This window comes from Dromiciops gliroides, chromosome 4, assembly GCF_019393635.1.
Source record: "Dromiciops gliroides isolate mDroGli1 chromosome 4, mDroGli1.pri, whole genome shotgun sequence".
NCBI classification, from domain to species: Eukaryota; Metazoa; Chordata; class Mammalia; order Microbiotheria; family Microbiotheriidae; genus Dromiciops; species Dromiciops gliroides.
The window spans coordinates 101,662,693-101,734,781 of record NC_057864.1 but is presented as its reverse complement, the minus strand read 5'-3'; the positions used below and the strand labels follow the sequence as shown (position 1 = coordinate 101,734,781).

At 43.6% G+C, this 72,089-nt stretch overlaps 1 protein-coding gene and 1 non-coding gene across 3 annotated transcripts; both read left to right on the top strand.

Moving 5' to 3' along the window:
* The first annotated feature begins 48,879 nt into the window (after positions 1-48,879).
* On the top strand, positions 48,880-64,158 carry FMOD (fibromodulin). 2 transcript variants are annotated; one of them, XM_043964638.1, is made up of 3 exons: positions 48,880-49,280; positions 53,668-54,660; positions 64,002-64,158. In XM_043964638.1, exons 2-3 carry the CDS (start codon positions 53,682-53,684, stop codon positions 64,151-64,153), a joined length of 1,131 nt encoding a protein of 376 aa, XP_043820573.1. In that variant the 5' UTR covers positions 48,880-49,280; positions 53,668-53,681; the 3' UTR covers positions 64,154-64,158. The 2 variants fall into 2 exon arrangements, with proteins under 2 accessions (XP_043820573.1, XP_043820574.1); XM_043964639.1 differs by lacking the exon at positions 48,880-49,280 and adding an exon at positions 49,469-49,538.
* Positions 62,912-63,015, top strand: LOC122726977. Its single transcript, XR_006352967.1, has one exon. It is a non-coding gene; the product is annotated as a U6 spliceosomal RNA (small nuclear RNA).
* Positions 64,159-72,089: the final 7,931 nt, after the last annotated feature.

Here is a 72,089-nt window from a genome sequence, read left to right as displayed (position 1 = left end):
GATATTTAAGGCAATTGACTTGCCCAGGGTCACACAGTATCTGAAGAGAGATTTAACTCAGATCCTCCCAACTTCAGGGCCAGTGCTCTATCTACTGTGTCACCAAGCTGCCCCAAGAGAATACAGGAAATATTGGACAAATAATTAATTCTTTTGCATATATATAATATCATCAATTCTTATTTTATTTCTTATGTGTATATACATGGTAAACTCTAGACTTTATTTCCTGTCTCATTGAATAAAGGATATAGGAAGGTTTACTGAAAGCCAGGGGGTACAGGACCCAACAAGGTTGGGCTGACTTAAGGCTAGACCAGAAGAAGGAGGGTTTTCTGAGGGTGTGGTGAAGTTTCTTTTACTAATAATGTCTAAGAACAAGCTGAATTCATAGCTCTGGGATTGGTTAGTCATCATCCTGCCTGGAGGCAGTGAGATGGGTTGGAAGACATCTAGAGAAGAATATTTCATTTTTAAATGCCCAAAGAACTTTCTGTATTAAGACATCCTGTGTGCTCCAAAGCCCAGAAGTCAATGGAAAAATACCTACTCTTGATATTTTCCATACATGAGTGGTAAGGGTGGGGCTACCCTGCCCTAGTTGAGTCCATCCAGGGACAACCTTACCTGCTCCAAGTCTACCCTGACTTGTCTATTGGAACTGCTACAATGTCTCTTTCCTCTGTCTCCCTATCTATTTAAATAGAATTTCCATTCCTTTAAATGTGTGATGGTCCCATAACAACCTGGAGCTGGAAGAGTTCATTCGGACTAATCCCCTTCATCTAGTTGGGATGGTCCCTATTTATGTGATTGCTGACCCTCTTATTAAAGCTACCCGCCTAGCCATTCTTCCTTATATCTAATCTCCCCATCTCTTGAGGCTGTTTCATATTTTTTTTCTTCTAGTCTTATACCCCTCAGAAGATGATAAACAGCTGGTCTACTGTTGTATTTGCAGACTATTATTAAGCTTTCTTTTTGTAGACCAAATGGCTCCAGTCCCTTCCACTTACCCTCATCAGCCCATGACCAGGTCATAAGAAACAGATATTCCCAGTTCTCATTCAGTTCTTGACTTTCCATGAGAGCCTGGCTCCCATGGGAAGAGTAATTTCTGGCTTCTCCTCCCTTGCTTCTACTGGATTGTACTCTCTTGTGACTACTTTCGCAGAAGGCAATAATGCAGAGAGGAGTGGGACCATGGGGGAAGGCCATAATGACTATTCTTTGGGGCTTTGGGGGGGGGGGTTAGGTAGAGAACAGCTGGGGTCAGAGCCCCTTTCTTTGAATATATTTATTTGCATGTTGTCCTCTCCATTGGATCATAAGGTCTCTGAGGACAGGGACTGTCTTTTGCCTCTTTTTGTATCCCCAGTACTTAGCACAGTGCCTGGGACATACATAATAGGTGCTTAATTAATGTCTATTGATTATTTTATTGATTGAATGCCCCTTGAGCAGCTTTGAGTGATAGGCCATCACTCCCATCCATTCATTCATAGCAGCAGAGAAGAAGGAGAGTTCAGGAGTCAAAGGAAAGGGAAGAAGGCAGGCAGCACCCTATATAGGCCCCAGAAATCTTTCCAGGATACCAGCCTCGGTGACCTCTCCCTCCCAGTTTGGAGAACACTGTGCTATTGAACACAGTCTTATTGCTCAAAGGAATCTTCCAGGCCCAACACTAGTACTTCCTTAAATCCTAAGGGCTGGGTTGGCTTTGTATTATAGCTTGGCATAATTGGAAATTGCTTATAATTCTGCATCCCTTCAGATGACCTCAGTCAGGAAGAGAGAGAGAGAGAGAGAGAGAGAGGGAGAGAGAGAGAGAGAGAGAGAGAGAGAATCTTGAGCCAAAGATTTCCTCCTCCTAAAATTTTTAATTTTCCTGGAGTTTTGAATGGAGTATCAGAGATGGCCCCATACAACCACTGCAACTTTCTTTGCTAGGAAAGTACCCCAGTTGAACGAGGCTCATTTGCATGTCATTTGCATATGAAAACAAAACTATCCCTCTGGTGATTTTTGACTCAATCTTACACGATTTCTCCTGAGGTTGGCATTCCTTGAAAAAGCTTTTAGAGGTCACCTAGTTCCACTCATACCTGATTTTCTTCTTTGATTTTCCTCCTCCAATGGCTGTTGACAGGGTCCGTCTGTTCCATAAGGCAGCATGCTTGAGAGGGACCATGGTGGAGACAACACCTCGATCTCTTCCCTGCCCTACCCCCGCCTCCACACTGGCCACCAGGCCAGAACCAAACGTCTTCTAAAGCCTTCTTCTCACCCAGGGGGAGATCATCTAATCCACTTTGGTGTGAACCCAGGGACAGGGTGACCTCACTGATGGCTAACTGGGGGTGAGCGTCTCAGCAATGTCTCACCCTTCTAGGAACCAGCCTTTGGCCATGAGGCAGCCATCTGCCCTGCTGATTCCCCACCACCACCCAGAGCCTTGCTCAGAGAATGAAAAGTCAACATTATCATAGCTCCTGCAAAGGGCACGACAATCTATTGCTCTGTGCCTCTACTCAAAATCCCTGTAACTTAGACTCAGCAGGCTACCTGGGCGTAAGTTCCCTTCTCCGTGATCACAGCCCACGCCCTCATCAGCGTCATCAGCCTTCCCATGTCTCTGTTGGTTCCATTATCCCTCTGCATTTAATTGTCTGTGTGCATGCTCTTCCCCACCCCCTAAATAAAATGGGAACTCCCTGAGGTCAAAGACTGTTCCATTTCTGTCTTTGTATTCTCAGTGCCTTGTTCAGTTCCTGCAGGCACTTAAAAAAATGCTTGTTCAATGTTGCCTGTTGAAACACAAAGCTGGAAGGGACATATCACACACACACACACACACACACACACACACACACACACACACACACACCCAGGACCTCCCCAGCACACACATCCTATAGATGATGATGATAATAGACATTTAAAAGGTACTTGAAAGCTTGCAAAGCCCTTTAAAGGCACAATCTTATTTGACCCTCATAACAATTCCATACAGAAAGTACATAGGCAACATTATCCCAGTTTTGTTGTTTGTCCTTCATTCTCAAAGAGGACCATGACATCAGGAGGTGATGTCATGACTTGCGGTGAATTGGATTTAAGTGAGGGAGGGCTGTGCAAGGTCACCAGCCTCACTCTCTCCTCCAGAGCCAAACTTGGGAGGTTGGAGGTAGCAGGAGCTCTAGCTTTTTCAATAAATCTTATTAACAGTTTCGAGAGATGCCCAAAAAGTCCAAGGAAAGCTCACAATCTCAGGCACAGGGGCTTTTTCAGAGTGTTTTTCTTAAAACTACCCTGTGAGACGGCAGTGCCCCTATTATTAATTATCCCCAATTTACAAATGAGGGAACTGGCCTTCAGGGAAGTGAAATGACATGCCCAGGGTCACATAGCTAATAAGTTTAATAGCCAGGTCTCCAATCTGGGTCTGAGTATAAACCACTGCTTTTTCTAATATACCAAGCTGCTGTAAAGAAAATCAAGCAATCAACAAGCATTTATTGAACACCTACTATGTGTCAGACATTGGGAATACAAAAAATAAAAATGAAAGAATATAGTCATTTCCCTTAAGGGCCTTTCATTCTATTAGGGGAAATCACACATCAAAAAATTCACGTAGGAGAGGGGTGCTTGAGTGGTCCTTGTCTTTAATAATAATAACAACTAATTTAAATGGTGTCTTAAGGTTTTTAAAGTACTTTGCACGTATCTTATGCATTTTACGGATGAGAAATAAGGTTGTTAGAGGTTAAATGACTTCCTCAGGGTCACCATCTAGTAAGTGTCTGAGTGAGGACTCAAACTCAGGTCTTCCTGACTCCAAATCTAGGATTCTATTCACTATTCACTATAGATGCCTGTAAAGAACTTGATGTCTTTCAGAAAACTAAGGGAACACATGTGAATCCATCAGAGAACAATTAGGTGCTGAACTGTGTATTACTGACCATGAGTGCAAAGGGGAGTTTGGAGAGATCAACTCTGAATAGAAACAGTCAAGGCACAAGGCCTCACACATAGTAGTCATTTGGTTAGTGTTTGTTGAATGGGAGACGGTAGAAGCCTTCATGGAGGAGATAGAGAGCAGAAGTTGGGGAGCAAAATGACCTGTAAATCCAATGTACTGGAGGCAGCTAGGTGGAACAATGGATAGAGGCCAGGCCTGGAGTCAGGAAAACTCTTTGAGAGCTCAACTCTGGCCTCAGACACTTAATAGCAATGTGACCCTGGACAAGTCACTTAACCCCATTTGCCTCAGTTCCTCATCTGTCAAATGAGCTGGAGAAAGAAATGGCAAACCACTCTAGTATCTTTACCAAGAAAACCCCAAATGGGGTCACAAAGAGTCATACATGACTGAAAAAATGATAACTTGACTGGAAGAATATGTGAATTGAAATGCAACAGAAGCTAAATAGGGTGAAGTCAGAGCTTAGAGGTCCTTAAAAGCCCAGAAGAGGAATTTGGAACTGGTACAACAGGCTTTTGATCAAGTGAGTGCAGTAACATGATGGAAGCTGTGTTTTAGGAAAGTAACTCATGTCTCACAACCATAGCTCGAAGCTCACATGAATCAACTTCAATCTTTGGAAGTGTGATAAAATAATGGAATTTGGCAGACGCCCAGGGGCCCCACCTGATTGATTTAGTATTTTTTGAATTGGGTGAGAATGAGAAACCGACTAAGTACTTACTTGGGGGATGATTAGATATAGGCCACAGCTGGCCTGCCCTGAGTGACATGTTAGTGTACTACTGACATCACTAGGGGGACCACTCTCAGCCAAACAACTTGAAGGAACTCCCTTTTGGGGGAGGGAGAGAAAAAGTAGGAAAAGAGAATGCTTGCTCCGAGAAGTGTTCTTTCCTTCTGGTGAGCTGAGGAGTGTACCGGAGACGGACTGCACAGCTGACTCCCATTGAAACTACGGACTCCAGGTGGTGAGTGGAATTGAGGCCAGCTCTCTGAGCTAACTCAGCAGGAAGCAAGTTTGGGGTTTGAGTCAGTCTTTGATAAAGCCAGGGAGCTTATTCATTTTCTCTTCCTTTATCCCCTTGTCCCTGGCTTTATTAACTTCACCTTTGTTGTAAATTTTATTCCCATTAATAAAACCTGGTTTATTTGTGGAAAAGAGGCTGTTAATCTCCTTTCTTATAAGCTTGGGAGAAATAACTAAAAAGGCAGTTTGGAAGGGAGGAAACTTTGGACCTAGAAGTCTCTCATTATTTTCTGAACCCCAGTATTATGGCGAGCCACGCAATTAACTCTCCCCATAATAAATTTGGCCCTTACAGAAGTCCCTTAATAACAATTCAATGGTTTATGTCTCTATTCAGAGTTGCCCTTAGGATCATCAATTCTAGATCTTTGATTTTATATCAGATTTCAATTTGTGCAACAAGCATGTGTTAAGCACTTACTATTTGCCATTCCCTGTCCTCAAGGAACTTACATTCTATTGGGAGATATACATGCATTTCCAAAACATCGCTAGAGGTTAGACTCTGGGTTTGTGTCTTCATGGCAATGCAGATTACACATTTACAGGTCTATATATGATGCATACAAAGTGGAAACAAGGTGACCCTAGAGGGGAAGGCACTAGAGATGGGCACCAGGAAGGTCCCTTGTAGAAGGTGGTGCTTAAATTGATTCTTGAAAGAAGGCAGCAATTCTAAGAGGTGGCAATGAGAAGGGAATGCATCCTGGGAATGGGGAATAGCCTGTGCAACAGCACAGAGATGGGAGAGAGACCAAGAAGACCAATATAGCTAGACCATAGAGTGCAAGGAGAGGATTAAAATATAGGGATAGAAAGCAGGAATGGGTAAGGTTATAAAGAGCTTTAAATGCTAGAGGTAAAGGGGAAACAATGAACTCTATTAAATAGGGAGTGTGACATGGTCATAAGGGTGTGTGTGAGAGAGAGAGACAGACGGACAGAGACAGAGACAGACAGACAGACAGAGACAGAGAGAGACAAAGAGAAAGAGATTTAGGATATGACATCACTTTTAGGGAACTCATTTTGACTGCTGCCCTGTGGAGGATGAATTGGAGAAGAGGAAAAACTAAAGTCAGGAAAACCAATTAGGAGGCTACTGTAATAATCCAGGTGAGAGGGAATAAAGTCCTGAACTAGGTGGTGGCTGAGTGAGTAGAGGGAAGAGTTTGGATGTGAGAGATATTGCTGAGAATGAAACAAGATTTTACAATTGGTAGAAACTGTGGGATGAGTGAGAGTGAGGTGTCAGAGATTCCAGTGACCTGGATGACTGGAAGAATGATGCTACTCTTGACAATGATAGGGAAGTTGAAAGAATGAGGGTTTGAGGAGAAAGGTAATGAGTTCTGTTTTGGACATGTTGAGTTTGAGATGCCTGAGGGATATCTGATTGGCAATTAGTGGTTGGAGACTGGAGCTCAGAAGATAGACTAGGGCTGGGTATATAGTTTTGGGACTCACTTGAATGGAGAGGATGATTGAACTCATGGAAGTTGATGAGATCCTTAAATGAGATAATATAAAGGGAGATGAGAAGAGGGTCCATAACCTTGGGAGCTGATGAAATCACCTAGTGAGAAAATTTGTAGAGAAAAAAAGAGAGGGCCTAGGGAAGGACTTTGAGGTATGCCCACAGTTAGAGGGAATGATGTGCATTTAGGAAAAAAGATTAAGGTCAGATAGGTAGGAGGAGAACCACCACCATCACCCCCACAAAAAATACCCCGCATCTTCCTCCAGTAACTCACAAATAAGAGTAAAGGAGACCAATGTAATCCAAAGTTGGGTTTTGGCCTCAGTGAGGGGCAATAGGACAAGACTTCAAGGAAATGTGTGGAATTGAGGTAGTTGGTTACAAGGTCAAAATTGAGAAGAAAGGAAAGTGCAGTCAGAACAGGGGTGATGCCCCAGGAAAATATTGAAGGCAATAAGTTTGGGTGAGGATAAAGACTAGACAAAGGATAGTAGGGCACAGAAAGAGATGAAATAATAAGAGATTATGATCAAATAAAGGTATTTTGGAGTTCTTGAACATAGACGTGGACTATTTGCCAGGGATGGCAAAATTAGGTTTGTTGTTAAGGTGGAATAGAGGATTACATCATGGATATGACAGAAGGTGCCAACTGTCCTGGAAAGGATGACCAGGGATGGAGTGTTGTCAGGAGAGAGCCAGGTCTCAGTGACTGCCATAAGGTAGGGGACCAAGAGAAGAAGAGGTCTAAAGCGAAAGAAAAGGGTGTTCATTGTAGAGGGGGACTTCCAGAGGGCACGGTGGAGTGGAACTCTGTGAGGAAGGATAGGCTTGAAGTGGATGAGAATGAGGGATTTGACAACTGAGCTTTGGGAGAAGCCTTTATTCTTCACAGTCAGGGACTAAATATCACTGGGATGATGGTAGAAAAAGCTTATGGGAGAAGTCTAGTCATTGGGGAATGGATTCAGGAAGAGTATTCAAGGATGAAGATAAGTGATCATCAGGTTCAAGGTCTCCTGTCAGCCCTGGCCTCATGGTTGGCATAGTCCTCAATATCTTTGCCTCACAGAGGCGAGATGGTCCTTGCCCCCAGAGAGCTTTCACTCTACCAGGGGGAATACATCATGCTCAAAGCTACATAAATATAGAATATATGCAAAAAAAGTGCACAGTAATGGTGTGAGAAAATTGGGAAAAATCTCTTAAAGGAGCTGGCACTTGAGTTGAGTCTTAAAGTAAGCTATGGCTCCAAAAGGCAGACTTGAGGAAATGTAGCATATGAGAGACAGAGACAGAGACAAAGAGGCAGAGAGAGACAGAGAGACAGAGACAGAGAGAGAGAGAGAGAGAAAGTAAATGAAAGGTAATTTCAGAAGTGAAACACAAGAATAGGGTGGAGTGGGGTGGTATAGCAGCAAGTCTTCTGCAGAAGGTGGAATTTGAGCTGTCTTGAAGGAAGCCAGAGGTGGAGGTAAGAAGGGAGAACATCCAGGGATGAGGGACAGCTAAGGTAAGGACAAGGAGTTGGGGAAATGGAATATCATGTAAGAGGAATAAGAAGAATGCCAGTCTCTCTGGCTCACAGGGTTCACAGATAGGAGGAAGGTGTAAGAAGACTGGCAAGGCAGCAAGGAGCCAAATTGTGAAGGGCATTAAAAGCCAAACAGGATTGTATAGATTGCTCCTAGAGGAAATAGGGAGCCACTGAAGTGTATTGAATAGGGGAGGGGGAGTGCCATCATTTTGGAAGCTGAGTGGAAGGTGGATTTAAGAAGAAAGAAACTTGAAGCAGAGAAACAAACCAGAAGACCATGGCACTAGTTTATCATGAGCTGATGAGATCCCTACCACGGCGATGGCTGACTGAGTTGAGAGAAGACTTATGCCAAAGAGGTTGAAAAGCTATAAACAAGACTTGACAACAGGTTGTGTATATGAAATGAGTGCAGGAAAGGAGTTGAAGATAATGCTGAGGTGGTGAGTGTGGGTGGCCGAGAGGAAGGTGGTACTCTCGACAGCGATAGGGACATTTGGAAGAGAGGGGTTTGGGGAAAAGATCATGAGTTCTGTTTCAGACATACTGAGCTTGAGATGCCTACATTCCATCCAATTTGAGATGTTCATGAGACAATTGGTGGTGTGAGAATAGAGCATAGGAGACAGGTTAGGGCAACTAGCTAGGTCTGAGAATCAGCTACATAGAGGTAATAGTTGAACCCACAAGAACTTATCAGATCACAAAGTGAGATAGCATAGAGGGAGAAGAGAAGATGGCTCAGGACAGAGCCTTGGGGTCCATCCAGACTGATAGCACCTAGCCTGGTTAAAGATCCAGCAAAAGAATGGGAGGAATGGTCAAACAAGAGAAGAACCAGGAGGGAGCGGTGCCATGAAAGCCTAGAGAAGATAAAGTAGACAAAGGAGGGTGACTGACAGTGTGGAAGACCGCAGAGAAGTCAAGAAGGAAGAAACTGAGACAATTTTGGCCATTGGATTTGGAGGTGGAGAGGTCATTGGTAGCTTTGAAGAGAGCAGTTTCAGCTGAATGATGAGGTTGGAGGGCAGATTGCAGAGTGCAGAATCGAGCGAGAGGAGAGAAAGTGGAGACAGTGTAGACAGCTCTCTTAAGGATCTTAGCCAGGAAGAAGAGGAGAGAAACAGAATGATTTCTAAAGTGGCAGGTTTTGACTTTGGTTTCTTTTGTTTGTTTTTTAAGGATGGAGGACATAGCATCCAATGTGAGTTGTTGTTTTTCAGTCGTGTCCAACTCTTCCTGACCCCGTTTGGCGTTTTCTTGGCAAAGACATTGGAGTGGTTTTGCCATTTCCTTCTCCAGCTCATTTTTACAGATGAGGGAACTGAGGCAAACAGTGACTTCCCCAAGCCAAGGTCACACAGCTAGTAAGTATCTGGGGCCAGATTTGAACTCTCAAAGATGAGTCTTCTTTTTTTTTAATCATAAAAGTAAGGGGCAGCTAGGTGGTGCAGTGGATAGAGCACCGGCCCTGGATTCAGAAGGACCTGAGTTCAAACCCAGCCTCAGACACTTAACACTTACTAGCTGTGTGACCCTGGGCAAGTCACTTAACCCCAATTGCCTCACACACAAAAAAAGTTTGTAAAACCATAAAAGTATCTTATTATTTTTTAGTTACATGTAGAGATAGTTTTCAACATTTGTTTTTATAAGATTTTTAGTTTCAAGGTTTTCTCCGTCCCTCCCTTTCCTCCCCCTTTTCCAAGACAGCAAGCAATCTGATACAGGTTATAGATGTACAATCACATTAAGCATATTTCTGCCTGCTATGAAAGACGAATCAGAACAAAAGGGAAAAACCTCAAAAAACAAAACAAAACAAAAAAGTAAAAACAGTATGGTTCAATATGCATCCAGATTCCACAGTTGTTTTTTTTTCTAGATGCAGAGAGCATTTTCCATCATGAGTCCTTTTGGAATTCTCTTGTACCACTGTATTGCTGAGAAGAGTTTAGTCTAGCACAGTTGATCAGAAGATGAGTCTTCTTGACTCCAGGGCCAGCACTCTATCCACTGCATCCCCTTAGCTGCCCCTCTGGTGTGAGCAGCAATTCTGGATTTCAGGTAGTGTCTCTCTACCCCCAGTTTATCATCTCTGTCTCACCCCCAGGGTTGGCAAAATTATTAGGAACTCAACGCTATGGAGCCCAGATAATTGTCTTTCTCAGCCACTGCCTAAGCCAATTTGTATTAGAAAGACTTAATTTCCATTTCTTCCCTCCCCAGGCTTCCTATAGAACTTTCGCTTTCCCACAAAGAAATATATTCAAATATATATAAATATATTCAAAGGTCCGTTTCCCATCCCCCAACTCTCAGACAATGCAATGAAGAGACACAAAGCAAAGATCAAGCATTCTGGCTTACCTCCTCTCCCTAATTTCCTGCCTCCTTTGTCCTCACCTGTTGGCTGGTTGGGCTACCAGGGAAAGGGGTGGAACCTGGTGAATGTCAGTAGGAAATGGAACTGATACCTGGGCTGGGAATGTCAGTTTCTCATCAGCAGAGCATGCTAAACCTTTAAGGGCAGTTAAAGTTAACTAAAATGCCCATCCCTCTTCTTTTACAGATGAGGAAACTGAGACCCAATGAAAACTCCAAACCCTCCGGCAGAGGCACATTCCCCAAAGCTTCCTTTTTCAGTTGCCAGCCAGCTCTGAGGCACAACGGGAACCCAGGAGTTTGGTGTCGCTTCCTGGGACTTGAGACTGAGCTGCTTCTCCTTAACTCTGTTGGAAATGTGTCTGCTCTGTGAATGCTTAATTGGCTTCATTACGCAGCCCCTGGGCTGACTGCAGACCCATCACGACCCCTTCTGTCCTTCACCGGGAATGTGCCAGGCTAGGTTGCTAAGGCAGGGACTCACAGAACTTACACAATAGACATGGGACTGGTTTTCAGGTTGACATTTTGCAGATGCTCAGTTCTCCTTTACAGGAAAAGACAAGAAAACAGGGCTAAGAGTCCCGGCTAGTTCCACAGGGGTCAAGAAGACAGCAGTATCCAGTTTTCTTTCCCATTGGAAAAGCATGTGGTGGAACTGAGGGAGTGGAATGTGTAATGTCTCTTCCAGATCCCAACTGTTTTCTTATTTGTCAGATCTCATCGGCTTCCCAAAAGACTTGTCCAGGCATTTGGCTGCCCAGTCCCTTAGCAGCAACCTGGAGGGGTGAGAGTTAGGACAGGAGGGTCATTAATGGAGTATGTCTGTAGGAGGCTGCAGAAGGTCAGTCCAGTCTACCCTTGGAATAGCGTTTTAAGGAGTTCAAAGTCATCAATCCCCAAGAGTCCATGATATGTGTCATCAGAACCAGTTCTCTGGTTCTCAAGTCAGAGGATCTGCATTTAAATCCCACATCTAACACTACCATTGTAATGACAGACATCAATTAATTTCCCTGTGCCTCAGTTTACTCATCTGAAAAAATGAGGTGATTTCATTAGATAGATTCTGAAGACCCTTTCAGATCTAGCAAGAGAGCACTGGGCCTAGAGTCAGGAAGACCTGAGTTCAAATCTAACCTGTAGACACTTACTAGCTGTGTGACCCTGGGCAAGTCACATTACCTCTGTCTGCTTCAACTTACTCAACCATAAAATGGAGTTGATAATAGTATCTGCCTTTCCATTTGATAGTACCCATCTTGATTTGAGGGTCAAATGAGATAATAGTTGTAAGAGTGCTTAATAAGTACCAGGCATATAATAGGTGGTATATAAATATTTATTCCCTTCCCATTATCTATCCATCCATCCATCTAGCTATCTAGCTACCTACCTAGGAGAACAACTTTCCTCAAACAAGATGAGCAACAAATACCAAGGCTCACTCTAAATCCTATAATACCATAGAACTATAGGATTGGAGGGGCAGCTAGGTGGTGCAGTGAAGAGAGCACCAGCCCTGGAGTCAGCAGTACCTGAGTTCAAATCTGACCTCAGACACTTGACACTCACTAGCTGTGTGACCCTGGGCGAGTCACTTAATCCCAATTGCCTCACACACAAAAAAAAAAACTATAGGATTGGACATCATACAGGAACTTGGACCCCATAGTTGATGGGGAGCTTTCACAGTGTTTTGATCTCTGCCAAACCCTCACAGCTTCCCCTACCCACAAAAGTGTAGAAAGTAGAGTCTAACCAACAGGCCACAGGTAAACTTCCCATGGCCTTCAGAGAATATCTCCCCTTGACTCTTTCCCACCCTCACTTGGACCATTCTCAAGTATGCTTTTAGGGGCCCTGCTATAAAAACTCAGCTATGGGCGGCAGCTAGGTGGCACAGTGGATAAAGCACTGGACCTGGATTCAGGAGGTCCTGAGTTCAAATCCAGGCTCAGACACTTACTAGCTGTATGACCCTGGGCAAGTCACTTAAACCCTATTGCCCTACAAAATAAATAAATAAAAATTCATTAAAAAAAATTTTTTTAAAACTCGGCTATGTAGAGTCCCTGGTAGTTTCCATCATGCCTCTGGTGCAGCATGAGGTACAGGAAGCTAGGCTTCTCAGTTAGCCTCCTCAGCAGGGACTGTTAGCTTATTTGGGAGGAGAGGGCTGGAATGAATGACTTTCCGTCAGGCTGTTGACTTATAGTCCTGCAACTTTGTTGGTCCAGCCAGCCATGGAAAGGTCCCTTTGAAAAGTGGAATTCAAAGTGGTTAGCTAAATAAACATAGCAACTTTTTCCTTTCCTCTGTGCCTGGGCCAGTGCTAAAAGGTGTTCCAGGATACTGCCCCAATCCCAGCAAAGGCAGGGAACAGATGAGGATCAGTTCTCACCTGCCCTATGTCTGTGTTCCCTGGGGAGAGGGTCAACTGAACAAGGGGCAGGGAGAGGAAACATCACTGACAGAAAGGGCTTGTTTCCTGGGCTAGAGGTGCCCGTCTCTCATCAGTATCCTGTACATCGAATCCTAGAGTCACAGAATGTCAGAGTGAGGAGGCACCTGAGAAAATCTAATTCACTCCTCTTATTTTAAAGAGGAGAAAATTAAAGGCCAAAGAGGCATGCATGAGCAAAAGGTAGGTCTTGGATTTGAGCCCAAGTTTTCCATATCTTTTGACCTTTGATCCATTGCTCTTTCCACTACATGTTAGGCCAGCCTCCTCATTTTATGGATGAGGAAACAGAAGCCCCAAAAGGGCAAATGTGGTGTCATGCTGTGAAGCTGTACAGACACATCCTCTTCCTCCCAGAGTTTCATGGCCCATATGGTTGAGAGGTTCATATATTCCAGAAATATATACACAGAAGTCTGCTAACAGCAAAATGAGATAATGGATGCAATAAAGATAAAATAAAATGAGATGATGGATTCTCCTTAAGCAGCTAGAGGCATATGACTTGTTGTTATTATTGTTTTTGTCATTGTTATCTTCATCATCATTATTGATAACAACTTTGTTAATATTATTATTCCTGATAATAACAAAGAGAAACCTCAAACAGGCATAAATGCACAACAAGAAGCTCATATCACATACAAGTCAGGAGTCAGTACATTTTAGGGATGGGAGGCAAGTTAGTGTGAAAGAGAAGAGAAAACAAGACCAGAATCAAAAGAATCAAAAGGTCACTCACTAATGAAGTGAGTGACCTTGAGAAAATCACTAGCGTGTCTCTGTATCTCATTTTTGTCATCTACAAAACAAAGGGTTTGGATTTGTTATTTTTTTAGAATAAAGTTTATTTTCCATATATATGTATATTCATATGGAATTCCATATATATGTATATTCATATATAGGTACATATACATATATGTGGAAAATAAACTTTATTCTATATGTAGTCTATAGACATACATTCATTATATATTATATATATATATATTATTTCTTCCTGATAAAACCTAAACAAAGAAAAATTTCATTTTTGTCTTTACATCCCTAGTTCCTAGCATAGTACCTGGTTCACAGTGGGTGCTTAATAAATGCTTATTGAATTGGGTTGAGCAGCTGATCCCTAAAGTCCCTTCCAAATTTACCATTATATTGAGTCTAATGTTGTGAGACCTTCTTGTCATCAGCACATAGTACTGTGTTGTGTTGGACTTCGGATAGAGGGAGGTACTTAGAGGATTACAGTCTCAACTCTTTACCATAGGACAGCCATTCCTTGGCCTCAGGTTTCAGCTCCAGTCTTTCAAGCCCTCTACCCCACCCCATCCCATCTCAGTACTACTTCTCCCTCAGACTTAGACAGGACTGGACCTCCTAGGGTCTTGTGAAGTCATGAGGTTATCTGGGTGGAAAAAAATTGCCTTTCTCCAGAAGGATCCAAAGCCTATCCCGTTCTCCCTTCCCAGATCTGAGAGAGCCAAGATTCAGAAAGGTACCAAATCACAAAGCAGTGAAGACAAGATTAGAACCCAGGAATCTCACTTCCTACTCCAACGTGCCACCTCGACAAGGTGACCTGTTTCTCTTTGCTTGGTTTGCTCCTTTGTATGGAGACTCCCTCCCTTAAAAACTTCTGCCCGACTCTTCTATCCCAGCCCCATTTGGCATTAGGAATGAAGAGAGACAAGAGCCAAGAGGCAGAGGTCAGTAAGTAGGCAGGATATGTGGAGGCAGTCCCTTAAGTCTCTCTTCCCTTGGGGAGAAAGATTTCCCTGCGATAATAGAGCCAAGGTTCTTCTCACCTCTTCAGCCACCTTAGCCAACATGAGAAAACATTCAACTGGCCAACTGGTCCTGACATTTACAGAGCTGTAAAATCTGGGAGTGGTGGTTTCTTTTCTTTACAGAGTGGTGAAAGCCACAGACTTTTAACAAGAGAAGAGGAAGGAAGGGAGGCAGGGCTAGAGGATGGGATCATGAGCTGGTTAAAGAAACAAAGCTATGATCTCAAAGACTGAAAAAAAAAACTCCCTCGTTGGGGTTAGGGCTGCTCCATACAGCTTATCAGATTTCTCAATGGATCCTAGAAGCATAGAATGTCAGATAGGCAATTTAGTAGGGATCTAAAGAAGATAGATAGATAGATAGATAGATAGATAGATAGATAGATAGATAGATAGATAGATAGATAGATAGATGATAGATAGATAGATAGATAGATAGATAGATAGATAGATAGATAGATAGATAGATCGATCAATGGATGATAGACAGTAGATATATAGATAGATGATAGAGGGGTCAGCGAGGTGGCACAGTGGATAAAGCACCAGCCGGGATTCAGGAGGACCTGAGTTCAAATCCAGCCTCAGTAACTGGACACTAGCTGTGTAACCCTGGGCAAGTCACTTGACCCTCATTGCCTCAGCAAAAAAAAAAAAAAAAATAGATGATAGAGATGAATAGATAAAAATACATACAGCTAGAGAGATGATAGATGATAAATAGATGGGAATGGATAGATGGAGAGCAATGGCAAATGATAGATAGACAGACTTCCCGATTCCAGACCCTGCCCTCTATCCATTGAACCATTTGGATTCAGAAGATCTGGTTTCAAATCCTAACTCTGTTCCTTACTACTTTTATGACCTTGAAGTCATTTACCTTCCCTAGGTTTCAGGTTTCTCATCAGTAAAATGAAAGACTTTTACTAGACAGCCTCTGAGGTCACTCATAGTTTAAGGTAGCTCTTTGATCCTTTAACTCTTAGAGATCATCTAATCCAAAGAATTCATCTTCTAAATGAGGAAAATGGTCTGGAGAAATGAAATGACTTGTTAAATGTAGCTTGATTCCTCTCTCTGGGATTCATAGTGTTCCTATGTAGTAGAAGGGCATTGGATTATATGATTCCCAAAGTCCCTTCCATTTTTAACATTTTATGAGTATGATCCACTGAAATCTTTCCTACTAAAACTAGACATTTTTAAGCACCCAGCATTGCTCTGTGATATTGGGCAAAATGCTTCAAATTTCTGAATCTCAATGGGGAAAACACTGGAATTGCACTGCATTTGGATCCTGGTGCCCCAATTTATTTCCTATATGGGCAAGTCACTTTTTCCCTCTGGGCATCCATTTCTCATCTATGAAATGAGAGAACTAGACTTTGAATTGAATCTTTAAGATTCCCTTCCAGATCTAAATTCCATGACTCTTGCTCCACTTGACTCCTCCATCAGTTGTATGGGAAAGAATTTGACAAAGAAAGGCCACATGGACCCAGAGAGAAAATGTGCATGATTGAGTAGCAGGCTACAGTCAAGAATTCGAATCTTGGGTCATTTGCTTTGTGGAATGACTCCCCAGTAAGTCACTTAACCTCTGGGCTTTTGTGCTCCCCATCTAGAATAAAGATGACCCTAAACTACCTCTTGGCAGCTAGAGGGAGCTCACCTTGATGCTGATGTGGAATACTCAGACTAGCAGATCCGAAAAGACAGCAGATGTAGGTATAGGGAAACCCTCTAGGTTACTGGCGTCCCTGAGCTAACAGCCATAATCGAGCTTCGCTGTGGCTGAGCTGCAAAGCAGATAAAGTGGGATCCTGAGGGAGACAAAGTGCTTATGGGGGTATGACAGCCCAGCTGCCTGTCAGTTGAAATCACCACAAGCACAACTACATTCCAGGGCTGGAGGCTCATTCTGAAACGTCATAGAGTCAGGAGATTGGAGAGTATCGGGCTGGGGCTCAAATCTCTGCACCTTTTGCCCTGGGACACAGGCCCAAGAGCTTGTGGGGGTGTTCTACACTGGGGGAGTCTACACTGGGGAGTTAGCCTCTTGCCAGCTATGACACTTTGGGCAATTTACTTCAACTCTTTAGATTCAGTTTCCTTTCTTGTAAAAAGATACTCTCTTGGGGGCGGCTAGGTGGTGCAGTGGGTAAAGCACCAGCCCTGGATTCAGGAGTACCTGAGTTCAAATCCGGCCTCAGACACTTGACACTTACTAGCTGTGTGACCTTGGGCAAGTCACTTAACCGCCATTGCCCTACAAATAAATAAATAAATAAATAAATGAATGAATGAATGAATGAATAAATAAATAAATAAGTAAATAAATAAATGAATAAATAAATAAATGAATAAATAAATGAATGAATGAGTAAATAAATAAATAAATAAATAAAAAGATACTCTCTAAAGTCCCTTCCACCTATAACATTCTCTGATTATGAAAATAAACAAAGAACAAGTTTCTGCTTGGGAGGGGGACTAGCACTTTGTTTGGGCACTACTCCATACCCCCCAAACTCGAGGAGCTTACACTCAGGACTCCTAAGTTTATCCACAATGTGTATAGATGATCATTTGAGAGAATATCAACAACGAAGAGGATTAAGAGGTGAGATAGTACCAAGACAAAGTTGTAGTCCTGTGTAATATTCTCTTATGTTTAATTTCACTGAACCTCAGTTTCCTTATATGAAAAATGGGGATTATACCTGAGGAAAGTGTTAACTAGCTCAGGTTGCCTCATAACTAAAAAATGTGTTATTAAATCATTTCTGTCATATCCAACTTGTCATGACCCAATTTGGGGTTTTCTTGGCAGACATTCTGCAGTGATTTGCCATTTCTTTCTCCAGCCCATTTTACACAAAAGGAAACTGGGGCAAGCAGGGATATGTGACTTACCCAAGGTCACACAGGTAGTAAGGCCAGATCTGAACTCAAGAAGATGAATCTTCCTGACTTCAGGCCCAACACTCTATCCACTGTTGTGGTAAAAAGTGAAAGTTTTTAACTGTCGGTTAGTGAAAACTGAAGGACCACCCTTTCGGGGAAGAGACCATGAGGAACGGCCGTGCATGGGCTACGCACTTCACCTCCGTCTGTTAGGCACTCCACTTCCTGGGTGCGAGCTTAAAAGGCAAGGAGAGAACAGAAGTGAGGTCTTTTGGTCAGCTCTCTTTGTCTGCTGTTTGCGCTGCATACACAGACGCTGACTGAAGTGCGACTCGGCCAGGTTCCCCGTAACAGCACGTGCTTGACCCGACTCTCAGCTTCAGAGGTGGCCTTGGGTTTTTGGTGAGCCCTATATGGGTTTTGGTGAGTTTTATACGGAATATAGACTAAGCTTAGATTTAAGACTGTTTTGTTTGTATTTCTACTTCCCTATCTCTCTAATCAATATCACCTTGTAATTTCCAAACAATAAAGCTCTAACTAGAGACCAGAGGCTTCTTTAACTTACTGATCTGGGAGATAAATAAGGGAAAGGTTAAAAGGGGAGGTTAATGCTCTAGTATCCAATTTTAAATCTCACGTTGTTCCACACACACATATGCATATATACATATACACACATACATGTGGGCATGTGTGTGTACATATGTGTATACTTATGCATGTGTGGATATATGAATATATGTTAGCACTACTCTAAGCCAACAAATTTATTTAGCACTCAGTAATATTTACATATGTACATAGGCATGAGTTTGTTATATATTGTATGTTTTATATATAGTCATTAAAGCTTATTTACATATAATGTATTTACATAGCACAAATTTATAAATTATAAATTGTATGTATATGCAATATAATATACATTAAATGTCTTGTGTATAAATATAATTTATGTGTATAAATTTGTGCTGACCATATATAGCATACAATACATGCTATGTATAACAAATTAAAACATATACACATATGTAAATATTAGTAGAGTAGGTAGGTGACTCATTGGATAGAGTACTGGGCCTGGAGTCAGGAATACTCATCTTCCTGAGTTCAAATCCAGCCTCAGACACTTATCTGCTATGTGACCCTGGGCAAGTCATTTAACCCTATTTGCCTCAATTTCCTGATCTGTCAAATGAGCTAGAAAAGGAAATGGCGAACCACTCCAGTATCTCTGCCAAGAAATCCCTAAATAGGGTCACAAAGAGTTGGACACAACTGAAATGACTGAACAACAGTATATATTAGTAGGTGCTAAAAATTAATTTTATTGGATTGGATTTTAATCTGGCAAAGTACATGCATAAAGGCTATCTTCTCTCTAATACATCAGTTGCTAAGTCAGATCATGTCATTCCCCTATTCAATACAATGTAATGTCTTCCTAGTTCCTCTAGAATCAACTATAAACTTTTGTTTAGAGCTGAAAATTTCAGGGTCTTCACAAAGTGGCCCCCACCTACTTTTCCAGTTCTTCCCCGAACTCTTTGGTCTAGCCAGGGTGGTCTTCTTCTTGCTGTTTCTCACAGACATTACATCTTCTATCGCCTTGCCCTTGCTGATTTCCAATGAATGTACTTCCTCCTCACCTCTGCACTTTCCAAACCTCAAAGCTTCACAAATGCTAGCTGCTCTTCTTCTTCTTCTTCTTCTTCTTCTTCTTCTTCTTCTTCTTCTTCTTCTTCTTCTTCTTCTTCTCCTTCTCCTCCTCCTCCTCCTCCTCCTCCTCCTCCTCCTCCTCCTCCTCCTCCTCCTCCTCCTCCTCCTCCTCCTCCTCCTCCTCCTCCTCCTCTTCCTCCTCCTCCTTCAGCTGTAAACTGCAAGATCAGGGACCAGGATGCATCTAATCTTTATATCCTCCACCTTTGCCCACCCCCCCCCCGGCACTTAGCATAGTTCCCCAAACACAATAAGTTCTTACTAAACATTCAACTGAATAACTAACCTTTATATGATGCTGTAAGGTTTATATGCAACAACTTTCATATAGCTACCAGACTAGAGATTCTCTAAAAATATAGTTGATCACATCATTCCTCTGTTCAAAATCTTTCGGTGACTCATTATTGCCTACAGAGGAAAATTCAGACTCAGATTCAGATTATGTTTGGCAATCAAGGCCTTCCAAAATCTGATACCACTCTCTTATCCTACCATTATCTAATATTTATGACTGTCTAAATATTCCAAGCTGCAGCCCAGCACACCCTCTGCTTTCCCACTTTTGTGTCTTTGGTCACATTCTTTCCTACCCCTGGAATGTTCCTACACACACACACACACACACACACACACACACACACTTCCTCCTCACTTTTAAATCCTCTCTGTCTTTTAAAGTCCAACTCAAACTCCACCTCCTCCAGGAAGCGTAGCCCTGATCCCCAAATAGTGATGACATTTCCTTCAGGACCTCATGCAGCATTTTGCTTGGGCCTTCTTTATATAAAGACATGTATTAAAGTAATTTGACACTCTTCCAGGGCTGTAAACTGCAAGATCAGGGACCTGGATTCACCTAATCCTTGTATAACACACACACATACACATGTACACAGCACTTAGCACACTGCTGTACACATAATAAATCCTTAATAAACATTTAACTAGGGACGGCTAGGTGGCGCAGTGGATAAAGCACCAGCCCTGGATTCAGGAGTACCTGAGTTCAAATCCGGCCTCAGACACTTGACACTTACTAGCTGTGTGACCCTGGGCAAGTCACTTAACTTTCATTGCCCGGCAAAATAAATAAATAAATAGATGAATAAATAAATGAATGAATGAATAAATAGACAGATAAACAAATAAATAAATAGATAGATAGGTAAATGAATAAATAAATAAATGGACAGTTAATTGAATAACTAATCCTTATATAATGCCATAAGGTCTATATATGCTCAACAGCTCTGTGTAATAATTATCCCTTCCACATTGCAACTTTCCCCATTGTGAGTTTCAATATTACTGTGGGCCAGGGGTCCCCAAATGGGAATTTGGCAGGGGGAGTTTTGTGGAAGCCACAGATGACAAAGGCCAGCAGATGACACCGAAAAAGTTTAGAAACTCAGAAATGCATAAAATATATGTATAGGATTATTGGATATTGACCCAGATTTTACAATAGTGCTGTAAACACCCCACAAAAGAAAAAGGAAAAATTCAGACTTCTCTGGAATAAAGGGACGGCAAAATCTTTTATGTGGCTTTTCCAGATCACAGGGGTGCCACGCCCCTGACCCCTGCGGTGTGGAAGGGATAAGTGTCCATGGTACAAACATCATTATCCCTCTTTTACAAATGAGGAAACCAAGGATCATAGATTTAGACATGGGGGACCTTAGAGTTTATCTAGCTCAACTCTCTTACTTTACAGAAAAGGAAATTGAGGCCAAGAGTAATCAAGTGCCTTTCCTAGGATTGTGAATGGTGGAGTCATAATTCAAAGCCAGGCCCTAAAACTCCAAATCCAGTGTTTTTTCTACTGTCATGGTGGAGGCTCAAAGTAATTTGCCCACAGTCACATAACTAGTAAGTATGAGGGGCAGCTAGGTGGCACAGTGGATAGAGCACTGGCCCTGGATTCAGGAGGACCTGAGTTCAAATCCGACCTCAGACACTTAACACTTACTAACTGCGTGACCCTGGGCAAGTCACTTAACCCCAATTGCCTCACCAAAAACAAAACAAAAAAAAACAAAAAACAAAAAACAAAAAAACTAGTAAGTATGAGAGCTGGGACCCAAACCCAAGTCATAGAAGGCTAGATGGAGAGCCAGAAATTGCTTTGGGGGTTATCTAGTTCAATCCCCTAATTTTACCTGTAAGCCAGGTAGGGCTTCTGATGGGAACTATGTATGTTTATTTGAACAAATACACTAACCTCAGCCTTTCACTGCTACTGGGTTAAAGTTAAGTTTCTCTCTGGATTCCAAAGCAGCCTGGTGTAGAAATAAGCTCAGAGATGACTAAAATTGAAGAAATTCTCTCTCCAACTGGCTAGTCACCATCTCAGCCCGAGGCAAGGTAAAATCACCTCTCCCTTTGAAATTAGCTTCTCTGCCTCAAACCAAACTCTTTTTGACTTGGATGTAAAATCATTCTAAATAGCCATTTAGAATTATTTTAACACTTGCACATTAACATTCCTGCCCCAAGTCTCCATGGTTACAATCCCAAGTGGAAAAGTTACGTACTGATGCTAAAATTGAGGAACAGAGAGGTGAAATGTATTCACTGGATTAACTTTTGTAGTGAGTAAGCTCTGTGCTCATTCTCCCAGCGGGAAGTCTGTTACATTTCCTCCTCAGCATTCTAGGGATACCCTGAGGGATTTGTTGATGTCTCTTATTCAGTTCCATGGAGGCTTGAGCCCCCCATAGATGCCAATTACTAGCACCCCATTCCATTTAATCACTTAAGATGGATTGGTTTTACAAATGGATAATTGTTTGTTGTTGTTGTTTGTACAACCTTCTCAAAGAGGACCATGACATTGGGTGATGTCATAACTTGCACTGAATTGGATCTAGGTGAGGACCAGGGTAGTGCAAGGTCACCAACCTCACTCTCTCCTCCAGAGCCACCTGGGTCCAGTGGCAAGATATATGACTGGAGATGACCCCAGATGTTTAAGGCAATTGGGGTTAAGTGACTTACCCAGGGTCAGACAACTAGTAAGTGTCTGAGGTGAGATTTGAATTCAGGTCCTCTTGACTCCAGGGCCAGTGCTTTATCTACTGTGTCACCTAAATGCCCCACAAAGGGATGATTACTTAGAAGGTATAACAAGAATAAGATTACAAACATTTTCCCCAACATCCTTTTCCAATCTCTCTTCAGTCTCTAGGGAGAGTGGGTTCAATGTAGCTTAGTTTTTACATAGCATTGGCTCACATCCAAATGCCAGATGAGTCCTCATCTCAGTTATTGCTGGACTGGGTGGCAAAGGTCACTCCCAAAGGTTTCTCCTTGATCCTAGGGGCATTGATGCTGAGCCAGGCATAAAACCCACCAGGATGCCTGGATGTTGTCAGTGCCTTAAGAAGTCAAGCTAAGAGCAGAGCAACCAAGAGGAAAAAAAAATGTTCAAGAATCTGGTTGCTAGTCCTTTCTGAAAGCCTCTGAAGCCAATCAGAGAGCCTCCTATTTGCTGTGGTTAGCTGACTGGAACCAATTAAAGAATGTCTATGCATACTCCAATGTCTCTCTCAGGGACTTCTATTACATATCATCACCAATGTCTGGGAAGAAGACTCTCCTGACTCTTCTGCACTGTCAGAGACATTCTATGCATGTGTTAGTCCCTATTCCACTTTAACTGCAGCCTAAAATAGCGTAAGAATTAAATAGCTCATTTATATAGTGCTTACTATGTGCCAGGCACTGTGCACTTTACAATTATTATCTCATTTGATCCTCACAACAACCCTGAGCAGCAGGTGCTCTAATTATCCCCTTTTATAGATAAGGAAACTGAGGCAAACAAAAGTTGAGCGACTTGCCCAAGATGACACAGCTAAATGTTATTTAATCATTTTTTCAGTCATGTCCAACTCTTTGAGATCCCATTTGGGGTTTTCTTGGCAAAGATACTTTAGTAGTTTGCCATTGCCTTCTCCAGCTCATTTTACAGATGAGGAAACTGAGGCAAACAGGGTGAAGTGATTTGTCCAAGATCACACAGCTAAGTGTCTGAGGCTAGATTTGAACTCAGGTCTTCCTGACTCCATGCCCAGCACTCTCTCCACTGCACCACCTAGCTGCACCAAAAGCAATATTAGAACAGGGGATAAAATTTTTCTCCCCACTGTCTTCTTCCCACTAGTGGGGGGGGGGGGAATGGGAAGTGAAGTGATTGGACAAAAGGAGCTTACCCATATGGCTTTTAGGAGAGCAGGGGAGGAAGGAGGAGGTAGGGGCTGTTCTTTAGTCCTCTTACCAGGCAGGATGTGTTGGTTTATCCTGCTCCAGTCTGCTAGCATGCATGCTGCCCATTTCTCATTGCCTCCATGCACACTCCTCATGGCTGCTTGCTTTCTCTGCTTTCTGTCATAGAGACAATACCCAGGACCCCTCACTGCCCTCCCCTTCCCTTCTGGCTCAGCAAAACCCCATCACTTGGGATACCATCATAACTACAGTCAGTTCTTTCCTTCTGCCTCTCCATGTGACTTCTCTTTATCTTAGGCTTGTGGCTTCTCAGGGGGAGGAAGTCCTTCCAAGGTCAAAAGCCTCGGAAAGTCCAGGAAACTCTGGATAATACATGCCTGTTAGCATTACCAAGTCTCCATGGCAATATCCCCAGGGAAGAAGTTACACACAGATGAAGAAATTGAGGACTTGAGAGATGAAGTGACCTGACCAGTCCATTGCCACACAGATGGTAAGTGGCTGAGCCAGATTTAACCCTAGACTCCCTGGCTCCAGATCCAGCCTCTTGCCATTGCACCACAGGTCTTCTGTCTCCAAGTTCACTGTTCCTTTGGGTCTATCACACTGCCTGCCCAAGTTACAAGCAACAATCTGGCTATACCCACTCTGCAGATTAATACTCATGATCCCACCACATAAAGCACCCTACTGTAGTCTAGACAGCAAGCTTCTAATTTGCCATCCCATCCCAGATTGTAGAATATTATCAGCAAATGCAATGATTACCTATTCATATTCAGTCTTTCCAAACATAGAAATCTTACTCATTACAATACCTAGGGAGAAAACCTCTGGGAGACAATAGTGAATGGCAGACCAGCAGGGAGTAGGAGGGCTGTGGAGGCAGCTGAGTGTAAAAGGATGTGCTGTTGCTATTTGTATTTAGCTAATTAATCATGTACCAGGCTTTCCTGGTGTTTCCCATGCCCTGATCTCTAAGCACTTAAGAGGTGTGGTGGTTTTTTTTTCATCTTTAGGTCTCCCAAACAGGGAGAAGCTTGGCAGGGAGTTGGAGAATGAAAGATATGTGTGTATAGATTGGACCAGGATTACAGTCTAAGGAAGAAAGGGAACAACTGAATAAGTCTAGGACAACTATAACCAACGAGGGCACATATCTAGGGCCTGTGGATTCTGATTTGCCTATTTTTTCCTTCCCATGAGGGTCTCTTGGTAGAAAAGAAAGAGGGAAGAAAAGCAGGACATAAAACAATATCTGGGGATGTCATCAGATGCGATCTTCTTGGGCTAGGAATCAGTACAAAAAATCACAACTAGCATTGATTAAGTGATTTAAAGAAATTTTACATAAATTGTTTCATTTAACCAGCACAAAACCCTGGTGAGTTAGATGTTAACACTATCCTTCTTTTCTAGATAAGGAAATTGAACCTAAAGAGAAGTTAAGTGATTTGCCCAAGGTCACACAGCTGGTAAATATCTAAGCCAAGACTTGAACTCAGGTCTCATTCTAAGCCCAATGCTCTACCCATTCTACCACCTAGGTATTTTTAGTTCCCACTCTGCCAGTGAATAGTTGTGTGGTCTTATGCTAATCATTTAGCATCTCTGGGCCTCGTTTCCTTCACTAGTAAATTGAGGGAGGAGAACCAAATGACTTTTTAAGTTTCTGCCGATTATAACATTCAACAAGCATTAATTAAGCATCAATTATATAAACAAGCACTGAGCTAGATGCCAGGGATACAAAAACAAAATCATTAACTTCCAAACCTGAGGACATTACAATCTACAGGATTCTCAATGTCAAGGAATCAACTTTCTGTGGTTGGACGACTAGGACCTCCAAAGCCCTGTCCTAGACCCTCTTCTCTCTGTATTCCATGTTATCCCTATCCATTCCCACAGCTTTGGTCATGGCCTCTTTTGAATGATAACCAAATTTAGATCTCACCCAGCCTCATACAATTCCTCTTAATCCATTTTGTTTCAGGCAGCTCGGATAACTCACTGGCCCCAACTTCATTCTGCCACCTGTACTCAAGTCCTGAATCTGTCATTTCGTACTTGTGTGACCCCCATGAGCCTGAATTGTCTCCTATAAAATAAGGGTACTGGGTGAGATGATCTCTAAGTTCCTCTAAGTTCAGCTACAAATCTATAATGTTATGATCAAATAAACATGGTCCTCTCCTATCAATGGGTTTCCATGCCTGGAATAGTCTCCCTCCCACATCTCTACTTGCTGAAATCTCTCCTTTCCTTACAAGGCTTATCTCAGGTGCCACATCTACAAAACCATCCTAGATGGTCCCCACTCCCATGAGTGATAACTCTTCCTCAAATCTTTCATACCATTCATTGTGTTTGGACTTCTCCAATTCACTTACTTGGGCAGCTAGGTAGCACAGTTAGATAGAGTGTCAGGTCTGGAGTCGGGAAGATTCTTCTTCCTGAGTTTAAATCTGGCCATAGACACTGTGACCCTGGACAAGTCACTTAATCCTGTTGGCCTGTTTCCTCATCTCTAAAAACGAACTGGAAAAGGAAATGGCAAACCACGTTAGTATCTTTGTCAAGAAAACCCCAAATGGGGTCACAAAGAGTTGGACACTACTGAACAACAAAAATGTATTTATAACATTTGTTTTATTCCCCTTACTACACTGTAAGTTGTTTGAGGATAGACACTATTGTTTCATCTTTATGCCCCTAGTACATAATTAATAAATGTTGAATTTAATCAAAATAAAGAAGTTCCGGCTTTCATTTATTGCGCAATCAATAAATATTTATTAAATGCCTACTATGTGCCAACCACTGTGCTATGTGCTGGGAATACAAATACCCCCCCCCCAAAAAAAAGACAATCTCTGTCCTGGAGGAGCTTACAATGGAATAGGGGGAGGCAATGCATAAAAGGAAATTGAAAGTGGAGGCAGGTAGGAAAGCTGCTTTTCTGGGGGCATGATGAAGAAGTCCAAAAAAGAGCAGCCAGGTGGGAAATGAAGGGATGGCTGGCCTGGGCACTCTCTTTCAATGAAGCTTCCATGAGGAGCTCTCTGCTCCACCCTCCAATCAATGGGACCCCAGAGCAGAAGGTATTGATGAGGTGTGACTTCCAGGGTTGATGTGATCTTGAAGGATGATGAGGGTCCTGGAGGATGTTAGAGGAGTCCAGAGGAGTGCAACCATGTCAGATGTGAAGATTCCTAGCCCAGCCCCCAGCTCCCAAGGGTGCTGAAAGATCAAATAGGATAAGTGTGCACTTTGCACAACATAGGCTCTATATAAATACTTATTCCCTCCTTCCTTTTTGTGCCCCTCAGCCCACTACTGACTCATTGACTAGACATTGACTAGTCATAGACATTCTCTGATCTGGAAAGTTGTGTCAAAGGACTTTCAAAACTTTGGCAAAACAAGCAAACAAACAAACATTCTCAGTGTTAGATCTCTCTCCCTCTCTCTCTTCTCTGAGGATCCTCTCCCTTCAATTGCCTCCTTCCAGTTGTATTTCAAGAGTATATTCATATTAGTCAAAGCACGTGGTTTACATTCTTTATAAGGACAAAGTGAACTTTAAAGACAAAGAAAGGTAAACAGACTCCCGTTCCTAGAAGGAGCAGCTTCAGGCTTCACCAAGAGAGCTCAAAGGGAGAAAATAAATACAGATTTGCCATCTTGGAGTATGTAGTTCAAGGGATAGGAGTCAGCAATGCAGCATCTGTCCAAACACACTTTATGTCTGATCATCCCAAACAGCCTTGATCCCAGAGTACAACCTCCTTTCTTGGTGCAGGCCACCTCTGATTGCCCTCCCAGCTTCAGGCTCCCCTCCTTCAGTTCTGAGTGCCTTCCATGCATCTGATCAGGAACTCATTTCCTCTTCCAGTCACACTTCTGTTTGTCCTGACTTTTAAAGTCAGGACTTTTAAAAATCATTGCTTACCTGGCATGGCCAAATTTCAATACCTTATTCTCAACTTACTTTAGGACTAGGGCTTTCAAAGACCAATTCCTTTATGTGAACAAAACAAGTTTTTACTTTTAGTCGGGAATGTAGAATGGCCACGGTACATAAGACAACTGGAGTCAAGCAGCCACAGGAGCAGAGTCAAAAGTGGGTAAGGTAGTCAAGAAGCAGGTGCATTGGATCTCTGAACCCAGGGAACCAAATGGGCTTTGGGAACCGGAAGATCCAAGAGCACATAGTGGGGCATCCACCCCTTTCCATATCTTCAACACTACTCACCTAGACTGTCATCACCTCCCAATGCAAGCCTCCTTCACCAACTCCCTGCTTTCAGTCTTCCTCCTCTGCAATCTATTTTCCATACAACTGCCAAAGTAATCTACCAAAAGTGTGATTCTGTCCTAGCAACTCCCCTATTTAAGAACCCTCTCCATACTAAATCTTGGATAAAGTAGAAACTCTTCCCCTTGCCATGTAAAGCCCTTCACCAGATTCAGACAAAAACAACAACAACAAAAACAACAACAAAATGTAACTCCCATCCAAGTATCCCCAAGGCTGGGGCTCACACAGATGTGTTCAATACCCGGAGCTGCTAATAAATTTCATATGGGCCAAAAACCTCTTGGGTCTGGATTTACCCCTATAGCCAGGAACCCCCAAGTGACCTGAGTTGGATTGAGTAAGAATAAGTGAAGAAACAATCCTGGAATCAGCAAGTCCTGAGACCAAAAGGCATGAAAGCTGTTAATCTTTGATGACTGGGCTTCTAATTACCATAGACCTTGTCTTGCCAATAACCTTCGTCTGTTCCTCTATCTGCTGCCAAACTCATTCAGCTCCTGGATGCTAGAGGCCTTCCGTAATTCCTACTTAATGTTTCCTTGCATTTCCTCTTCTCTCCCAAAGAACTCTGGGAACTGAATATACTGCCAGGGGCATCTGGTGCCCCAGACCTGCTAGGCCCAAAGGCAAGGACCATGCCTAACTCCATGTTCTTGTGTGTGTTTGGCAGCCAATCAATCTTTGTGTAAATATTAGCATGAAAAAGGCTTTGTGGGGAGAGGAAGGCTACTCATACCTCATCCCTGACTGGAATTCATCATTTAAGCAGCCTTGAGCGACAAGTACCAGCACCGACCAGGAGATGGTGTTAGAAAGCCCGTGGTAGAAGGTACAAAGGAGGAAGCAGTTCATCAGAAGGTAGGTAGTAGGCTGTGGTTGTTTTGCTCTCTGAATTTAGTAAAACTGGCTTTCCTTCACCAGAAACCAGTTATTCCAGGACAGCTAGGTGGTGCAGTGGATAAAGCACTGGCCCTGGATTCAAAAGGACCTGAGTTCAAATCTAGCCTCAGATATTTGACACCTACTAGCTGTGTGACCCTGGGCAAGTCACTTAACCCTCATTGTCCTGCCAAAAAAAAATAATAATTAAATGAAAAAAGAAACCAGTTATTTCCCCATTCTTAAGCCTCCCATTATGATGTGTGAGAAGAGGAACTCATTCAGTGTAGGAGACAGGGGATAATTAAAACATCGGCTCTGTGCTTGAACCCCAGTCACTTCTTCCACTTACTTCAAATGTAGCCGAAGTCTGTCCCAACACAGCACTGAGTCTCAGCAGGCCTTCCAGGGCTGGGTTTGGGGACTAGTCCCTGGAGAACAAGAACACAGAGAACAGTTCTCATTCACTCAGGCTTTCATTTGTCTCTCCCCTACTGCATAATGACATTTGTTCCCTCAAATCCTGCTAACTGGTGACTTTTTCTCCTTTCCTGTAAACAAAACCACAGCAGGCAATTTGAAACAAAGCACTTTCTTGCCTAGAATAAGCTACCAACCTTCCCTTCCTTTCCTCTCCCTGCCCTCCCTCCCTGCAGTTCCTCCTCTTACATTCGCCATTCTCTCTTCCCCTAGTGGGGCAAGAAGGGTCATCTGGGAAAAATCAGAAGAAAATTGGTATACACACACACACACACACACACTCACACACCCCTTCCTTCATGGAGACTGTACACAATTGTGTGGTGGTGCAGTGTACTACACAGCCAAGTTGATAAATAGAAGTCTGACTTCCTATGTGTAATGGGTATTTTATTTCTTGCTTTCTCAAAGGGTGGTGGAGGGGATGGAAGAAAGGAGAGAATTTGAAACTGAAAGTGAAAAAAAATAAACTTAAGTAGAAGTCTGAGATAAAGTAAGATTTAGGCTGTAGAAAAGAAGGAATGACAGACATTCCCAGGAGAAAGAGAGGACAGGGAGGGAGAGTTGTCTACTGCAGAACAGGTTCCCATGATGTCATGCTACCAGGCCAACACTCTCTGAGACCCAACTTCTGAATCATCATGATTTAGTGGAAAGAAGACTAGATATGGAATCAGATGACCTGGGCCACATAGTAGGTATTTAATAAATGGTTATCTCCTTCCTTCTTTCTTTCCTGCTTTTTCTTCTTTCCTCCCTCCCCCCTGTCCTCCTCTCCCTTCCTCTTTCTTTCCTTCTCTCCTCCTTCCCTTCTTCCCTTTTTACCTCCTTCCTTCCTTCTTTCCATCTCCCTCCCTCATTCCTTCCAATCCTTCTCCCTTCTTTCCTTCCTTCCTTCCTCCTTTCTTCTTTCTTCTCCTCTTCCTCCTCCTTCTCCTCCTTCCCAGTTAACAAAGAGAAGGCATGAAGAGATAGTGAGCCACACCCATCAGAAGAAGCACCCACCACCACCACAACAAAAACATCTTATTTATTCAAGTATGGGAGTACATTAAATTCTTCTGTTTTTACTGTAAGTTGGTTTGAAAGTGGGGAAACTATCTCAACAGAGTAGGGGATACCATGCCTATGTTCCCATAGTTTTCAAGGTGGGTCTATAAGTTCAAAGAATGGTAATAGCAGAGCCTTTCTACTTCAAAAAGAGGCAGCCTCCGACTCTAGGCTGGATACTTCCCTGCCTTCACACTCCCCCCTCCCCCCACCTCACTCACAAACCCTACTTCACACATCTGTCTTCTCCCCTACCCACTGCTCACCACCACACCAGTTATCACGTGAATACCAGGGCCTTGGCTATTGGCAGGCCTCTAAGGGGTTCAGGTTGAAAGAGGTGGGAATAAGAATGAGTATTAGATGAGGGGAGAGGAATGGGTTAGAAAACAGGAGTCGTGCTAGTAGAGGTATGGAGGGCTACAGCAGGCTAACCTTAGCCAACTCTTTGCAAGTCTGGCTGCTGCCAGGGAAGTGAGAGAGAAGGCTCATTCTCACCCCCACCTCCCTCTCCCCAGGGCTATATTTCTTGAAGTGGTTGGAGGTCTAGGAGGCCTGGAGGTGGGGAAGATAGGAGTGAATCTTTCTGTATCCTGATTGAAGATCAAAACAGTTGCTATTCTTGTAAATTCCCTCTGAAATATAGCCTCCTGGGGATCTGAAAAGGAATTAATGTCTTCACAAAGCTTAGCAAGCAGCCTGGCTGGGAACCATTTGGCAGTTTTTCCCCAGGAAAGTTGTGGGGCCAAGCATTGGTCCCCAGGGCTGTTGTGGCAACAGAGGCAGAGGAATGAATCTGTCCCTTCAGAAACACAACCGTCAAGATGGGCTTGCGTCTCTTGTCAGCCCAACTTAATCATAGATTCTCAGAATCTGAAGAGACCCCAGAGAGGATTTTTTCCTCATTCATTCCTTCAATAAGCATTTCTTATTTATTGAATACCTACTATACACCAGGCAATGGACTAGATTCTGGAGATACAGAAATAGAAATCCCTTTACAACATCCCTGACAAATGGCCCCCCTTTCTCTACTTGAAGAACTCTGCTGACTGGCCAAGGTAGCTCATTCCACTACCTTCCCTGCCCCCCACAGCAAGTCAAAATCTTCCTCTCTGTAATTTCCACCCAGTGAGCCTAGTTTTGCCTTCTGGGACCAAGCAGAGTCAGGCTTCTTCCTCTTCCACATGAGAACCTTTCAAATGCTTGGAGACAGCTCTCCGGTATAGTGGAAAGAACACTGTCTCTGGAGTTGGAGGACCTGGGTTCAAATCTACCTCTGATGTTTACTAAACTCTGTGACCCTGGGCAAGTCACTCCCTGGCCTTCAATTCCTCACTGGTGAAATGGACTGGATGGCCTATGAACTCCAGATGTCTGAATCTCTGTTCTCTTAGTCTTCTCTTCTCTAGGCCAAACATCTCCAGAGCCTTAAACAAGCCTCAAGGGGTAGTTTCCAGTCCTTAACCCTCCTAGATTGTCGTCCTCTGGATAAAGTCCAGTTTGTCCGCATCCTCAACATGTCTCAGAACTGAGCATGACGCTCCATCTGTGGTCTGACTAGGAAAAAGTACACAATCACTTTCCTGCTTTTTTATCTGAATGCAGACAGAGCTGACATCACCTTTTTTGTTACCATATGACAATGTTGACTCATCTTGAGCTTGTGGGCCACTAAAATCCTCAGATTTTTTTCATTATCTAACCACTCAGGAGCAGACCTTGAAACCCTCAGTGGAGAATACACTGGGTAGTCACCTGAGTCCTGGCTTTCCTAGGGTTGCCAAATAGAAAAAAAAATTGTCTGACTGACTTGTGATTTCATCAGTCTAGGAAATTCTCTCTGCTGGCGCAGATTGGTAACTATACTACAACTTATCTAAAGGACTTTCTTGGAATACTGAATGGTTGAGAAGGAGCATGCCTGGTCCATAGAGAGCCCAACTTTGACCTTGGTTCAAGCCTGCCTCTGATAATATATTGACTGTGTGATCTTGGTCAAGTCACTTGAACTCCCAGTGATTTATTTAGGCAACTCTCCAAGACTAAAAATTGCAGAGAGAGTGCTGATATGAAGGACTCTCCTCATCCTAGAACTCCCTATAATGATGAAATCCCAGGTTTGGTTCTTATCACTATCCCTACTGAAATTTAAGCTGCTTGTCTAGGGTAACCCAGACTGTATGTGTCAGCACTGGGCCCTGAACACAGGCTTGTTCTCTGTCCACTATGCCATACAACCTTTCACCAGGTAAAATCAGGAGCTCATAAGCCTTAGTCACCTTGGTTAGAAGAAGAAGAAGAAGAAGAAGAAGAAGAAGAAGAAGAAGAAGAAGAAGAAGAAGAAAAGGAAGAAGAAGAAGAAAAGGAAGAAGAAAAAAGGAAGAAGAAGAAGAAAGGGAAGAAGAAAAAAAGGAAGAAGAAGAAGAAGAAAAGGAAGAAGAAGAAGAAGAAAAGGAAGAAGAAAAAAGGAAGAAGAAGAAAGGGAAGAAGAAAAAAAGGAAGAAGAAGAAGAAGAAAGGGAAGAAGGAGAAGAAGAAAAGAAAGAAGAAGAGGAAAAGGAAGAAGGAGAAGAACAACAACAACAAAAGGAAGAAGAAGAAGAAAAGGAAGAAGAAGGAAAAGGAAGAAGAAGAAGAAAAGGAAGAAGAGGAGGAGGAGGAGGAGAAAAGGAGAAGAAGAAAAGAGGAGGAGAACAAAAATAACAAAAACAAGAAGAACAAGAAGAAAACCAAAGTCACTCCCTGCCTAAAAGGACTTTTCTTGAGGTTAAGGCAGTGCTTTATTAAAACACCCTGGTCATACAGAAAGAGCTATCACATTCTTAAATATCTCTGTTGTATCTCCAGACCCTTGTAGTTGTGGGATCACCACCCTGCTGCAGTTGGTGGGAAGCAAGCCTGTGACTCCCTAGGGTTTCATCTGTAGTTGATTTCATCCTTCTGGAAACAGGAGAACTTCCCAAATAACCTTCGATCTGAGGGAGAAAAGATAAAAATCTTCCCCTGAAACATTAGGAAATCAAGAATAGCCAGAGTAGCCAAGACTTCTCACTAATCCCAGACTAGTAAAATACTCTCTCTGGCATCAGAGTTTCCAGGACTGTCCAGCAATTGGGAGCTGGATTATCTCATCAGGATTGTCTTTTTTTGGCCTTTTTAACATTCCAAGACAAGGACGCTGTGTTTCTTCTCTCCTCACCCCAGTCATCCAGGAACAGAGGTAATTAGGGGACATTTGACACCGGATGAGGACTAAGGAAGAAAGGACTGAAGACCACAGGAATGTTACTACTAGTGGAAGTCTGGACTGGGATACACATGGGTTACTCAGACAGGGTGGGATCACCATCAAAGGCAACCAGACATTTGCCCCATGGCCTATGAGTTACCATACATGTTTTGCACAGTTATGCATGGGGGACAAAAAGCCATGGAAATTCTACTAAATTGTCCTGACATTTGCCTTTGGTGTTGGTGGAGCTCACTCGATTTAGCTTCCAGACCTAGAAGATGAGGATATGTATGGAGGGAGAGAAACAAAGGTCAAATAGATGCTGGATTAATCCTCCAGGCTATGATCTGAGATCAACAGCGTTCATCCCTCCACGTCCTCCTGTTCTCAAAGCGTGTTTCCACATCTGGAGCACCCTTCCACTTGTAGCCATAGAATTCTTGAAGACAATATATAAAAGTTTATTGAGGCTGGCATCTAAGAGTCTAGATCCAGGATGTAGTCACTGGATAGACCAATGTTTCCCAAATGAAGAGACATATCAAGAGAATTATGGGGAGTTTCAAAGAGGTCCTGATATCATGCTTGACTCATTAGCCTCTTACATTCCTCCATCTTCCTTGAGGCCCCTACTTTGAAATGACACTAGAATATCACCTTCTAGATCACCAACCGACTCCTCTTACCTTTTCTCCTCTTTTCCATTCTTAAACAGTCTCAAGCTTTGGCGACAGCTTTATTGAATCAGAATAGGTTAAAAAAATGGAGTGAAATCTTCCCATGTTTGGGTGTTACCTGCTCAGAACTGCAAACCTGGAATCGAAAAGTTTGAGAATAAAAGGGTGGTCTAGTGAAAGGGAAGTGAATTGAGAGTCAGAAGACTTGATTCTATTCCTAGTTCTGAGATTCTGTTTCCTCTGAAAATGATGAACTAGAAGATCTCCAGAGTCCCTTCTCACAACTCTATGATTCTTTTATTTTTATCAGTCATTGAAAGAGACCAAAAGCCTCTAACACTGTTCAATTGCAGCCCCACTTCTCCTGTACTTCTCCCCCAAGCCAGGTCTTAGTTCTAAACAGCTAAATGTTCTTTTTTGTTGCTCCTTCTTCACAAATGACATTGCACTAGATGCACTTAGCCCCAGAACACCACAAAGCCCCCTCAGTGAAATCCAAGAGATCAGTCTAACTATCCATAATAGGAAAACAAGATGGATGAAAGCATATGGTTTTCAGATTATGCCATGCAACTGGATGGACAGCTCATCAAACCATTGGTCTGTGATTCTTAGACAGGAAGGAGAAATTAGACTTTAGAGCCAGAAGGCAGAACTAGGAGCTTTAGGTAGAAGTTGCAAGAGGTCAATTTAGACTTCATATTAGAAAGAACTCCCTAATAATTGGAGACAACCAAAAAATGGAATGGGATGCCTAGAGAAATGGTGAGATGGGTTCCCTTTCCTTTTGGGTCTCTAAGCAAAGGCTTCCCTACTTGATAAGCATGTTATAGTCAGTATGGGATGGACCAGAGGGCTTTTGTGGTCTCTTTCAACTCTCAAATTCTTTGATTTTCCATATGAGATGGACAATAAGCTGGACCCAAAATTTATTCATTCATTCACCGAGGATTTAAGTGCCTGATATGTGCCAAACACTAAGGGCACTAAGACAAATGCCAGAGTCCTCTTCCTTCAAGTTTACATTATGCTGAGGAGAAATGACACAACACACATGTAATTAAATATGAAATACTCATTAATCAGTCACCTTATTAAGCACCTACTATGCTCCAGGCAAAAAGGCAAAAACCTGCCCTTGTTCTCAAGGAACTCAGTCCAAGGGGGTGGGGGGGGGGGGATAACATACCAGCAACTATGTATACAACAAGATATAGATGGGATAAATTGGAGGTCATGTCAGACAGAAGGACCTAAGATTAAGTAAGACTAGGAAGGGTTTTAGCAGAAAGTGGGACTTTAGCTGAGCCCTGAAGGAAGCTCAGAAGCTGAGATGAAGAGGGAGAAGTGGTTTTCTTTTTGTTGTTGTTGTTTGTTTGTTTTTTGTTTTGTTTTTTACCGATTTTTTATTTATTTAAAAACATTTTATTTATTTTATTAAATATTTCCCATTGTATGTAAACAAGTGTAAACATTCAGTTTTTAAACTTTTGAGTTCCAAATTCTTTTCCTCCCTCCAGCCCCTCCTCCCTTTGAGAGGGCAAACACTTTGATAAAGATTATACATGTGAAGTCATACAAAACACATTTCCTTATTAGCCATGTTACAAAAGAAAACACAAAGTAAAACAAGAAAAATAAAGAAAGGAAAAAACAAATCTGCTTCGATCTGCACTAAAGAGTTTCTCAGTTCTCTCTTTGGAGGCAGATAGCATTTTTCATCATGATTGTTTTGGAGCTGTGTTGGATTATTGTGTTCCTGAGAATAGCTAAGTCGTTCACAATTCATCATTGTACATTATTTCTGTTACCGTGCACAATGTTTTCGTGGTTCTGCTCACTTCATTTTGTATCAGTTCATGTAAGTTTTCCCAAGTTTTCATGAAATCATATTGCTTGTCATTTCTTATACCATCATAATCACATACCACAACTGGCTTAGCCATTCCCCAATTGATGGACATCTCAATTTCCAATTTACTTGGCACCACAAAAAGAGCTGCTACCAATATTTTTTACAAATAAGTCCTTTTCTCTTTTCTTTGATCTTTTTGGGATGTAAACCAAGTAGTGACATTGCATGGTCAAAGATTATGCACATCTTTATAGTCCTTTGGGAACAATTCCAAATTGTTCTCCAGAATGGTCGGAGCAGTTCATAACTCCAACAACAGTATATTAGACCCCCAGTTTTTCCACATCTACTCCAGTCTTTGTCATTTTCCTTTTCTTTCATGTTAGCCAATCTGATTGATGTGAGGTGGTGCCTGAAAGGGTGTTTTTTTTTAATAAAAGTATTTTATTATTTTCCAGTTACATGTAGAAATAGTTTTCAACATTTGTTTATATAAGTTTCCAATTTCAAATTTTTCTCCCTCCCTCCCTCCCCTCCCTCCCCACCTCCCCTAGACAGCAGGTAATCTGATATAGGTTATATATACATAATATGGTAGAAGTGTTATAGGCACAGAGGACAGTCAGGGAAAATTCCAGGAGAAATGACACAACACACATGTAATTAAATATGGAGTGTCCTGTGACAGGAACAGTAAGGCGACAAGCATTACTGGACCACAGAGTGCATGGGGAGACTCAGGTATAAGAAAACCGTGCAATATAGGAAGGGGCCAAGTTTGGAAGGATTCTGAAAGTCAAACAGAAGATTCCATTATGGAGACAATGGGGAACCATTGGAGTTTATCAAATGGGGTGGAGGCAAGGAATAAAATAGAACTTGATCACTAATTGGATGTGGGGGTGGGAGAGTACTGAGAATGACACCTAGGTTATGAGCCTGGGAGTCTGGTGGGGGTAACCTTGATAAGGAAGTTAGGAAGAAGGGAGGGCCTGGGAGAAAAGATAGTGAGTTCAATTTGAATATGTTGAGTTTAAGATGTCTATGGGACATCCAGTTTGAGATGCCTAAATGGCAGTTGGAGACATGATGAAGTTGAGAGAGAAGTTAGGGCCAAACAAGTTGATCTGAGAGTCACCTAGATAGATAATTAAAACCGTGGAAGCTGATGAGATTACCAAGTGTAATAGTAAAGAAGGAAAAGAAAGAGGGCCCAAGACTAAGCTTTAGGGAACCTCCACAGTTGGCAGGAATAACACGGATGAAGACCTAGCAAAAGAGACAGGATAACAGTCAGGTAGGAGAATCAGGAAAGAACAAAAACATATAGTGAAGAGGATATCAAAAAGAGGTTGATTGACTGTAACAAAGGCTGCAAAGAGGTCAAAAAGGATGAGGACTGAGAAAAGGCCATTACTTTTTGTTTTTGGAGGGCTTGGGGGAGGTTTTTTTGGTGAGGCAATTGGGGTTAAGTGACTTGCCCAGGGTCACACAGCTAGTAAGTGTTAAGTGTTTGAGCCCGGATTTGAACTCAGGTCCTCCTGAATCCAGGGCCGGTGCTCTATCCACTGTGCCACCTAGCTGCCCCAGGCCATTACTTTTGATGATTAAACAATCATTAGTAACTTTTCTGGAGAGAGCAGTTTTGATTGAATGATGAAGTCAGAAGCCAGACTGCGTTAAGAAGAGAGTGAGAGATACCTATCTATCATAGGTAGCCTTGTCAAAGAGTTTTGCCCCAAAAGGGAGGAAGGATATAGGATAAGAGCTAGCAGAGATGGATGACTTTTTGAGGATGGAAGAGACATTGGCGTGTTTGTAGGAAATAAAGAAATGGCTGGGGCGGCTAGGTGGCACAGTGGATAAAGCACCGGCCCTGGATTCAGAAGGACCTGAGTTCAAATCCAGCCTCAGACACTTGACACTTATTAGCTGTGTGACCCTGGGCAAGTCGCTTAACCCCCATTGCCCAGAAGAAAAAAAAAAAAGAAATGGCTAGTAGACAGGGAGCAATAGAAGATGAGTGAGACAATAGGGATGATAGCACAATCTGCTAGAAAAGGCAAGATAAAATGGGATGACATGGATGTAGAGTGGTTTGCCTTGGCCAAGAGAAATGGGTGAAGGAAGGAACAGTGGTTGAAGGTATTTGAGTGATTTCAGATGAGGAACAAAGGAGAAGAAAGAGCTCTCAGCAAATGACCTCTATTTTTTCAGTGAAATATGAGACAAGGTTCTTAGCCAAGAGGTGGGGGAAGGAGGAACTGTGGGAGGTTTGAAGAGGGATGGAAAGGTCTAGGAAAGCTGCTGTGCTAAGTGGGACAGTAAATCAGTTAAGGAGGAACAAAAGGAATTCCTTCCCACAGTAAGGACCCAGTTGAAATTATGTAACATAAACTTGTAGTGGACCTATTCGGTACAGTTTTGTGATTTCATTCAGTTTCATTTGGCAGCATGTAAATAAGAATGAAGGCAGGGGATGATGGGATTAATCCAGGACTGAGGTGTGGAAGGACAAAATTTTCTATAGGATAAAAGGCCAAGGGACTTGAAAAAAGAGAAGAATATAGAGTTGAACTGGTTCACCAGGGGGTCAAGATGAAGGGAAGAGAGTAAAGCCAGAGTAAGCATGATGACCTCAAAAAGAAATAAGAGGGGAAGCTAGGTGGCACAATGGATAGAGCACTGGCCCTGGATTCAGGAGGACCTGAGTTCAAATCTGGCCACGGACACTTAACACTTACTAGCTGTGTGACCCTGGGCAAGTCACTTAACCCCAATTGCCTCACCAAAAAAAGAAAGGAAGGAAGGAAGGAAGAAGAAATAGAGGGGACTGTAGATCAAGGTGAGGAGAAAAAAACAGGGTTTGAATTTGCAAGGCAAAGGGAAAGGTGGAAAGACAACTAATTATGATCAGATAAAGAAATTTCTGAGCTCATGAACATAGATGTGGAATTCCTTTGTGATAGTAAAATCAAGGCTATGACCATGTCTGCAGTGTAGATGTGGAAGTAGAAGAACAGGTCATGGAAAATGAAGAAATTAAGGAGTTGGGATGTTAGGGTATGTGAGGTTTCCTAGTATGAGAGCAGGAGTTGGGGGAGAGAGAGAGTGCTGTGATCTAGGCAGTGAACTCATTGAGAAAGGAAGAGTGTTTAGAGGTCTGTAGACACAACAGTTACCAGCATCTTGATTGGGTGATAAATATGGATTGAATGAACCTCAAAGGAGGAAGGGTTACTGAGTAATGGTGTTAGAAGGAGAGCCTGGAAGTCACAATAAGGAACAAGGAGTAATCCACTCCCCCACCAAAACCAGTGAGTCAGGGGATTGAATAAAAGTATAAACAGTGCTGGAGAGAGTGACCAAGGAAACATCAAGAGGGAGTCAGATCTCAGAGCAAGAAAATGGAAGAAGTAAGAATGGAAAAGACTTAAGATGAAATCCAGTCTGTTGCCTACGAAGCAGGCATTCCAGAGAGCACATTAGGAAGCTTGAAGCTTTATGGTAGGGGTTGAGAGGGAGAGGAATTAGGAAGTAGTCAGCAGAGAGCCAGGTTTGAACAATAGCAACCAGGAGTTCAGAATCACTGGGATGAGTGGGTATGGCAGGGTGGTTAAAATGGAGTGGGAGTATGTTAATCGCTGAGGAATTCATTCAGATAGTTTTTCATGATCCAGAGTTGTCTATCATTGTCCCAGAGTCTCAGGAAGTTATGTGTAGCTGGAAAACAAGGGTGGTGGTAGTGCTTCATGGAGGGTCCCCCCACAGGGCAAGGTATAGCTATAGGTGGCTGAAGACTGTGCCTGCCTATAAAGCAATGAAAGGGTTCAGGTAAGGCAAACCCTGTGGAGCTGTAGGCAAATCAATCAAATATTTATTAAGCACCTCATATGTTCCAGGCATTCTGCAAAGTGCAAGGAATACAAAGACAAAAGTGAACCTCTTCCCACCCTTGAGTTTACATTCCATCAAGGAAGTATAGTTATATACAAAATGGGTACAATAGGACTTTTGAGGAAGGAGGCACCAGAAGTCAGAAAATCTTCAGGAAGAAGAAAGTAGTCTTAGAGCTGACATTTGAAGGAAACTAGAGATTCCAAGAAGTAGAGATGAGGAATGACTACATTCAAGAAGGGGCAGTTTATGCCAACACACAAAAATGAGAGATGAATCACCATGACACAAACAGTAAGAATTCCATGTTGATATTGGAAATGCTTGAAAAGAAAATAACGTATAATAAGGTTGGAAAGGTAGGGTAAGGTCAGGGTGTGAAAGATTTTAAATACCAAACAGAAGGATGTATATTGGATGCCAGAGGTAAGAGGAACCCATTGGAGTTTACTTAATAAGAGAATGACATAGTCAGACCAATGCTTTAGGAAAATAACTGGCAACTTATGGAGGACGAAACAGAGAGAGGCAAGACTTGGGTTGGGGAAACCAATTGGGAGGCTCTGACAATTATCCTTTTGAGAGGTGATGAGAAGGGCAGCTAGGTGGCGCAGTGGATAGAGCACCAGCCCTGGATTCAGGAGGACCTGAGTTCAAATCCAGCCTCAGACACTTAACACTTACTAACTGTGTGACCCTGGGCAAGTCGCTTAACCCCAATTGCCTCACCAAAAGAAAAAGAAAAAGAAAAAGAAAAGAGAGAGAGAGAGAGGTGATAAACAACTGAATGACAGTTGGGGATGTGTGAATGGAGAGAAGGGAATGTTAAAAATAAGATTTCACAGATGATTGAATAAGTGGGGTAACAGAAAGTGAAAAGTAGAAGATGACACCAAGGTTTCAAACTTGGGCAATTTAAGGATGGTCATGCCTTCAACAGGAATAGGAAAGTTTGGGAGAGGGATGGGTTTAAGGGAAAGACCTGTTTTGGAAATATCATGTTTGAGATGCCCATGGGAATCTTGTTTGAAGTTGGTGATGTAGGCACTGACACTGCCTATATGACCTTAAGCAAAGCGTTTAACCACCCTGGTGCTCAATTTCCTTATCTGCGTCATGATAAAATCTTCATTGAAGAAAAACTGAGGCACAAAGTTCTAAGCATAATATATTTATTAGTGAGGTTGGCAGTTGCCAATCATAGAGGTCAATGTTCCCTCAGGGACCAGAGCCACACCTTACAATCAGAGCAGCTTTTTATACAGCTTATTGGTTACAGAAGGTCAAGTGACTCAAACTAAGCTAAAACTGTTACTGGTCTATAAGAAAGGCAAAGGGTGGGCTATACATCACACCAACTGGCAAGAGGGGGTCCATATCAATGGAGAAAACATCCCCTGGAAAGTTCTGTGCCAGATGCCACTTAATACCAGAAAGACCCAGTGCTAGGCAAAACAACTTCTGCCTGGGTTGACTCATCTACCACTCATCTTCCTCATCTCCCTCATAAGACAGAACCAGCTTATAGCCCTTAAGATCAGGGTGCCTAAATTCTTACAAGCTCTACTGCCAAGGCCTACACAATTAAATCCAAATCTGATCCATAGATATTAGTTTCAGGAATTAACTAAAAACTCAACAATTAATTAATCCATAATCAATAATCAATTTCATATCTATAAGATGAAAGGGTTGAACTAGATGACCTCAGAAATCTCAACTCTTGATGTAGGGTTGATCCTACAAGTATGATTCTTTGACTAAAGCTCATGAGTCAGGGTCTGGGTATATTGATCCGGGAATCATTTACATAGAGATGACAAATCCAGAGAAACTGATGAGATTACCAAGTGAAGTAAAATAGAGAGAGAAAGGACCAAGTACAGAGCCATGGAGTCACACTGACAGAGAGTGTACCATGTATGGATGATGAGTTCATGAAGGATCCTGAGAAGAAGCAAGTACACAGGGAGTCGGAGAACAAAGAGAGACCAGTGAAAAACCCAGAAGAGAGGGTGGTCAGCAATGTGAGATGCTACAGAGAGGTGAAGGATGAGGATTGAGAAAAAGTCACAAGATTTGGTCATTTAGAGATTATTGGAGAGTAGACTCAGTTGAAGGATAAGACAAAGGGTTGAGAAGGGGAGTAGAAACAACAGATGCAGAGAGCTTTTTCTGGGATTTTGGCTGAGAAAGGAAGGAAAGATAGAGGATGATAGCTTGAGGCCATCTTAGGAGCTGGTGAGGGTTTTTAATGGATGGGAAGAGATTTGGGCATGTTGGTAGGCAGTAGGGAAGAAACCAGTAAATATAAGAAGCTTGAAGATTAGAGATCTAGGGGATGCTTGTGGGAGCTATCTGCTAAGAACAATGAGAAAATTGGGATTGAGTACCCATTGAGGGTTTGGCCTTGACAAAGAGAAGGGCCACCTCTTCATCAGAGTCTGGAGTAAAGAAGAGTAGGATGAGGGGGAAGCTAGGTGGCATAGTAGATAAAGCACCGGCCCTGGATTCAGGAGTACCTGAGTTCAAATCTGGACTCAGACACTTGACACTTAACTAGCTGTGTGACCCTGGGCAAGTCACCTAACCCTCATTGCCCTGCAAAAAAAAAAAAAAGAAGAAGAGTAGGATGGGAGAGGGTGGGGAGGGGGTGAGGGATGTCTGGGGTTTTTGAAATGTAGAGGAGAGAAGAGGAAATCTATAGCAAATGAATTTTATTTTTTCAGTTTAGAAAATGAGATGAAGTCTTCATTTGAGAAGACAGAGGTAGGAGGTGTTGTAGGAGGCTTACAAAGAGAAGATTTGCAATAGCCACTGTGGGTAAAGACTCAATTAGGGAGAAATAGAAAGATTGCTTTGCTGCAGTAAGAGTCTAGCTGAGGTTAGATAACATACATCTGTAATAGAACCAGTTGGCTCAGTTTGGGGACTTCCTCCAGCTCTGATCAGTATCACGTCAGTAGAAAATCAGAGGAGACAGATGGTGGGAGTAATCCAGACCTGGGGTTTGGCCAGACGTGAGTGATGATAAGACAGTAGAGCAAGGAATTTTAGAGGACAGTGTAAAAGTGGAACTGGCCAACTCTAGGGCCAAGTCTGGGAACAGAAGAAAGGGAAGTCAGAGCAGGGTAATGGCCTTAGAAAGTATCTTTGAGGAGCTGCAGGGACTAGAGGTAATTGGGAGAATCAGAATAGGTTCTTTCAGGGGGCAGAAGAGCTCAGGCCAGATAACATTGTTCACTCCATATCATGTGTCTAGGGCTTTGTACTGGCCGTGCGACAAGAATGCACTTCCACGCAGTGGATAGAGCACTGGCCCTGGATTCAGGAGGACCTGAGTTCAAATCTGGCCTCAGACACTTGACACTTAATAGCTGTGTGACCCTGGGCAAGTCACTTAAACCTCATTGCCTGGCAAAAAAAAAAAAAATGCACTTCCTCTTTCCCCCAACTGCTAGAATCCCTAGATTCTTTCAAGACTCAACTTGATCTCCTACTTCTACATGAAGCTCTTTTGATACCTCCAAGTGGCAATGTTCTCCATGCCCAAAAAACTCCTAGTATCTATTTTTGCTTATTATAGATATCTACATATGTACATATCACCCCTACCACCACCAAATAAAATGTAAGCTACCTGAGGGCAGGAACTATTTCATTTTCACCCCAGTACTTAGTACAGTACTTAATACATCATAGGTACTTAATGCTTTTTTGCTTATTATCCAGGGGCCATCTCCAGTGGCCCACTTGTATATCTGGCCACTGGACTGAGATGTTCCTGGAGGAGAGAGTGAAGTTGGTGACTTTACACAGCTCTCCCTCATTTAAATCCAATTCATCACCTCCTGATGTCATGGTCCTCTTTGAGAATGAAGGACAAACAACAGCTTAGTATTCTATACCTCACAGAGAGATAGACAGACATAGTTAGAAAGAGTTCTGGACTTGGAGTCAGAAGTCCTGGGTTCAAATCCTGCTTCTGGCATCTCTGTGACCATGGGAAAGTTGCTTAATTTGTTTACAATTCTGATTTCTCATTTGTAATATGGCGCTGATGATTCCCCGAGAACCAATTTCACAGGGTTGTTGTCTCAAATGAGATAACACATGTAATGTGCTCTATAAATGTCAACTTTATTATTCTTCAAACCTACCATTAACATTTTCAATGAACCCAAACTGCTTCCAACAACCAAAGCCCAAATGAGACTACGTGGTTATAAATCATGAAGTGCCACCATCTTGGAAGAATCAGTTGTAAATAGCCCAGAGGACAATGGAAAATGAAAGGTGGAATATAGGATATACTATAGAATATTACTAACTATAACCAGCATGTGAGAAGGAGCATGAGGCTATTGCAAAATAAGATAGGAAAGGGGCAGCTAGGTGGCACACCGAATAGAACACTAACCCTGCAATCAGGGGGACCTGAGTTCAAATCTTGCCTCAGATACTTACTAGCTGTATGAGCCTGGGCAAGTCACAACCGCAAATGCCTCCCAAAAAATAAAATAAAAAAGGAAGGTAGGAAAAAGAAAAACAAGCATTTATTAATCACCAACTATGTACCAAGCACTTTACAAATATTATCTCATTTGATCCTTACAACAGCCATGGGAGGTAAATGCTATTATTAACCCCATTTTTCTTCAACCTCAGTTGAGGAAACTGAGGCAGACAGATTAAATGACTTACTCAGGGCCACACAGCTAGTAAGTAGTGTCTGAGGCCAGATTTTTACCTGAGGTCTAATAAATCTCAACTAACATCTGCTTGACCAGTTCAAGGAGATGGGAAGCATCCTTCTGTCCTGCATTTCTAAATCTCCTCCTTTCTGATCACAATCATAGAGAGCACAGAGAAGAGGCAAAGGACTTGTGGTTCAGAGCATAGTGTTGCCACTTTGGCCATCGGGTTTAATTACCATCTCTCTCAATCTCAAATCTACCTTTCCTGCCCCAGTTTTTCTGCCGACCTCCAATCTTGCATCTCCAACTGCCTTTCAGCCATCTTCAATCAGATGTGCAATAGAACTTAAACTCAATCTGTCCAAAACAGAATGAATTACCTTTTCCCTAAAACCCTCCTCCACTCCTACCTTCCCTATTACTATAGAGGGCATCCTCTCAGGACTGACCTGGGAGTCAGTCTGGTTTCTTCACTATCTCACCTTCCATATCCAATCTGTTGCCAAGACCTGTCCGTTTCATCTCTGAAACGTCTCTCCAATAGGTCCCCCTTCTCTCCTCTGACATTGCCACCCCTCTAGTGCAGGTCCTCATCACCTCACACCTTGATCACTGCGATAGCCTGTGTGGGTCTGCCTGCCTCAAGAGTCTCCCCATTCCAATCCATTCTCCATTCACACATGGAATTGATTTTCCTAAAATGCAGGTCCGTTCATGTGACTCCACCCTACTCAATAATCTATTACCTCCAGAAGCAAATATAAAACGCTCTGTTTGGCGTTCAAAGTCCTTCCTAACCCAGTCTCCTCCTACCTTTCCAGTCTTCTCACACCTTACTCCCCATACACACTCTTCTATCCAATGACAGTGGTTTCCTGGCTGTTCCTCGAACAAGACTCTCCCTCTCTTGGCTCTGGACAGTCTTCCTGGCTGTCCTCCATGCCTGAAAAGTTCTCCTTCCTTTGCTCCAACTACTGACCTCCCTGGCTTCCTTTAAATCCCAACTAAAATTCTCCTACCACAGGAAGCCTTCCCCGACTCCTTTTAATTCTAGTGCCTTCCCTCTGTTAATTATTTCCTATTTATCCTGTAAATAGCTTGTTTTGTATATATTTGTTTGCATGTTGTCTTTCCCCATTAGATTATAAGCCCCTTGAGGGCAGGAACTGTCTTTTGCCTCTTTTTGTATCCCCGTGCTTAGTACAGTGCCTGGAGCATAGTAGGTGTTTAATAAATGTTTACTGATTGTCTCTGAACTTCAGTTTCTTCACCTATAAAATGAAGCAGTGTCATAGAAGATAAAGAACCATCCTCAGGGGCAGCTAGGTGGTACAGTGGATAGAGCACCAGCCCTGGATTCAGGAGGACCTGAGTTCAAATCCAGCCTAGCTGTGTGACCCAAGGCAAGTCACTTAACCCCAAATAACTCTAAAAAAGAAAGGCCTTCAGACTCTGGTCCTTTCTAGTCTTCTTATGCTTTTCTCCCCTCTGTGTACTCTTTGAGCCAGCAGCACTGGGCCTTTGGCTGTTCCTCATCCACGACACTCATCTCCAGACTCCGTCTTTTCATGGACTGTCCTCTAGGCCTGGAATGCTCTCTCTCCTCACTTCCACCAGGAGCATCCCTCGCTTCCTTCAAGACTCTCCAAATCGTACCCTCTGCCACAGGCCTTTCCAGGCCCCACTGCTGGGACCTTTCCTACGAGATCACCTCGACATCTCACGTGTACATACTTCTTTGCGTGTTGTCTCCCCGACGAGGCTGTGAGCAGGGCAGGGACCCCAGCCCTTGGTGCAGAATAAGCACTTCATAAGTGCTTCTTGATGGTGATACACTACCACACTGCCTACATCCCAGGGTATCAGTGAAGACCAAATGAGCTACCATATTCAAAGGGCTTTAAAAAACCTGATGCCCTATAAAGATATCAGCCAGGATCATCTTTTGTTTTTCTCTTATTTAAAGATCCCTTGCATGTTCCTTGGATCCTACCATGGGCTGGATGTGGAACACCCAGGCTCACTTTAGAAACTAATATGCTGGGGCAGCTAGGTGGCACAGTAGATAAAGCACCGGCCCTGGATTCAGGAAGACCTGAGTTCAAATCCAACCTCAGACACTTGACACTTACTAGCTGTGTGACCCTGGGCAAGTCACTTAACCCCAATTGCCTCAAAAAAAAAAAAAAAACTAATATGCTGAATTACTTCAGTGGCAGTTGGGGGAGGGGGGACCGTGTGACTGGACTGAATGACCTCTAAGGCCTGTCCCGACTCTAGGTTCATGACCTTGTGACTCTATGAAATTTCTGCTCTTCTCTGAGCCTCATTCAGTCATGTTTGACTCTCCGTGCCCCCGTTTAGGGTTTTCTTAGCAAAAATACGGGAGGAATTTGCCATTGCTTTCTCCAGCTCATCTGACAGAGGGGGAAACTGAGGTAAACAGGGTTAAGTGACTGGCCCAGGGTCACACAGGTAGTAAGAATCTGAGGTCGGATTTAAATTCAAGTCTTCCTGACTCTGGGCCCAGTGATCTATCTACTGTGACACCTCACTGCCCTGATTCTTTGAGGATTATTACATGCTCATTCATCCAACATTTACTAAGCAGCTACTGTATACAGAGCAGTGTGGTAGGCACAAAGTTTAGATAAGATATATCAATCTATGTATAAGGTATAAGGCACCAACACAGATAACTGTAGAACACAATATCATTTGTAAAGTTAAATAGAGGGACAGCTAGATGGCACAGTGGATAAAGCACCGGCCCTGGATTCAGGAGGACCTGAGTTCAAATCTGGCCTCAGACACTTAACACTTACCAGCTGTGTGACCCTGGGCAAGTCACTTAACCCTCATTGCCCTGCAAAAAACAAACAAACAAACAAAAAAGTTAAATAGATACAAAGCAGTCACATGTAAACTTTGAGGGAGAAGGTTGTTGCCAGCTAGGGGGATATCTAGTGTTTAAGCTGAATTTTAAAGGATGAACATAAATTTGACAAGTGCAGAGGGAAGGAAAGTTTATTTCAGGTATTAAAACTATCGAGAGCAAAAACATGGAAGAAAGTGCAATAGATGAGAGGCTCATTGTTGTTGTTTGTCCTTCGTTCTAAAAGAAGACCTTGACATCAGCAAAGTGATGTCATGACTTGCAGTGAATTGAATTTAAGGGAGGGAGGGCTGTGCAAGGTCACCAACCTCACGCTCTCCTCCAGAGTCATCTGAGTCCAGTGGCAAGATACATATCAGGCGACTGGAGATGGCCCCGGATGTTTTAAGACAATTGGGGTTAAGTGACTTGCCCACATAGCAAGTGTCTGAGGTAAGACTTGAACTCAGGTCCTCTCAACTTCAGGGCCAGCGCACTATCTACTGAGGCCCCTAGCTGCCCCATGAGAGAGGGCCATTAAATCATTACTAAATACCACAAATATCCTTTGTGATTACATGGCATTTTTCTATTCAAGGCCCTTTCATGTTTAGCCCTTCATTTCAGCCACTTTATAACAGTAAGGATTGAGGAGGCATTACTGTCTCTTTATTATTGAGGCAACATGTAGTGGGGGGGAGGGGGTCACAAAACCTCAGTCCCAATCTTTCCTCCAAAACTTTGCTGGGTAACCTAGGGCAAGTCACCCTCCCTCCATTCCAGTTTCCTAATCTGTAAAATGGGGATGATAATATCTTTACAAAATACAGCAGGGAGTTTTGGAATCAGAAAGACCTGAGTTCAAGTCCTGGCTCCTGCCTCCTCCTCCCTGGGCAAGTCACCTTAGCTCTCAGTGCCCAAGACAACCCTCTAAGACCGTAAGTTGTAAAACAGTTGCCAATGTGTGTTGGTAGAGGCAATTTCCTTACTAAAAGTTCCCAACATCACTGAATTTATAGGTCCAGGTTCTCACTCCGCACCTCACAAAGAATTACTACCTGCATCCATCCCTAGAGGTTAAATGACTCTCTCAAAGTCACTAAAATAGAACCTGGGTCTGCTTCTCCCAAACTGAGTAGCCTTGCTACCTCATCAGTCCCCCACTATGACCCCCAATCATGACCAGCCTCCCAGTGGACCCTGAAGTTCACTCCCAAAGGATCCAGGCTCTTTGTGGGTGTCTGAAGGAGTTAAGGGGGCTGCTCCCAAAGCCTGGCCTTCTCCCCACCCCAGCATCTGCATCTGCCCTGCTTGGGTTTAATGAGAAACCCAGACACCTCATAAGTGGCTATACAAACAACTTCTGGGACAACCACTAACTCATTCAGCAGAGAGAGACCCGGGGCTGCCAGCACTTTGAGGGAAGATAAGTGAATGGAAAGACCAAGGAGAAAGAGGGTGGGTTTATAGCAGCCAGTCGACAGAAGGATTTTTGCAAAACTCTCTCTCTCTCTCAAAGTCAAACTCTTAGCAGGTTCCTTAGGGAGCCAGGGTTAGAGCTCACCAGCCCCCAACTTCACAATATTCGATTAGGAATTTGGGGGCGGGACCCCTGGCTGGCACACACCAGCACACTCTCTTTTTCTACACACACACACACACACACACACACACACACACACACACACACACACACTCACACGTCTACCAATCCACAGAAGACCAGACGGAGAAACGTGGTCGCTTTCTAAGAGAGAGACAACTCTTTAGGTAAGTGTATTCATTTTGTCTCCTTTCGGTACTTTGCATCCCTGATGGGGAGAGAGGAAAAGGGGAATAGTAGATGCATGAGTCAGAGGTGGAATCATCCCCTCTCCCAGCCCCTAAATGCTGGTGACAATTCCAGGGATGTAGGAGTAAGGAGGGGGGAGGGGAAGGGGTTGCAAGATTTCCTTTGGTGTGTGTCTGCCTTGGCTTTTCCACTTGGGGGCTCCTGCAGTTCTTATCTGTGGAAAAGTGAAGGACCAGGTAAGTGCATAGGACAGCTGGCTACTTTTAAATTACTTTCCCCAGCCCGGTGAATGCTGTCTGCTTTCTCCACAAGGGGCCAGGCACCCAAATGAAACTCTGTGTGCCAACATACAGATGTGGGTTGAGGCCAGCCTCAGGAGGAATGTGGGTGAGGGGATCCTGCTGCTATTAGGTATTAATCCACTTATTGATCTAGATGTGCAGCTGTTAATTTCTTAGCCACAGGAAGAATGTGGGTGAGGGGATCCTGATGCTAATAGGTAGTTATGAACCCACTTATTGATCCAGGTGTGGAGATGTTAATTTCTCAATGGTAGACAGATGAAAAAGAGGGAGAGAAAGATAGGAGAGAAATAAAGGCACAGAAATAGACTGACAAAAAAAGAGGGAAACAGAAACAAAAAGAAAAGAAAGCAGAGGTGGGGGGATCATAAAAAAAGAAAAGACAGACAGGAGGGGGAAGAGTATGTTTCCATGGAAGGGGATGGCAGCACATCCAAGAGGGACATCCCCCCACCCAATTCCAGTTCTAAGTATGTTCCCCTTACAGAGTTTCCACTTCAAGGAGTAATCTCTCTGTTATTGAGCATAGGTTCTAGGTCTAAGTCTTCAATAGGGAAGAATTGCTTCTGAAAGGCAGGAATGGAGCAAGGTTCCTGAGAGCTGTCCAGGGGAAAGGTAAGGTCTCCAGCCCCAGAAAAATTGCTTCTTGAAAAAGCATAACAATTCTTACCAAAATTCCTAGTCTGGGAGAAATGGGAATGGAGACAAAGCTTCTCTGTGCCAATCTGTCCCCCAAAACCCCTCCCCTCCCCCCAGCAGCCACCTTGATCCAGCAGAAGCAGAGAGGTTATACATGGAAAAATGTGTGGTTGGCAGTGGGCAGTTCCATCCATCTTCGCTTGTGCCTGGAGCCAAGGGCCAGCCAGCATGCCCAGGCAGTGGGGCAGCTGAGTTTGCTCCTAGGGAACACTATAAGCTCTTTGTTCAAAGCCTGAGCCTGACTGAGAACAGGCCAGAGATCTTGTTCCCCCAGCAACCCCAGGGGTTGTTGGGACTCAATGACCTTTACTTAGGAGGCTACTGGGAGCAGAATTTTGAGGAGACCCCCCTCACTTCCCCCACTAGCTAGATGAGCCTAGGGAGAAGTCATGTCCAGGAAGGTGCCCCTCCCTCCAAACTCAATGCCACACAGTTTGGGGTCCTCCTATATCTTCCACAGATGTAATGAAATGCTTTCCTCAGTTTTCTGTCCTAAGAGGGTGGTATGATATGATGGAAAGCGGTTGGATCTGTAGTCAGGGCACCTGGATTCAAATCCTAGCTCTGTCAATACCTCTGGGCAGAATAATTCCTATCTCCAGGCCTCAGTTTCTTCATCGGTAAAATGAAGAGCTGCAATGACTCTGTGGCCCCTTCCAGCCATGGTCCTTTAACATTGTTCCCTTTCTCCACTCAGAGCTATCAATGTCCAATGGTAATGCAGAGAATGACAGTGAAGGGACTGCCCTGAGGCCTCAGTCTCTATTCTCAAAGATCCTCCAATCTGATAGGGTCATGTAGGGCTGGGCCATGTATGAAGGTTCTGATTCCCCACCTCTGGAAAGTGTCCCCCCACCCACAATTGTGGAGAGGCACCTGGCTGAAATGAAGGAGATCACGGTTTAACGGGATTCGGTGTGCCCATTTTCCTCACCTGTAGGCCTTCTCTCCCCACCAAGCTCTCCTCCAAGTCAATGTTCACATCCAATCAATGTGGTTAGCATGGTGGCAGTGGGCCGTGCAGCGCCCTGGGTGATCTCGGCATTGGGCCTAGCAGCTCAGGTGCCAACATTCGGTGCCTTCTGGAGAGAAAATGACATTCCTAGCTCATCTCTGCCTGACAGGTAGCTTGGCATGGGACGGGTGAATTAAAGAAGGGGTGACGTCAGCAGGCTGGCAGGCAGTAACTCCCTGAAAGAGTCTGGGAAATAGTCAGAGGGTCATAAACTTAGAGCTGGAAGAGATAATCCAGTACAACCCCTTCATTTTGCAGAAGAACTGAGGCCCACAAGGTAAAGTAACTTGTTCAAGGTCACACAAATAGTAAGAAAACCAGGATTTGAACCCAGGTCCTCTGCCACCAAACCCATTTTCAATGAGATGGTGCTTGAAGCATCACTTCAACTTCACACTTTTCTCCATTCTCCATCCCTTTCCTTTGGGTCCTGGTGGCTCTTGGGCAATGTCACTGGGGAAGGGTGGGGAATGCCAACATTTTACTAGACATTGTAGAGGAGAGAGGATTACATTCAGTTCACACTCTATGACCAAGTCCCAAATCCGCCAGCCAGTGGCCTAAGCCTGGAGCCATTCTGTGGGCCACTATTGGTCCACCTTTCCCTCTGTCACCCCACAAGCTGCTAATCAAAGGAAGTTTCTCAGGAGCAGCACCCTGGAGACTCCTAGAAAACTGGGTGTAGACCCTGAACACTGGGAGGCTCATCAGGATAGGAATCTCATTCTCCAACTTGAGGTGATCTGGGTTCAAGAAAACCCCAACCTGTGCAGGGTACCTAGGCTTTCCTCTGGAGATCCAGATGACTCCTCAGAGGAGGGAGGCACCCCATGCCCCTTCAGACATTTTAAGTCACCTCAAGGTATCCCTGGGCATCTAGAAAAAAACAGAGGAGCAGCTAGGTGGTGCAGTGGATAAAGCACTGGATTCAGAAGGAACTGAGTTCAAATTTGACGTCAGACACTTGACACTTATTAGCTGTGTGACCCTGGGCAAGTCACTTAACCACAATTGCCTCACCAAAAAAAAAAAAAAAAAAAAACAGAAAGCTCTGAAGCCTCAGAGAGGGCACCATTGAAAATGTGTCCTTGTCCTGGGGAGACCCTACACTAGGAACTAGCTCACTCTGGAGAGGTCCGGGGTACTCACACCCAACCCAACATAACTTGCAGGGTCCTAAAGGCTCCAAAGGCTCCCCAGGCTTCAGGATCCAATTTCAAGGTCTTTCCCAACCTGGAAGAATCCTACTCTGTGGCCATCAGGAGCAAAGCCTGGTCTCCTAACTCACCCTCTGTGAGCCCTTTGGGCACAGCCTTGTATCCTTCAGTGCAGCAGCCAGTGCTGGGACAAGCCAGTTAAAAACAGGAGGCACCATTAAGCCAACTTAAAGATGCTCCAACCCAGCGGTTTGTTCTTACCAGTGAGAAAGCAAGGCTCAGAGAGGAGCAATGGCTTGTCTGAGATCCCAGAGCACTGAGATCCTGGTAGAATTGAAACCCAGCTCCTGTCTTTGGGGAGTTTTCATTCTGCCAAGTAACATTTGCTCTGGTCTGGTAGAAAAGGTGTGGTCCCTCCCCTTAAGGAAGCTAGTTCCCTCCTCATCTCTATCTCCCACCTTCTCTGGCTTCCTTTAAGTACCAGCTAAAATCCCATCTTCTACAGGAAGGCTTTCCCAACCTCTCAATCGTAGTGCCTTCCCTCTCTTAAATATTTTCTATTTTTCCTACATACAGCTTGTTTTTACATATTTCTGTGTTTGCTGTCTTCTCCATTAGATTGTGAGCTCCTTGAGGGCAGGGACTATCTTTCGCTTCTTTCTGTATCCCCATCCCTTAGTCCAGTGCCTGGCACGGAGTATGTGCTTAATAAATGACTGATCCCTGCCCTTGGGGCATAGTCCCTGACTCAGTATGCTTCCAATCTGATACAGACAGACAGACAGACAGACAGACAGGCAGGCAGGCAGGCAGGCAGGCAGACAGACAAGCCACACCTACCCTGGATACAGACTTCATAACTCCAATCAACCATGACTCCAGAGGACCAATAATAAAGTATGCCACCTACTTTCTGACAGAGAGCTAATAAGCAAATATGCAGAATGAGACACATTTTCGGATGTGGCCAATATGGGAGTTTATTTTGCTTAACTGCTATATTTGTTACAAGGGTTTTGTTTTTCTTTTCTTTTTTTTTCTCCCTCAGTGAGTGGAGGGAAGGAGGAGGGAGTGGGGAGGAAGTGGAAATGAGTGCTTGTTAATAGAAAAAATAAAAGAAGACACCCCAGTAAGTAACATATAGCAAATGATACCCACGTCCCTGCTCCCAATGCCCTCTCTCCCCTGACAGGTACCAGAGACAAAATGCGGTGGGTGTCCCTCCTGCTTGTGTCTGGGCTTTGCTCCATCTCCTGGGCCCAGTATGAAGATGACACCCAGTGGTGGTTCCACTACCTCCGAAGCCAGCAGTCGACATATTATGATCCCTATGACACTTATGAGCCCTATGAGCCCTATCCCTACGGAGGCGGAGTGGAAGAAGGTCCCGCCTACGCCTATGGAAGTCAGCCTCCCCCAGACCCCCGGGATTGCCCCCAGGAATGTGACTGCCCTCCCACCTTCCCCACCGCTATGTATTGTGACAACCGAAACCTCAAGTACCTGCCTTTTGTCCCTTCTCGAATGAAGTACGTCTACTTCCAGAACAACCAGATCTCCACCATTCAGGAAGCCGTCTTTGACAACGCCACCGGACTCCTCTGGATCGCTCTCCATGGCAACCAGATCACCAGCGATAAGGTGGGCAGGAAGGTCTTCTCCAAGCTGAAGCACCTGGAGAGGCTGTACCTGGACCACAACAACCTGACCCGCATGCCCGGCCCCCTGCCCCGGTCCCTGAGGGAGCTCCATCTGGACCACAACCAGATCTCTCGGGTTCCCAACAACGCTCTGGAGGGGCTGGAGAACCTGACAGCCCTGTACCTGCAGCACAATGAGATCCAAGAGGTGGGCACCGCCATGAGGGGTCTGCGATCGCTGATCATGCTGGATCTGAGCTACAACCACCTCCGGAGGCTGCCGGACGGGCTGCCCGCTGCCCTGGAGCAGCTCTACCTGGAGCACAACAACGTCTACACCGTTCCAGACAGTTATTTCCGGGGGTCCCCCAAACTGCTCTATGTGCGCCTGTCTCACAACAGCCTTACCAACAACGGGCTGTCCACCAACACCTTCAATGCCAGCAGCCTCCTTGAGCTCGACCTCTCCTACAACCAGCTACAGAAGATTCCACCCGTCAATACCAACCTGGAGAATCTCTATCTTCAAGGCAACCGGATCAATGGTGAGGCCTTGGGGAGGAGGAGTTGGGATGAGTGGCGTTTTGTGTTTGTTTTCAGACTGAGTTTCACTTTCTTGTCCAGGCTGAAAACTTAGTGGCCTCTCATGAGACCAGTCTCACTCCCCATCAGTCATGGGCGTTTTCACATGCTCTGTTGCCTATCTAGGCTGGTTTGTTCCTCCTTAGACAGACTGGTAGTCTCCATCATCACCACCACCACCACCACCACCAGGGGCTTGCCATATTGGTGTCAAACTTAATACAGGCATCTGATTGGCTTAACTCACGATAGCTCAAAACTCCTGGGCTCAAGGGATCCTCCTGCCTCAGCCTTCCTGGTAGCAGGGATTACAGACAGGCATGTGCCCACCCACTGGGTGGACGGTTGACCTTTACACAAGCTTTACAGAGCACTTGCTGGGTTGGCAACCCTCATTGGAGAGCAGGAGGAAATTAATTTTAGGAGAAGAAAGTAATACAAGTGGTAGGCTATTTATTAAAAAGAATACTGGGTTTAGAGACAAGAAATAAAATATTACTTCTCAAACTTAGAGTATACGTAGAATTTAAAAGACCTTAATCCCCCATGTAGCTAAATTCCCTAGACCACCAGTTGTGGGTCAAGATTAATTGCCTACAAGGGGCAGGTAGGTGGCACAGTGGATATGAATGAAGGCAGGGGATGATGGGATTAATCCAGGATTGAGGTTTGGAAGGACAAAATTTTCTATAGGATAAAAGGTCAAGGGACTTGAAAAAAGAGAAGAATATAGAGTTGAACTGGTTCACCAGGGGGTCAAGATGAAGGGAAGAGAGTAAAGGCAGGGTAAGCATGATGACCTCAAAAAGAAATAAGAGGGGAAGCTAGGTGACGCAGTGGATAGAGCACTGGCCCTGGATTCAGGAGGACCTGAGTTCAAATCTGGCCTCGGACACTTAACACTTACTAGCTGTGTGACCCTGGGCAAGTCACTTAACCCCAATTGCCCCCCCAAAAAAAAAAGATTAATTGCTTACAGGTCGATGTTATAAAATACTAGAAGTTACTAAGAGATGCTACTAGTCCTTGGACCATAGTAAAATACAGTAAGTGTCAGGCCTAGTAATTTACATTTGTTTGGATCTCTCTGTGTTGTAACACTTTTATCTCACCCTGGAGTCCTGGGTGTATGTATGTGTATGTGTATGTGTATGTGTATGTGTATGTGTATGTGTATGTGTATGTGTATGTGTATGTGTATGTATGATATATGTATGTCTATGCCTATATGTATGTATGTGTGCATGTCTATGTGTGTATGGATGTGTGCGCTGTGTGTATATGTGTATGCATATGTTCATGTCTATGTGCATATGTATGTGTGTGCATGTGTAGGTATATAGGTGTATATGTGTGTATATGTATATTGTGTATGTGTATATATACACATATATATAGGTCCATGATTTGTCATCATTTACTATTCAAAATGGGTCTTTTCACTTATTTTGTTTTTCCCATTCTTCATTTGCCACTTTAATGCAGAGTATTCTAGTTATAGATAACAGTTTAAAATTCTCTAAATTCCCCTTAACAAGCTTAAAGACCTCCATACGGCCCTTTGTTCAATTGAAGAGTCTTTCCTGGTAGGGCAAATGCATTATGGATCCCTCGTACCAACTGCTTGAAATATTAATAATTATGTGTTTCTAATAGGTAAGACCCATAGAACCCAAGATGGAATGACATTTTTATTCATTATAACAGGAATCAGGAGTTCTGGATTTAAATCCCAGTCTCAGCTCTTACTCAAAGAGTGGCCATTAGGGGCAGCTAGGTGGTGCAGTGGATAAAGCACTGGCCTTAGATTCAGGAGGACTTGAGTTCAAATCCAGCCTCAGACACTTGACACTTATTAGCTGTGTGACCCTGGGCAAGTCACTTAACCCTCATTGCCTGGCCCAAAAAAAAAAAAAAAAGAGTGGCCATTAGTAAAATCATCAGCTCTCAGAGCCTGTTTCCCCATCTGTAAAACAAGAGATGATAATACATACACCACCTACCTCACAGGGTCATTATAATGAAAACAATAAGTTAACATTTGTATAGGACTTAAAGACTTGCAAAGCATTTTACATATGTTTTCTCATTCGATATAGCACCTACCTCCTATAATAAGCTGTGAGATAGGAGCTATTTATCATATCATGTCATATGTCACATCATGTATCATATACTTGTCCACATTCATACAATTAGTAATTATCTAAAGGAAGATTTTCTCAGTCTTCCAGACTCCATGTCCAGACTTCTAACCACTATGTCTAGTACACTTTGTAAGACTTAAAGATCACAGGAAATGTGAATTATTTTTGTGGACAAAAGGCCAGTGACTCTAAGCCCCCTGCCCAAAGGGCAGAAGGCAACTGAATCACCAGGCTTCCTCTTTCCTAAATGCTTCCGTGTCAGTCATATCTAACTAAAGTAGAAAGACCCAACCTCCACAGAACTTTCCTTCTCAGACGACAGCTGGTATGGACAACAAACGTTGGCATTTATATTATATTGAGATAACCCCGGCCCTCTTCAGCTCCCTTTCCTAATGAGGTCTCATGTTTAGCACAAACCAATCCCTACTAAAGGCTTTTGAGGTCTTAATCCAGGCTGGAAGGGCCTGGGCCAGCATTTAACCTCCTAACAGAAAAAAAATCCTCATTAATTACCCCAGGCTAAGGACTTTGAAGACCAAGAATTCAATGCTCAGAGAGAAACTGAGTCTTCAGCTTTTTTCCCTTAGGCTTTTCTCTTTGTGCTTAAGTGGACTGGAGAAGCCAGGAAACCCAAGGGAGGGGAGCCCCAGTCCTAAAGATGAATAAGGGGGACTGCTGGTGGGGCAGGCAGGAGATAATGAACTTCAGGAAAAACCTAAAGTTTCACCATTGGCTTCCAGCCCAGAATGGCTTTCTTGAAAACTTTCTCACTTCTCCTGGGTTTTCTAGTTCCAAGGGAGCTTTTCTCTAAAATATTGTATTCTGCAAAAAACTGGGCATTCATGCATTCAGCTGTGCTGGGCCACCTTACCATGAGCCAAGCTTAACTTTCAAGAGGAGTTTTCACCCCTTATCCAGAGCCATCTTCTGTGTTTCCTGCATGGTCTCAAGGGTTCACCTTGAAAATAGGACAGAAAAGAACAGCTGTCCTATCCTTGGGCTAAAAGGAACCTCAAGGTATGCTTTTATCCAATCTCTTACCTCTAGATAAAACCAGGCTAGCTATCCCAAGTACCTAGAGGTCCCTTAAAACTCTCCAAAGAAGGAAATCACCCCCTTGAAGTGCCCTGGGAACTCACAAAGAAATTCTCCTTTCTACTTTAAAGGTTTCTGCCTCCCTGAGTCTATCCAACAGTATAAAACCAAGTAGCATTTGAATTATCATCAGTGGAAACTAACAGCTACTTGCCACCACTTGCACCAAGACAGTGGGGCATAATGAAAAAACAGGACACTGGACTTAAAGTCAAATGCCTGGGTTCAAATCTTGCCTCAGATAGTTACCCTATGACCCTCAGATTCAACCTCAGATTCTTCTTTTGTAGAAGAAAGGAGTTGGATTCATAAACTCTAAATTCTCCTCTGGCTCTGATGCTCTGATCTTTTCTAAGACTAAAAACTAATTCTAGGGGCAGCTGAATGGTGCAGTGGATAAAGCACCAGCCCTGGATTCAGGAGGACCTGAGTTCAAATCCGGCCTCAGACACTTGACACTTGCTAGTTGTGTGACCCTGGGCAAGTCACTTAACCTTCTTTGCCCCGCAAAAACAACCAAAAAAAAAAAACACCACCTAATTCTAGCTTTCTCTTCTCCAGACCAAATTATCCCAATTCCTTATTCCTTTCAGTCCCACATATGGTTTGGAAGTACCATTCTTTTGCTGCAAAGATGCAGAAAGCCAAGGCCCAGATAAGGGACAGGGTTTACCCCAAGCTCACACAGACTAGAAGACCAGAACCCAGAATCTTCATTCTGTAGGTTCCCATAGCTTAACATCTGAGAGTTTTGAGCTACTCTTTGACCCTGCTCTGATTCAAAATAATGGCAAGAGACAGAGTCTCTCCTGGTTCATCTGTCCTCTCTAGAAATCAGAACATATATACATATACATACATGTGTGTGTGTGCATATATATATATAGAGAGAGAGAGCGCGCGCTAGCAGGGACCTTGAAGGCTATCTGATCCATCATTTTTATTTTTATTTTTATTTTTTGCGGGGCAATGAGGGTTAAGTGACTTGCCCAGGGTCACACAGCTAGTAAGTGTCAAGTGTCTGAGGCTGGATTTGAACTCAGGTTCTCCTGAATCCAGGGTGGGTGCTTTATCTGATCCCTCATTTTGAAGGTGGGGAATCTGAATCATGGGGATGAGAAGTGACTTATTCAAGCTAGTAAGCAGCGCTAGGATTTGAACCCAGGACCTTTTTACTGTATCGCTTTGCCTCCTAGCCAGGCACCCTGGCTCTCAACACAGCAGTCTGGGAAAGAAGGATGATTGAAGTTCTCCAAGCCAATGGGCAAGAGGTAGAATGATGGATAGGCTGCTCCCTCCCTGCCCCCTCCTTCCCTCAGTATATCCTTCAGCCTTTCCAGCTTGGCAGCCACAGAGGAACACAGCTCAGAATATTATTCCAAAGCCCTGGGATCCACCGAAGCAGGGCGGGTACACTAGGAGGAATTTGGAAAGACTTAGGTCAGTGTTTAATCTGGGCCGAGAAAAGTCTTCCCCTTGTCTCCGAGCAGAAGCCCTGTCCTATTCATCATCACTCCTTAGAGCTAAACAGAGGGGCTCGGAATGTCTAGTGCGTGGAAAAGAATCTACAGGCACCATGTACATAAATATATACCTACCTACGTGTGCACACAGTCTGTATATAAACATTTGCAGCCCAGCTGTTTAGCACAGTCTGGGCATCTTGACAAAGCATTTCTACCTGAGGCCCCCCCAGGTCTGGGACAGAGAATCTATTACTAAACCTCAAGGCCAGTTCCAGACTGGGCTGAGAGTGAAGTTTGGGCTGAGCCACCCTTCCCCCTCTCCTCCTCCCAACATAGTCCTTTAGCCCATATTAAGATAGCCTTGGGGCATTTTGTAGACACAGCCTTCTCTTCTACTACCTTCTCTGTTCTTTGAGTAGAGGAGCTCTCCAAAGGTCATAGGAGCCATTCTCCTGTCTCTGGAAGGGAGTCCGCAAAAATAGTTTCAGATTATGCCACTGCTTTCTGGAAGATCTATGGGAAAGGATATTTTCCAGCCTTCCCAATAGTTCTTTCCAGGGTCTGGAACAATTTTGGTAGTCTGGAAATTCTTGCTTATGTCTCAGTACAGATTAAGAGGCCATGTATTATAGTTCCTAAAGTCAGGAGGAACTGAGTTCAAATCTCACTTCAAATATTTACTGGCTATTTTATCCCTGGGCAAGTCATTTAACCTCTGTGCCTCAGTTTCCCTATCTGTAAAATGGGAGGGGAGAGAGACTTGATGGCCTCTAAGGTTCTCTCAGCCCTAAATCTAGGCTCCTACACTCCTAGGCTATGGTTTCAGCTCTTCTCCTCCTGGTCTATTTGTGGAGATCGAAAATAGTCCCTTATGTATACTAACCCTATTGATTCGCCTCCATGTCTTCTCCTAAACAACTGATTCTAGCTTTTTCTTTTGTCCTCATCAATCCACTTTTGTTCTCCAAATGGTTTCTTTCTAAGCCTCTAATCCGCATCTTCCTTTCCCTAAATTTACAGAATGTTAGAGCTTAGGTTTTACAGTTCAATCTCCTGATTTTGACAGATAAGGAAACTGAGGCCCAGAGAAGGGAAATGATTTTTCCAAGGTTACATAGCTAATAGACAGCAGAGCTGGGGCTAGAGCACAGATCTTTTTAATCAGGAAGACTCATCTTCCTAAATTCAAATCCAGCCTCAGATACTTACTAGCTGTGTGACCCTGGCCAAGTCACTTCACCGTTTGCCTCAGTTTCCTGAACTAGAGAAGGAAATAGCAAACCACTCCAGTATCTTTGCCAAGAAAGTCCCAAATGGGGTCATGGGGTCCAACATGACAGAAATGACTCAATAACAACAAAACGATTTGTTCCCTCCCTTTGTATCTCAGGGTCATAAGATCATCAAATCATAAATTTAGAACTGGAAAGGACCTATGAGTCTAACCCACTCTTTGCAGATGAAGAAATAGCCACATAAAATTTAACTGACATGCTCAAGGTCACATGGCTAATAAGGATCTGAGGCAGGATTTGAACTCAGACTTTTTCGACTCTGAGTCCAGTGCTCTCCATCCACAACACCATGTTTCACTTTCCAGTCCCCAAACTGAGAACTCTCCACCACCTTTGAAAGCCAGGAATGGTCCATACTATCTAAGGGGGGAGAGAAATGAAGCTGAGAAAACAGTTGTAGGATGACCCAGAGATCCAGTTCTCATCAGGGATGCAGGCACTGCCTAAGGGCAGACCACCCCACATTGGACGGGTAACTTGTTGAAGAACAACTAACAAGAGTCTGCACAGTCCTTTTCCCCCAAGCCTACATAACTTTATTCCATTTAAGGGGCCAATGAGGCCTCTGGCAGCTTTTCAAGACTGTTAGAACACTAGTCAGCAATGGAGCAGGCAATGACCTAGGCTTGGCTCTTTCCCTTAGGATCACTAACCCAGCAAGCTTTGCAGAGGGATGCCAGATTTATCCAAAACAGAAAGTATGCTGGGAGGGCAGGATCATTTGGTCCAACTGAAGACAGTCAGAAAAAGAAAGGGACCAAGCTGTATAGAAAATGACTAAAGGGAAACCTATAGAATCAAAGTATTATTGGGATTGAGTGGACTTGGAACCAGGGAAGGCCATATGGTACAATATTGTTCAATTGTTTCAGTCATGTCTGAAACCCCATTGGGGCTTTTCTTGGCAAAGATAATGCAGTAGTTTGCCATTCCCTTCTCCAGCTCATTCTACAGATAAGGAAACTGAGGCCAACAGGATTAAATGACTTGCCCAGGGCCACCCAGCTAGTAAGCGTCTGAGGCTGAATTTGAACTCAGGAAAATGAGTCTTTCTGACTCCAGGCCCAGCACTCTATCCACTGTACCACCTAGCTGCCCCTATGGTACAATAGAAAATACACTGGACTTATTAAGCAGAAGACCTTGATTCTAGTCCTTGCTATATCACTAACTAGCTGTGTGACTTTGGCCAAGTTCCTTAACTTGACTAGACCTCAGTTTCCTCATCTGTAAAATTAGAGACTAAAATAATCTCCAAAGAACCTCCTAGACCATTTGATCTTTTTCCATTAGGTTGTAAGCTCCTTGAGGTCAGGGACTGTCTCTTTTTCTTATTTTATCACCAGCACTTAGCATAGTACCTGGCTGCTAGTAGGTACTTAATAAATGTTTATTGAATTGAATCCTAGAATCTTTAGTTCCTAAAAGAGCTTTAAGAACCTTCTTCACTCGAGCAATAAGCATTAATTAAGCACCTACTGTGTGCTGGGAACTGTCCTAAGCACTAAGGATACAAATACAAATGATTAGAAATTATAAAGAAAGGGGAAAGGAATAAACAGCTTTTAAATGTTCAAGAGGAAAAGGAATTCTTTCCTTGACCCCTCGACGTCCTTCTCACCCTGAGTGGTCTATGATTTTCAAGCTTTCAATTCTCACTCTTTCACATGAAAGACTCTCTGTTCTCTCCTTTGGCAGAGAACAGACTGGGAAAGATAGTGTACACTTTTTATACCCACCAAGCTCTGATGCTTAGAGGCACTTGTCTCTAGGATCAATCTCCCTCTCTCTAATTTCCTGCCACTTTCTGTATCTGCAAAATGACAAGAACCATTTGAGATCCGAATCCCTCCTCTTTCCCCCTCTTGCTGACTGCAGCTCCTTTAGGGAGTCCCTCCCTATCCAGAAGCTAAAAACCAGTGTTTCTCAAATGCAGGCTTTTCTTCCAAGCTGCTATTTTGCTGCCCTCTCTCTGTTCCTTGCTGATGACAGATGAGAAGCGATGCTAGCCCTGGCTCACCAGAATCTTTACAGACCATGGAGCTCAGGGCTGCAACAGCAGGGGATATGTTCACTTGTCTCTCCATTTTTCAGAAGTTGAATGGGTATACTGAGCTAACAAGCCTCAGAGTTCCAACTCCACATTGTCTCTAACTTTATACCCTAGTGATTCCATTCAGTGAAGGTTAACCCCCAGATTAAAAGTGAGAACTTTGGCAGCACATGGACTAAAACTGGATCAATACAGAAAAGATTAGCATGGCCCCTGCATAAAGATGACACTCTAATTCATTAAAACATTCCATATTTTTTAAAGTTATAGTTATGGTGAATAAAGTCTTAGACTCAAAGTCTAAGTGGCCCCAGGTTCTAGTCCTGGTTCATTCATATAATATGAATTTTAAAAAGCACTTACTATGTGCTAGGCACCATGGATAAAAAAACAAATAGCTCTTGGCCTCAAGGAACTCACATTCCACTTGGGGGAAGCAACTCTTACACAGAGAAGACATAAAATATACTCAAAGTAAATAACAGAGGGATTGGAGGAAGGGCACTAGCAGCAGCAAGAATCAGGAAAGGCCTCAGTGGGAAGCAAGGCATTCAGCCTATGCACACACAGAGATGGAATATGGGATACAAGGAATTTGGAATGTCTTGCTGGAAAATAGAGTGTATAAAGGGGAGTAATATGTAATAAACTAAAATAATGGGCTAGAGATGGACCCCAAAGGGCTTTAAATGCTACGTAGAGGAGTATTTTATCCTAGAGGTAAGAGGGAGCCATTGGATCTTCTTGAAGAGGGGAGTAACATTATCAAACCTATGCTTTAAGAATATACATTTGTCGGGGCAGCTAGGTGGCACAGTGGATAGAGCACCGGCCCTGGAATCAGGAGTACCTGAGTTCAAATCCGGCCTCAGACACTTAACACTTACTAGCTGCGTGACCCTGGGCAAGTCACTTAAAAAAAAAAAAAAAGAAGAATATACATTTGGTTCTGACCCTTAATAACTATGTGACACTTGTCAACTTGCCTCCACTTTGTGAGTCTAGGTTTCTTTCTTTGTACAATGAAAGAGGTGGATGATTTCCAAGGTCCCTTCAACATCCAGCATTAACTAAGTCCTGTGATTCAAGATGCCCACCCCGGATGTTGTACTCAGAGGCACTGTTCCAACCAGCCATAGAGAGGCTTCCTGATACTATGTGCTTTGTTGGGGGAGAAGAGGTCTAAGATACTCAGAATGTGTCCAGGTCTCTAACTGGAGCTCTTCATCTACTCCTTCTTTCCAGAGTTCTCCATCAGTAGCTTCTGCACTGTGGTTGATGTCATGAACTTCTCCAAGCTCCAGGTGCTGAGACTGGATGGGAATGAGATCCAGCGCAGTGCTGTCCCTGTTGATGCTCCCCTGTGCCTTCGCCTGGCCAGCCTCATTGAGATCTGATCCAGCTCCTTCACTGGGCCCCAAGGGGAGGGAGAAGTGGCCCAGGGGAGGGAGCTTTGATCAGAGATGACAGCAGTTGCTCACTGCCCCATTGTGTCTGGCTTGATGGTTTGGTTTGGCTTTTGCTGGAAAATACGGGACTGCTCCATGTGAGTGTGAGGGTCATATCTATGGTTACCAACATCAGAACAAACAAAAACTAGCCATAATCAGAGGCACTGGTAACCAGCAATCAGCTTGTGTGATATAATATCAGTCACACTTGTCAAATGCTGGCCAGATGGCCACCCTAGTCACACCCCCATGATGTGTGTCGCATGGATCCCTAATTCATTCTGTCTCCTTTTTTAAAAAAATTAGATTATGGGGCAGGCAGGGGGGCAGGTAGGAATGGGACGCAGGATTTAGGCATATACCTGGTGATCTCATGAGGAAGTCATCACTTTGAAAGGGCCAGAAGTTGGTAGGAGAGCCAAATGATGTGATCATCAATTATTCCTGGAAATCCCACCTCCAAAATTTGCACCCTTTCAGAGCTAAACTCAGGGGTCTTGGATCATGGACATGAATCTCTTATATTGGGTAGATGTTGACTAATCCTTTCTGCTTGGATGCAAACTACCCTCAACTTACCAGTTGGTACTCTTAGCCTTCTCGGGAAGAAGAAAACAATCATTCTAAAGTTTCTTCGAGCAAAAACTTGAGATAACTAACATTCCCTACCTGGCTCCATTCTGGTCACTCTTTCAGTGAGCAACCTTTCACATGGCCTCTGCCCATAGACAGAGTTTCCTTTTCAATAACTCTGGAGCCCCACTACAGGACATAGTTTAGAATATACCTTTTGTCTAGCTCCTTTCTCTGAGTTTCCCACAGTCCCCAAAACCTTTCCCCCATAGAAGCCTCTTCCACATTTGAGATGCTCTTCTGTGAGTAAGACAATCCAGGGGTGCATGAGCATCTGCTCTATGACCTATAGGGAAAACTACACTTTTCTCAGAAGTGAGGAGAAATAGCAATAATCATACTTCTTTCCAACTCTACTCCTTGGAAAACATCCCATTAGATGCCATTAATACCCAGAAGTGCCATTCGCCAAATGGCCTGGCATCTTGGGGATTTTTCTGGTCTACTGAAAGGCATTTACCTTTGCTCTACACTGAGCTTGTCACACCTGGACAGTGGTTATCTTACTTAGAGAAGACCCTTTTCCACTCATACTCAGGGCAGGCAGGCTTTGTTCAGTTCCTCAGGCAAACTGAGAAATCAGCTAACGAATCCCCTGACCTCACAGATGTCAGCAGTTCCATCCATTCCTCTGCTTCCATAGTGTGCTTCTCTGCCATTAGACCAGTAGTAGGAAAAAAACAGAAGAATCTCCAGAAAGGACAGTGGAAGGGGCTTTGAGGAATTAGTTCCTCCAGGAATGAGGCATAAAAAAGGCTTGAACCTTGCTTTGAATATTTGAAGACCCGATGAGGAACCGAAATCTCAGCAGAACACCTTGGGTGTGTGCTCAGGGTCACAGGTTAAGGGATTTGGATCAGAGTGAACCCTGCTTCTTCTCAGATTCCCCCTTAGAGAGCCAAAGAAAAGACGAACCATCTTCGCCCCTTTGCTGTCCATCTTCAGAGCTTCCTGAGAAGAGAAGGGAAATTCATGTTAGTCGGGTGATCCAAGGGCTTGAGAGAAATGTGCTAGATCTGTCTGAAAGTGCTCATTGAGACTGATTGTGCCCAAGACAGCCGGACAAATCTTGTCTGGGCTTGGCATCTCTGGGCTGCCCTCATTACTGAAGATGCCCGGTGTGGGGTGGAGAACATGGTTAGCCATTCCTTTCCATTCCAGTTCTTCACTGCCCCCTTTCCCCTGCTCCCTCTCTTATACAAGATTTCTTCTGTCCTGTGAGGCTTAGATAATGGGACAATATTTGGAGTGAGGGTCTCTAAGCTGACTGCTGCCAGAGTGCAGCTGATGAAACCTAGTCTGATGTCTGCTTCCTACAGAGCCCCCTTCAGCCCCATGACCACCACCACCATACCTAGTGTCTGCTTTCACGTTTCCCTTACAAAATAAGAGGGATCCCTGTGTTATATTCTTGGCCCCTGGCCCTGAATCCTGCAAAAGCCAAACAACCTGCTCATTTTGGTCAGGGAGCTTCTGAGGGAGGGGGCAAGTGCTGTCCCCTTCCTCAGTGCTCCCAAGAAAACTATCTGCATGTAAATTCCATGGCATCTGTATAAAGGATATTGTACTATTGGCAAAGCATGACTGGTAGCTATCCTGACCAATAAAACCCTTTTATGATTGCAGTTGGAGAACTGGGGGGCTCTCAAGAAGAGATGGTTCAGAACATCTAGGAAACATCTAGAAGCACCAAATGCCCCATGTCTTTGTGGAGGATCACCTTGGGAAGCACTGGGAGTTATGGGAGTCATGGGGTTCACAGAGTAGGAGAGCCCCCATCTTCTCCATCCTCCTACCTGGTCAGGTGAAGGGAAGGAAGGTGGTTCTACAGCCTCCCTTGATTACATGTACTAGAGTTGTCCAACCTTCATGGTCAACAAGGTCTTCTTTATGTTTCCCCTTACTCTCTGGCTTTATATTCCCTCTCTTTTGGATCTCAGGGAGATGAAGGGAATTCCTACTCAGTTATTTATGGATCAGACTAAATGATTTCTGAAGTTCTTCCTTATTCCAAGACTTTATGACTCTATGAGGCCAACTAGGTACCTCTGGTTTTTCTTCGGGATTCAGGAATCCTGCATTCTAGTCTTAGTGCTGCCACAAACTACCTGTGGCAGGTCATTCAGCATTAATAGGCTTCAGTTTCTTCCTCTGTATATATGAAAATAGATGATCGCTAGTTTTGTGATTCTATTTTAATAACCCTAACTCTTTTCTCCCTATCATCTTCTACCATCAACTTTGAAATTCTAGGCTTGAGAAGGCAACATGAGAGAACTCAGAGTCAAGAAGACCTGGCCCACCTCTTACACTTACTGACTGTGAAGGTGGGCCATTAACTTAACCTCTTCGTGTCCACAGGCAATTCTGCTAGGGTATAAATTCAAGGATTGGTTTTGACCTTCATTGGTAGAGGGAATTTCCTTATTGGGGGTTCTCTAAACCAGTGAAATCCAAGATCTGGGAAAGAAATGGAAGGAAGGAGGGAAGAAGGAAAGAAAGAAAGAAAGAAAGAAAGAAAGAAAGAAAGAAAGAAAGAAAGAAAGAAAGAAAGAAAGAAAGAAAGAAAGAAAGAAAGGAAGGAAGGAAGGAAGGAAGGAAGGAAGGAAGGAAGGAAGGAAGGAAGAAGGGGAAGGAGGGAAGGAAGGAGGAAGGAAGAGAGAAAGAATGAAGAAGGGAAGAAGAGTGGGAGGAAGGAAGGAAGAGATGGAGATGGAGGGAGAGGGAAAGGGAGGGAGGAAGAAGGGAGGGAAGAAGGAAAGGAAGGAAGGAAGAAAAGAGGGAAAGAAAAGAGGGAAAGGGAAGGAGGGAAGGAAGAGAGAAAGAATGAAGAAGGGAAGAAGAGTGGGAGGAAGGAAGGAAGAGATGGAGATGGAGGGAAGAGGAAAGGGAGGGAGGAAGAAGGGAGGGAAGGAAGAAGGGAAGAAGAGTGGGAGGAAGGAAGGAAGAGATGGAGATGGAGGGCAGAGGAAAGGGAGGGAGGAAGAAGGGAGGGAAGGAAGGAAGAAAGAAAGAAAAAAAAGAAAGGAAGGAAGGAGGGAAGGAGGAAAGAAAGAAAAGAGGGAAAGGGAGGGAAGAAGAAGGGAAGAGAAAGAAAGAATGAAGAAGGGAAGAAGAATGAGAAGAAGGAAGAAAGAGATGGAGGGAGGGGCAGCTAGGTGGAGCAGTGGATAGAGCACCAGCCCTGGAGTCAGGAGTGCCTGGGTTCAAATCCGACCTCAGACACTTAACACTTACTAGCTGTGTGACCCTGGGCAAGTCACTTAACCCCAATTGCCTCACTAAAAAAAAAAAAAGAGAGAGATGGAGGGAGGGGGAAAGGAAGGAAGGAAGGAAGGAGGGAGAGAGGGAAGGAGGGAAGAAGGAAAGAAAGAGGGAAAGAAAAGAGGGAAAGGGGAGGAAGGAAGGAAAAGAAAGAATGAAGAAGGGAAGAAGAGTGGGAGGGAGGAAGGAAGGAAGAGATGGAGATGGAGAGGGGGAAAGGGAGGGAGGGAGGAAGAAAGAGAAAAAAGGGAAGGGAGGAAAGGAGGAAGAAAAATGGAGAACGAGGGAGGGAAGAAAAGACAGAAGAAAAAAAGAAAAGGTTGACCTGTTCCTGTGAGTAGGAACCTGAGCTTCTCCTGCCCCCTAGTGGCAGATGTCCTGCACCCAAGGCAGTTGCTTGAAGACCAACATACACTTCATGCATATGGACACAAGCCAGGCTCTCTGTCAAAGATAAAAGACTGAGGGGCGGCTAGGTGGCGCAGTGGATAAAGCACCAGCCCTGGATTCAGGAGGACCTGAGTTCAAATCCGGCCTCAGACACTTGACACTTTACTAGCTGTGTGACCCTGGGCAAGTCACTTAACCCCCATTGCCTTGCAAAAAAAAAAAAAAAAAAAAAGATAAAAGACTGGAAGGTTCTCTGGCCTCATGGACAGGACCTCCATTGGGATGGGAGGGGTGGGGCTTAACAGCATGTGTGCAGGTAAGTACTGAACAAGGAAAACCCAAATGAAAGGATCAGGGAAGGCATAAACTGAGGCAAGGACTGGAAAAATAGATGAGGTACAGAAATGAGAGAGCAGGTTAGGGTTAGAGTTGACTTTTTTTAATGTAATTCTCTCTCTCTTTTTTTTTTTTTGCGGGGCAATGAGGGTTAAGTGACTTGCCCAAGATCACACAGCTAGTAAGTGTCAAGTGTCTGAGGCTGGATTTGGACTCAGGACCTCCTGAATCCAGACCCAGTGCTTTATCCACTGTGCCACCTAGCTGCCCCCTGTAATCCTCTCTTTAGGAGTCATTTCCTGGTAGTTAAGCCATGAAAATGTCACATCTGCACCTTAATCCACAAATAGGATCTATAGATTTAGAGCTGGGAGTTAGCTTAAAGACCATCTCATCTAGTTCAATCACCCATTTTAAAGATGAGGAAAGTGAGTCCCAAAGAGGGGAAGTGATTTAAGCTTTAGAGCTCTATTGGTTTTACAGAGGTCATGTAGCCCAACTTCAGTTTACTGATTAGGAAACTAAGATCTAGGGAAGTTAAATTATTTCTCTAAGATCATAGACATGGTAAATAGCGGACCTTGGATCTGAACCCGGTTCTTTTGATTCTAGAACTAACACTCTTTCTACTATTACATTACTCTTCCGTGATAATTCCCTGAAACAAGAATAGTGTCATACTAAGCAGCATAGGTTCAAATTGCTTAACGTCCAAGGTAATGGTATTTTTAATATGCTCTTTGAAGGAACAGAGTTCACAGCTCTCAGAGACCTTGAATCATTTCTTGATTTGGCCTTGGAAATGTACTGGCATCTCTTCTTCAGTTCCACTGCTCTGACCAATCTTAACATCTGGAAACTCTAGAACATTCTCATCCTTCCTTATACCCTCAGCCCATTTGCTGTCACTCAGAACGCTCCTCTCCCTTTCATGAATCTAAACCACACTTGGGGTTAGCAAAGGATTATTTATTACCTGTGAAAGAGAAAAGTTTGCAAACACACACAGAACGCTAAACAGCCAACTGACCAGTCCAACTAAATAGTTACAAAATTCATTCAAACTAATCTCAATCTGACTCCCTTTAGAGAATGGGTCTGGGCTTCGCCTCTTCTCTTCCTAGCCAATCTTTCATCAGACCACTCCCCCACGCCCCACCCCTGCTGCTTCCTTGAATGTTTGGGGCAGGTCCTTGTTTCTATCACCAAAGGCCTACATCAATCATTACACCATTGCTCCAATTCCATCACCAGGGAGGAATCCTACATGCCAGAAAAGCAAAATATTCAAATGACCACACATATGGCCAATCTCTAGTTCACACAAAAGTTCAAAAAAGAAAAAAAAGTTTCTATAGATTCACAGAACATTAGAATTGGGAAATTTTTTTAGAGATAATCTCATCCAACCCTCTCATTTTACAGATGAGGAAACTGAGGCCCAGAGAAGGGAAATAACTTTGCTAGATAACAACTTGTAACTCCTTTCCCATGTGCCACATTGATGTTATTATTTCCCTTGTTTCTAAACGTGTCTAAAAAATAGATTTGACCCTATTATACAGGAAAGGCTTTGGGTTAAAATTTCTTTGCAGAAATGAATCCACACCCCCCAAAATAAATAAATAAATAAATAGAAATTAATCCAAAGGGAACAGCTAGGTGGCGCAGCCCTGGAGTCAAGAGGACCTGAGTTCAAATCCAGCCTCAGACACTTGACACTTACTAGCTGTGTGTGACCCTGGGCAAGTCACTTAACCCCAATTGCCTCACTTAAAAAAAAAAATCTAGCCTCAATCACTTACTAGCTGTGTGACCCTGGGCAAGTCACTTAACCCTGGCTGCCTCAGTTTCCTCATCTGTCAAATGAGCTGTAGAAGGAAATGGTAAACCCCTCCAATATCTTTGCCAAGAAAACCCCAAATGGAGTCATAAAGAGTCAGATACAACTGAAAATTCCTGAACAACAATTATTAGGAAGTTCTTCCTTGGGTTGAGCCAAAATCTACCTCCCTGTAATGTAGGCTTCACCAAAGCATTTGAGAAAACTTTTCATAATATTGTTATGAACAAAATGAAGAATTTGGGGCCATATGATAAAACAATTAGTTGAATTTGTGACTGAACAGTTGGACCCCAAAAGAGTGATGATTAACATATAAAAGTCAGCATAGAGAGAGAATTCTTGTGGTGTACTGCAGGATTCTGCCCTTGATGTTATTCTGTTCAATATTTTTAATCAACGAATTGGTTGAAAATGAAGATTTCATGCTTATCACAATTAATAGATTGATTAATAGACTAGTCTATAAATAAATTAATAGATGAAATTGTAACATGCCTCAAAAAAGATCTTGACAGTCTGGAACAATGAACTAAAATAATCAAATTGATTAAGTCCACTTAGATGTCTGATGAAAGTACTGAGGCTAATCTGACAGGACTTATTGACTCCCATTCTGGCTCCCAGTGATTACCATTCCCCTTTCTGAGTGTTCATAACCCATCCATTTACTAATCTGACTTTCTAGAGGTGGGCTTCAAATTCACAGTTCTAGAGTGCGCAGAACCCACCTTTCTGAAATGGACATATGACTCATTTCCAATCCTCTCCAATTTTCTGTGACTATTTGAAGATCATGGGTGATCATTTAAACATCAGGACAACAGTTCAGCAATAACATTTGGGGAAAAAAAATTTTGGTGCCCTGAGATACAGCTGACCAAATGAATTGAAGTCCCCATATGGCCAGCCTATGAATGCCCGGTTCCATAGGAGTTCCCCCAAGCCAGCAGATCAGGGAGTTCCCTGGTCATTCTTCTCATGCCAAGTAATACATTCACTGGTCATCTACTGCACCCAACAAATAATGGGCAGTCTCTATATCTACCATCATTCATCATATGCCAGTAGCCTTTGCTATTTATTGATGAGCAGCTAGGTAGAGAAATGGGTAGAACACTAGGCCTGGAATCAGGAAGAGTCCTCTTTCTGAGTTGAAATCTGGCCTCAGACACTTACCAGCTATGTAGCCCTGGGTAAGTCATTTAACCCTGTTTGCCTCAATATTCTCATCTGTAAAATGGGCTGGAGAAGGAAATGGCAAACCACCACAGTATCATTGCCAAGAAAACCCCAAATGGGGTCACAAAGAGTTAGACACTGAACAACAAAAGTCTATTTATGCCCCTACTTAACTCTGAGAGGGATGGGACATCCTGGACAGGGTCCTGGACTTGGAATCAGCACATCTGGGTT

What these genes read in the sequence shown, in the direction of transcription:
- FMOD (XM_043964638.1), top strand. Translation starts at nt 53,682, where the DNA reads ATGCGGTGGGTGTCCCTCCTGCTTGTGTCTGGGCTTTGCTCCATCTCC. An exon ending in TCAAGGCAACCGGATCAATG is followed by an intron (nt 54,661 to 64,001) that starts GTGAGGCCTTGG and finishes CCTTCTTTCCAG; the next exon opens with AGTTCTCCATCAGTAGCTTC.